Raw genomic sequence first — 70,064 nt, forward strand, 5'->3', positions numbered from 1 at the left:
ATCCCAGGCATCTGCCACCACTCCTGGCTAATCACTTCTTGCTTTGAAGATGCTCAGTATTTGCAACTTTATATTCTTTTTTGTAAAGACGGTCTCCGCAATGGAACGTGTCCTTGACCTTCCCAGGGACGGGTGTGTCCCCTGCAGCCACGCCCATCTCCCTCACCCGGGGGGCACGCCTCCCCAGGCGCCCGCCGGCCTCAGGTCGGACCCCATCGTCCAGGCCCTGGTTCTGCCTCTGGTTCGGGCGTGTGGCCCTCCCTGGTCCCACTAGCTCCCCCAGAAACCACGGCCTGGCCACGCACCCTCCAAGCCAGGACCTGCAGCACACAGCCACACACCCCAGCTGCCACCGCGGACCCCAGGAGGCTGCACAGCAGGCCACCCGGGCAGGCAGCTGCCCAGGCACACAGGACGTTCTGGAAGCCCCTGGAGACCTCCCCATGGCCCTCCGGTGGCTGGCCCTCTGAGAGGGTATGAGGACTGCCCTGTGTTCTGACCCTGACTCAAACCCAAGCAAATAAACCTCCTGGGCCTCAGTTTCCCCATCCGCAAAATGGGGGAAACGGCTTCACCTCCAGGGGCACGTTTCGGGGTTGGCCAAGAAAGCTGGGGCAGAGCACAGCACAAGGGCCCGTCGGCCGCGCCGTCCTTGGAGGCCTTTTTCCTCGATTGCCAGAAGGTGGACCAGAGCCCTGTCCCCTCTGGGCGGCCCCCCTCCACCCCCAGCCCCCAGCCGCCCCCTCCCCGCTCCCTCAGCCACATCGCCCTCCCGGCCACCCGAGGTGGGCTCTCCAGCGCACCTGCTTCTAAGGGCTCTCATTTCCTGTAAGTGTAAGAATTCAGGTCAGACACCGCCTGCGGCCCGCGTCCCCCTCCCGGCGGAAACCCATAAATAACCCGGCTCAGCCGGCCTGGCCCGGGCACGAGACTCTCTCCTTACCCTCCAGGCTGGGCCTCAGCACGGCCCTGCGGGGCAGGTACGGACACCTCCACTTACACGTGGGGAAACTGAGTCCGGTCCGGAGGTGCACTGGCCAGGCTGCCCGCAGAGCAGGCCCTTCCCCTGCGCAAGCTGGCCCTCCGCCGGGGCCGTGGCCGAGGACCCCAGCCTGAGCCCACCCGCCAGTGCAGGCTCAGCAGAGTCCCGCAGGGGTGGCATGGAGAGCATTTTAGGATCCGCAGGCCAGACGGTCCCCGCGGCAGGTGCTGGGCTCCGGGCTGCGGCCACAGACACGGCGAACAGGCCGAGGGGCCAGTGATGATTTCACGCAGACAGAGGACAGGCGGCTCTGGCGGCTCTGGCGGGGCTGCGTGGGGCCCTGCTGAGGAGCCCGGTCAGCATCCTGGACCCTGAGAGAGGGCTTTCCACTCAGCCCTGATCGGAGGACAAAACCAAGGCCCAGGACACAGATGCCGCGGCCCGTGTGCCCCCAGCTGCTCAGAGCGGGCAGGGGGCTCCGTCCAGCGCCCTCCGTAAGCACAGGACTCAGACCTCCTGCCGGCTCCTCTCCGAGATCCAAACAGGCCCCCGGCGCCTTCCCCGGGCTGGAGGTTCCCTGAGCGCAGGATTTGAAACTGGGTCATTACAGGGTCTCCAGCGTCAGGGCCAAGGCCACCCCAGTGAGAGGACAGGCCGAGACCCTGGCCCCAGCCCAGCCCAGGCCTCAGAGTCCAAGCTGGCCTTCCCCACCCTGGGGCCACCGCTAGCTCTCCCTGCAGGGGACGACACTCGGGTCACAGAACATTCAGGAACGTCCACACTGGACTGTCCACATGCCAACCGTACAGCAGGGCACACTCACTGCCAGCTCTGCCCACTGACGTGTACCTGGGAGGCAAATGGCCCCTGCTGGACGTCCCTTCGGCCCCCAGCACCCCTGCCTGGCAAAGGCCTCTCCCCGGCTCTGCTGCGGCCGCCGCCCCGGCCTCAGTCTGCCCAGCCCAGGATGGGCCCTCGCTCGGGGAGGGGACGGGAGGAGGAATGTGGCCACAGCTGCAGGGCAGCGCTGAGGGGACACCAAGACGTTTCCCTGTGAGTCAAGTCCCAGGAATGTGTCCCCCAGCGTGGCCACGAGCCAGAGCCCCTGCCCGCCACCCGGCCACCCCCAGGGCACCCGCCTTTTATTAGAACAGAAGGGAGGCAGGTGCCCGGTCTCAGGAAGCCCATTAAGGACCCAATAAAGTCGGCGAAGGGGGCGGCTGGGGGTGACCCTCCCGAGAAGGGGGCCTTGGTCGGGCCAGGAGGAGCGGCAGGGCTCCAGTGGAATTGAGGGACCCCAGCCGCCTCGTCACCCCCTGGCTGTGCCGCTCACGCCGGCTGCCTTGCTCCCCCGGCTGCGCTTTCTCAAATTTTTATTTTTAGGTCTTTATGGGATCATTTCTGGAGGGGGATGGGCATCAGTCCAAGGTCTGCGATGCACCCCAAACTCCCACAGCTGACAGTGCGTCAGACGGAGCCACTGCCGCCCCCGCCCGCCGCCGCTGACCACCTCAACCGCAGCGCCCTGGATGGGCCTGTTTTCGCATCTGAAAGTGGGGGTCGCCGTGTGTCCTCCCCGCAGGGGAGGAAGGGGTGGGAAAAGAGGTGGCCTCCGAGATCCCTGCTTCCCCTCCACTCGCTTCAAGCCCACCCAGGTGCCCCCAGCCCCAGCTCCCCATCCTCCTCCAGCTCCTGCCTGGACTCCAGCTTTGAACTTTGAACCCTGCGGAAGGCCACACCTCCTCTGGAGCCTCTGGGACCTCTCTCCCCTGTGCCAATCCCTGGCCCCTTGCCTTTGGTTGGGACGTTGTCCCGTGTGAGTGCCAAGCCAGGCCCCTTGCAGACACAGGTCCTTTGAGCCCCACAGCAGTGATGAGGCCGGAACCACTCTCCCCAACCTCCAGATGTGGAAACCGAGGCTCGCGGCCGGGGAGCGATTTGCTGATGGTTTGGCACGTTCCTGGCACCAGGAGGCCTAAGCCCCGTGTTGTGAAAGGTGGATATTTAGCGTTCTGAGAGCTACGCCTTTACTTCACATGCAACCCAGGAGCTTCTGATTTTTTTAATTTTTAATATCATCGTTTTGAATTATAAAAATTTCTTATGGCTGCATCCTGCACTTTGTGAAGCAAAATAGATTCGATTTTGAAGAACTGCTCACAGGTGGCAGACAAGCCAGATCTGGAGGTAGACCCTGCACACACGCACACGCACACGCACGCGCACACGCACACACGCACACGCACACGCACACGCACACCTGAATGCTGTGGCCCCAAGGCTCCGGGGCTCGTGGTGCCCGAATCACCTCCCACTCCCCAGGGTCTCGGATGGCTGAGGCAGGGCAAGGTCTGCCCCTGGCCTTGACACCCCAAGTCCCTGGACAAGGATTTCCCCTTAGCCCCAGCCGGGTCCAGCTCTGCCTTGACCGATACGTGGGGTCTTCCTTTCTACAGCTCTGGAGCGGAGGGAACGTCCCGGTGAGACCTGGCCCGGCCACCGAGGGAGGCACTGGGGACTCTCGGGTCCCCGGCGGCTCCCTGGACAGCCCCTCCTTCCTCCCCCAGGGTCCATGACCCCCAGCCACCCACAGCTCTGCCCGGCGACTCCTGTGGCCATTGGGTTTGCCAAGCACTGCCCGCCGTTCCATGGGGACATCCCTGTCCCTGTTTTACAGATGAGCAGCCAGGCTGCAGAAAGGGCCACGTGTCTGTGACCTGGGATGCCGGTGGGGGTCCCTGGGGTGTCTCCCACCTGCCCAGCCCCAGACAGTGCCCAGGCTGCACCCAGGAGCACTGTCCCCCAGAAGCCCTGACTCAGCAGGGCTCCGTGAAGTCAGGGCACGAGGAAGCCCGTCCCCAGGGCCCCGGGCCACGCCAGGAAAGCGGCCAAATCCGGCAGGAGGCTGCAGGGAGCGGGGGCCAGCTGTCCTCAGGAGCTCCCTGCACGCTCCGTGCCTCCCGCAGCACCATCGCCAACAGCGCTGGGGGGCGGGGGAGGGCCCAAAGGCCGGGACAGGCCGCGGTCGGCCGCTCTCCTGGCTTTGGCTTGGGACCATAGCGGGCCAGCCCACCTGTGCCCGGAGTGGCCACTGCTGACCCTCCCATTCTCTCCCTCACCCTGGCACTCCCGCTGGGCTGAGGCAATGAGGTCTTCCGAACCACTGTAGCAACAGCGCTAAGCCCTAGAGTCCTAGAAAGTTAGAACCTTTCCTTTAATCCTCGAGTGTTTGAACCGTGCTGTTTCTAAAAACTCAGAGGATTATTTCCTTTTTGACCAAGATGATCGAAGCCCAGAACTGGATAAGACCCGAAGTCTCCAAATGATACAAATGAAGAAAGCGAAGCCCAGAGAGGGAGAATGACTTGTCCAAGGTCACACAGCAAGATGGTGGTGGGGCTGGGACAAAGACCCTGGCATGTGATCCCTCTGTCTAAGCCCATGATCCTGCCGCTTCCAGCTCCCGGAGACAGGAAGGTTTCCTGTGGGACCCTGGCACTGCCCTGGGCCTGGGCAGGCCTCCCTGCCTACCCTCGCCCAGCCCTCTCATGGGTCAGGACCTATGTCCCGGCGATGGCAGGGGCAGGAGACACCCCTGCCCCCAGCCAGGGTGCCTGGGCCTCTGGTGCCACCCTCGAAATAGCCCGGCTCTCGGGCTGCAGATCGGGTTGCAGCCTCGCTGTCCAGATGGGGCGCCTGGCAGGAGAGGAAGCGCTTTCCCCTCACGCGGCCCCCCCGGCTCCCCCCTTGCACGTCAGCACTTGGGTTGAGCCTTAAATCACAGCCTCCCTCTGGAGGACACAGCCTGTTTTGGAGGCTGTGGGGACAGGAGAATGGAAGTCACACCCGGGGCTGGCGAGGGGCGGGGTGACTATTAACAGAAGCATGGCAGAGGTGTCCAGATGGAAGCGCCGTCCGCTGTGTGGTCTTAGGAGAGTCGCTTGCCCTTTCTGAACCTCAGTTTTTCCATCTGTAAAATGGGGGACACACCCTTCCTCACCCAGGGCCTGTGACACGGCAGTAAACAGACCCAAATCCTCCTCCTTCAGGGGTCAGTGAGCTCAGGTCCTGGTGGTCAGTTTCCAGAGCCTGTGTCAGTAGCCCAACGCTGCATGCCAGTGGGTACCGGGAGCCGGGAGAACAGGGGGCGCTGTTTCACGTAGGGTGGTCCGAGAAGAGCTCTGTGAAGCCAGCAGAGCTTCCTCAGAGTAGAGGGTGGGATGACAGGTGGGACCAGCAAAACCAGGGCAGAGCTGAGATTTCAGTCGCAAGGTCCCAGCTGGTTCAGTCCAATAGCCCTCCATGTCCCCAAGACTCGGCAGTGCCTGGTCCCTGCACCTCAGAGGGACCAGCTGAGGGGCCGCAGAGGCCAGGGCGAGAGGGCGGGGCAGCCCAGGAGTCCCACCTCCAGCCGGCAGGTGTGGAGACCTCGCTCGGGCCCTGGGTACAGGGCAGGTTGGGTGCAAATGAAGGGTGGGAACAAGGAGGCCCGGACTGTGTCCGGGTGCCGTGACCCCCGAGCCCCTGGAGCCACGCCCAGGGAAACCTGCTGCCTCAACAGGACGGAGAACCCAGAACCCAGAGCCGTCCAGGGGGACGGAGTGGGTGGCCACCTGCAGCCCCGCAGCGGGGGTCGGGAGCTGGAGCTGGCAAAAGAGCAGGGACTCGGCCACCGGACTGTGCCCTTCCTCGCGTCCCACGCGGCCCTCCCGGGGGCCGAGAGTGTGGCCTCGGCCCGCGGAGCCCTCCAGCCCAGGCTGACCGCCCTGCCTCCTCCTCCCGCGCCTAAGCCCGGGACAACAGCTGCCCTTGTGGGAGCCGGACCATTGTAATTAGAAAGGAAACGTAGCCGAGGCCACCCTGGAGCCAACCCGTCCCAGAGCCACGCCGGCCGCCCCCGCCGCCCAGAGGACACACGCCCCTTTGTGTGCCGTGGGTGTGGGCCACTCCCGCCTGCCCCGCAGGCCATCTCGTCCCTCCCCTCGCTTCCCCGCACCCTGATGGCCCCAGCGTCCTGCCCGAGAGCCCGGCCACCTCTGATTGCAGGGGAACCTGAGCCCCGGGAGGCAGAGCCCTAACCCGGGCCTCCCGGCTCCGCACCGAACGCCCCCAGTGGAGTGGCCAGCTCATCCCGGGCCTGAAGGCCACCTGACCTCCCAGGCAGTGGCTGGACACACTGACGGGCTGTGAGGACTCCTGGGCTTCCAGGATGGCAGGAGGGGATGGAAAGGAGGGGCCAACGTGAGTTCTCAGAGGGGACGGTGGCCAGTGCCCGCCGCATCCCTCCTGGCTCCAAAGCCTGGCCGTCCCCACCAGGCCCCCTCGGCACCCTCTCCAGCCCCTGCCAACCCGGCCACTCCGGCCAGCCAACGCGCCACACAGTGTGGCCCAAGACCCTGACCCCCAGCCCAGTGCCAGGGCCTCCCCGCCTTCCCTGGGCCCCAGCCGGGATCAGTCAGGGCCGACCAGTGGCTGGGGCTGTCTGTCCTGCCCCAGGGGTGCTGCTCCTGAGCCTGCCTGGCCATCCGGTCACCCAACAGGCTCTGCCCTGGCCGTCAGGCTAGCCCCCATGGAGGTCCGCAGAGCCACTGGGACTCCGACGATACCCGGAGACACCGCAACCTCCAAGTGACCGAGGGCCAGCTCCCCGCCTCGTGGTGCCCTGTGGGGCCAGGGTGGGGCTGCTGGGGAGCAGCGTCCTTGCACACACGGGAAGACCCCCCGGGGCAGCCCTGGGCACTGCGGCAGGCCCGTGTCGGGCGCCGGCTGCTGTAGGCAGCACCGCCATGTGCCAGGCCGGCCCTCCAAGAGCTCTGCCCACCCCGCGGGGCTCCAGCCTCCCCGGGGCCTCTCCTCACGCCAGTGAGCGGCAGGGTTCGCACCCAGAGCCAGGCCTGGGGCCACGCCTCCTGCCGGGGCAGCCGGACGTTCACCCCCAGAGGCCCCAGGCAACGCTGTGACCCTCACCCTCCCTGGCACTGCTGGCCTTCAGAACTGAGGGACAGAGACGCCAGTCACCACCCGGCCCAGTCACGCCATGGACTCCAGGAAACCCCGCCTGGCTGTGCAGCTGTAAGAACGAGTGTACATGTGAGTGTGTGTGTGTGCCTGTGTGTGTGTGTGTGAGTGTGTGTGTGTGGAGTGTGTGTGCCTGTGTGTGTGAGTGTGTGAGTGTGAGTGGGTGTGTGCCTGTGTGTGTGAGTGTGAGTGTGTGTGCCTGTGTGAGTGTGAGTGTGAGTGTGTGTGAGTGCCTTGTGTGTGAGTGTGAGTGTGTGTGTGTAGAGTGTGTGTGCCTGTGTGAGTGTGTGAGTGTGAGTATGAGTGTGTGAGTGTGTGTGTGGAGTGTGTGCCTGTGTGAGTGTGAGTGTGTGGGTGTGCCTGTGTGTGTGTGTGAGTGTGTGTGTGGAGTGTGTGTGCCTGTGTGTGTGTGTGAGTGTGTGTGTGGAGTGTGTGTGCCTGTGTGTGAGTGTGTGAGTGTGAGTGTGTGTGCCTGTGTGTGGGGTGGGTGTAGAGCGCAGTGCTGGGCAGGGCCCTGTCCACGGTCCACCATTTCCCCTCTCCCACGGTCCAGCCTCCGTGGCCAGGACTGGGGAGGGGCTGCCCTGGACACCGGGGCAGGGAGCCGCCCGCAGGGGAGCTGCAAGGGCCGTGCACCCCAGGAGCCCGCGGGGCGGCGGGGCTTAGGCGGATAATGGCTCTTGTAGGAACAGGGTTGTTGAAGGGCCCGGGGGCGGGGGCCGGGGCAGTTCGGGTTTCTCCTGGGGCGAAAACTGAGCCCCGGGAGGAGGCGCCCCTCCTGCCAGGCCTAATCCCCGTGCTTCTCACCAAGACCCCGGAGAAGAAGCTGTGCACGGGGAGCAGATTCCTGGGATTCATTAATTCAGGATTTGCAGGGGGGACTGCCCGCGTCCCTCCCTGCGGGCAGCAACCTGAGCAGGGCAGGTGGGTGCCGCTGGTCGGGGACACTGGGAACGATGGGGAAAGCAGGCCAGGCTGGGGACATCCTGGCCACAGGGGCTGAGGGAGCTGAGGGTCTGCTCCACGGGGATTTCCGTCTCGCCAGCTTTTACTGCTGGCTTCTGTCCTTCTCTCGCTGGGGTGTCGCGTACATACCGTGAAGCACCTGCTCCTCACTGTCCAGCTGAGGAGCTCTGACCAGCTGGGACTCCACCCAGGTGGCCACCCGCCGGCTCCCTCCTCACGCCAACCCCCCATGCCCAAAGCAACCATGGATCTGCCCTCTGCCACCATAGATCAGTTCTCCTCCTCTAGAACTTTCGCTCAGCAGAACACTACAGTCATAGGCAGGGCGCGGGGTCACACGCCTGTAATCCCAGAAGCTTGGGAGGCTGAGGCAGGAGGATCATGAGTTCAAGGCCAGCCTCAGCAACAGGGAGGCACCAAGAAACTCAGCGAGACCATCTCTAAATAAACAAAAAATAGGACTGGGGATGTGGCTCAGTAGGCGGGTACCCCTGAGTTCAATCCCTGGTAACCCCCCAAAAAGAACCCTACAGTGGTGCCCTGTTGGCGCTCAGCGCGGCGGCTGCAGATCCTGTGTGGCGTGTGAGCTTGGCCTTCTGCAAGGGCGGCATCCAAACAGGGTTCACTGGTGAAAATCAGTTTGCAGACCCTGGGATTCTGAGCTTCTGCCCATCTGATCCTTCAGGTTCACCTCCTGGATTGTTTTCCCCCCAAATTCTCGGCCGCCTCCCTGCCCCTGACCAGTCCTGCAGGAATCTCCAATCTGGCCTCCTGCCAGGGCCTCCACTCCCGCTCTGCCCATCCTGGCCTCTGCGCCGCGGCAGCTTTCCGAATGCACAAGCGGCCCTCCTTCTAGAATCCTCGACGGCTCCCACTGCCACAGAGGAGGGCAGAGCTATGCCTGGTGCGCTCGGCCTCGGGGTCCAGCCCGCCGCCTCTGCCACCTCTTCTGTCACCTAGGCCACGCCACTGCGTTCTTCCTCGCTCTCTCTCTCTTCCAGGCCTCTACTCGTGCTGCTCCTTCTTCCGGAACCCCCCAGGAGCCCGACAGACCCGGCTCAAGGGCCGCGGTTCCAGGGAGTCTGCCTGGGCCGGGGTCCCCTCCGTCCCCTCCCTGCCCCGTCCCCGGGCCTCCATGCCGCCTGCCTTGGCCTGCCCCCTCCCCCACCTCGTCTCCCGGCCTCCAGGGACGGTGTCTTGTTCAGATCTGGACTCTGGGGCCCGCGCCAGGATCGGCACGTAATAAATCTCGGCCAGGTGCTGCCACGGCCTCTCCCTTGCCCCCGCGGCTCTGGCACACACGCCTGGGCACACGGAAGTCGAACTGGACTGAGCTCAGTCCACCCCGTGGCGCTGGGCAGGAGGGGCACCCGAGGCCACGGCCCGGTTCTCCAGCCACCTGACGGCAGCTCTGGCTTCGAACCCGCCCGGGCCGTCGCTTGCCTTGGCGAGGCCAGGCCTCTCCCGAGCCTCCGGTGCCTGCCTGTGAACTGGGCGCGCGCTCAGGATCTGCTTCACGGTGGTCGCGGGAGCCACTGAGCCAGGTGTCGGCCTGGAGTGGCCTCTCACGGTCGCTGTGAGACGGAGGGGCGAGGACCAGACGCAGGGAGGTGACGACCAGATGACAGGCAGAGGCACCACTGCCCGAGGCCTCCAGAACCCAGTCGGACGGAGAGCTTCTGCATGTCCGCTGTCCCCCACCCTGGCCTGCTGGCCTCCCCGCAGGAGGAGCGGTCAGAGGCTAAAGTCACGGGCAGCAGAGGCCCACTTCACGTCCAGGAAACGCAGAAACCACCCCGAGGGGCCGTGGCCAGACAGAGGGGCAAAGGAACAGGGTCGTTCCACGCGACTCGGCCCAGACAGGAAGGAAGGGCTGGCAGCCTCCGCCTGGGGACGGGCAGGACCACCGTGTGACTCCCCACGTGACGTCGGGGAGGCAGAGGTGACCGTGGGGGGCGGGTGGGAGCAGAGGGCTGACGGCCGAGGGACGGGCATCTCCCTGGGGTGGCGGACCCTCCGAAGCGGCTGACGGTCACACACAGGTCCTTTAAGTGGGTGACCCAGGTGGCCTTGCAGCTCAGTCAGGCTGTTGGAACAGCAGCAGGGACACCGAGGACGAGGCTCTGCGGGGGAGGAGGGCCTGGCCCTGGAGGACAGACGTCCCCGTCCCTGTGCTCACACCGCCCGGGAAGGGGCTGGAGGCCGGCGCGCGGCCGCCTTGGCGTCCCCAGCACTCCAGGAACAGGAGGCGGCCAGAGGGAGCGGCCCCGCCGCAGCCAGACCCAGCAGGTCCCCACAGGCGCGCGTCCCAGCCCTGCCCGCACAGGTGCCGCCCGCCCTGCGCCCGGCCCGGGCGCCTGGCCACCTGGGGCAAGCCCGAGCAGCGGGGAGCACCTGCCCACCCGGCGGCCCGGGGACCGGAGGTGGCCGGTACCTCGGGGTGACATCTGGACTGGGGCGGGGACCCAGGGGCTGGGAGGGTGGCCATGGGCTGCTGGGGGGTGACACAGAGCAGACCCCGTGTGTCCAGGGACTCGCAGGCCAGCGAGCGAGGCCCCAGTGCCAGGGCAGGAGTGTGTCTACGCGCCCGGCCTGGCCTCCCGGAGCGGGCGGGGGCCAGATGTGACCAGGGGACCCGGTGAGCCGGGGAGACCGGAGGGCGGGTGCCCCGGGCAACGGAGCGCAGCGGAGGGGGCGGTGGTGTGAGTGTCCACAGGGGTGGCAAGGGTGGAGGCCACCCCGGGGCTGCCCAGCGGCCTCCTCTCTGGCTTTCTCCTCCTCGGGCTGCTTCAGGGCTCAGACGTCAGTCTCTAGGCCGCCTGCGGCCTCTTGCAGACTAGAGGCCTGAGGAGCAATGGCTGGAGCCTCGGTCACACCTCTGTGCAGTGGGGACCCAACAGCCTGTCTGGGGAAGAACTCGGAGTGAGGGCGGACGGAGGGGCAGGGGGCGCCCACACTGCCGGCCCTGCCTGCCCGCTCCCGCCAGCCGAGGCCCACAAAGCTCCCGCCTCTAGCCCTCCCCCTGCCTGGGCAGCTCAGGGAGCTGGGACACCTGGGAGTCGGGTCCCACCCTCCTGGGCGGGCAAGGGCAGGCCCAGGGAAGCTGGGGAGGCGACGCCCAGAACCCCAGGTGCTCTGCCCCAAAGGGGGCCAGGTGGAGACAGGAGGACAAGTGCGGGCTCATTACCGACATGCATTCACTCAACAAACCCCTCTGGGCACTAACTCTGCCAGGGCCTGTGCCAGGCACCAGGGATGCCAAAATCAACAGGGCCTCACCCTTGCCCTCAGGGGGTCTGGCGAGGAAGGCGGTTCACTGCAGTGTGGCTTGCGCAGAGACAGAGGGCCCCAGACCCAGGCTGGGGGGCCTGGGAAGGGTTCCTGGAGGAGGGGCCCAGAGAGCCAGGAGCTCCAGGCCAGGCAAACAGCTCCCACCAAGGCTACCCGGGCGTCCATCTTGGTTGAGGAACAGCGGAGACGAAGCTGGAAGGCCTCCAGCACCATGTCAGGTGTGGCATGTACAGCTAAGCCCTGGAGGTGGAAAATGTGTCTACCTGGTGGCATATTTGGCTGGGGTCAGGGAAGGGTGTGTGTTTGCCCAGGTGCACGTATGATCGTTCACATGGCTATGTGTGTGCAGAAGCCCGGGAGGAGCCAGCACGCGGTTGGGGAAGCTGGTGCATTCAAGCAGTCTACGACCACATGCATGCGCCTCCGCGTGAGGGGGACACGCCCAGAACCACACGCAGGGGTCACACAGGTGTGCAGTGGTCTGCAGGTCCGGCCTGCCCAGCCCCCAGCTCCGTCGGCTCTCCACCTTCCCTTCCAGCCGACCCTCTCGCTAATCTCTGCCTGGCACGCTGCCAGCTCCGAGGGAGCCCGAAGCCCGAGGCAGCACGGCACCTGGCCAAATCCTCAGCAAGGCCACGTCTGAGGCTCGCCAGCCTTAGTTTGGGGCCACTTACAGGAGGGCCTTCCCTGCTGTGTGACCAGGGGCAGGCCACTTAACCTCTCTGAGCCCCGGCTATCAACTGACATCCACCCCCACAGGATGCTGCTTAAAGCGCTGTGAGAAGAGGCTTGTTCTGTGCTGCTTGAGTGTAGACGGCGAAGGTCCCCTCCTCCTAGTTCTCCCTGGAATGGGAGCCATTTGCAGCCCCTTGACTGTGGGAGGAGGAGGTGAAGACCACGCAGACCTCGGGCGGTGGCTTCCCTCCCGCTCGGCAGGGTGCCATGGCAACCGCATTGGGTGCAAAGCGATCACAGCTTTAACCGGCGGAGGTGCCAGGAACACGCGTCTACCCTCCGGCCGCCGCCAGGGCTGCAGCCCAGCACGGTTGCGGAACAGCCTGGCGGGTGGGTTTTGGAGATGGCTTCCGGGCGGGCACTGAGTGGTGGAGGCCCAGGGCCAAGCGGGGCCACTGCGGGCAGACAGGTGGGTGACTCACATGCGGGCAGCCACCCCCGTGCTGCCTGGGTCCTCGTCCCCACGGCTGGGAGGCCAGAGGCAGGGCTGGACCTGAGAGAGCCTGTTTGTCTCCCCCGACGCTCCTTCTGCCTCCATTTCTTCAAAAGCCGAGTCCAGCCTCCTCGTGGGAAGAGGATGATGATAGGTCAGGGCTTGGAGCAAATGGCCTCAGTTTCCCCTGTTAACGGGGACCAGAGCAGTGCCAACCTCACGGGGCCGGTCGTGAGGCGATGGCCTCAAGCTGCCTGGCTCCCGTGAGTCTCGCTCAGCCTCGCGGCGGTGTGCGGGCAGGTGATGGACAGCAGGCTCTGGCTGGGCGGGGGCGGCAGCTTTGGCCAATTTCCATGGTGTAAACACTCACTGACCAAATCCAAGCTCTCAGCATGACACCCCGCACAGGAAGCTGGGGAGAACTAAGAAGTGGTTCACCCTTAGCAGGGTATTTCCAATAGACAGGCAGAAGTAACTAATCCTAAGAGAATAGATAATAAGAACACAATTAGGAAGCAATGAACTTTGGGAAATTATCACCTTTGTTTATAATATGATTTATTGAATTGTAAACTTATATAATTTAACTTTTAAAGATGGCCAACCAGCTGCAAATTCCTGAGAATTTAACAGGTTTTGCCAGCCAGCCTGTGCCTGCTCTGACGAGCGGTGACCTCGCTCTTCATACCACATCTCACTTCCTTGCCGCGCCCAGACCGTTCGTCTGCGTGGAAAACCCTGTGGGGCATGCTCTTCCTCTCGCCCAGCTCACACTGTTCCCTCAATCATCTAGACGACCTAATATTTCAGATCCCTCCTCTGAAGACCCCACGTAAGTTTCAGTAGACGCTCAACGAACCCCGGCCAGGCTGGGCGGGAGACACTGACGGCCTCAGTTTTCAGATGAAGAAACGGAGGATGGCAAGGTCTGTCAGCTGAAGGCTGACCTTCCTGGGGCGCAGACAGTGCCAGGAACCTCCTCCCACGGGGACCAGGAGGGCAGGTGGCTTCCTGGCCGGATCTGAGGAACTTCTCACCTGCCCGAGTGCGTCACCCCCTCAGGTCCTCGACCCAGGCACTGGGCCTCCGTGCTCCTGGGTTAAGCTGGGGAGGCCCTGGAAGGGACCCAGAGCAGGGCCAAGCTGGACGAGGCTAAGGAACCTGGGAGCCTGGGACCCGAGGACTGCCAAGGACTGGAAGAGGGTGGGCGGGGAGCGCTGTGCGCAGGGAGGTGCTGACCCTCTGTCAGCCTGGGGGAGAAGCTTCCAGAGGAATGTGAGCTATGAGGGAGGAGGGGAAAGCAGGCCCGGGCAGTCCCAGGGCCACAGAGCCGCCCTCTGGGGAAGGAGGTGGGGGAGGGGCGTGGGCCAGCGAAGACCCCGGCGGGGCCCTTGGCCTTGACGGCCGCCCCAGAAGCAAACCCCAGACTCATCCATCATGGGAGCTGGGAACCTGGTGATCCCCGAAGGGAAGGGGGACACGGAGGCCCCAGCTGCCCGGCGAGTAAGGATCTGCCCTCCCCGGGCCCCGCTGAGGCAGGGAAGTGGCCCGGGAAGCCCGCGGGGCGGCAGGGTTCAAACCCAGCCCCCACAGAGCAGGGACCCAGACACAGCACTGCCGGAACCCCCGCCCATGCTCCAGAACCTTCCGCCTCATGATGGAAGGTGACGGCCTTGGTTAGAGAGGAAACACCCGCAGAAGTGGGCCCCGGGCAGGCAGGGGACCCGGGGCAGGCAGGGGACCCGGGCAGGCAGGGGACCCGGGCAGGCAGGGGACCCGGGCAGGCAGGGGCCCCGGGCAGGCAGGGGACCCAGGCAGGCAGGGGCCCCGGGCAGGCAGGGGACCCAGGCAGGCAGGGGACCCGGGGCAGGCAGCCGAGTGGCTGGGAGAGCAGCAGGCAGGCCGACCAGACGGCGGGCTCCTGAGTCCTCGGCCTCAGGGACACGGGTCACAGGGTTCAGTGCTGCTGGGCGAACAGAGGTGCCCTGGGAGGGCCCGGTGACGCGTGAGCCCCCAGCTTCGAGACCAGAGGGTCCCCAGGGACGCCCGGCAGCCAGGCCTGGCTTCGCCAGCGCAGACCTAGCCTCTCGCCCCCGATCAGCCCTGGCACTGAGGCCTGTCCTCTGGCCTCAGTTCCGGGCCTCAGTTCGCCCTCCTGCTTGGGTGTGTTGGGGCAGAGAACTCAGCAGGGAGACACTCAGAGGGTGGGGACCCCTGCCCTGCCCTGCCCGTGGGGCCTCAGGCCTGAAGGACGTGCCATTCCTGGTCACCATTCAGTGGTTTCCAAATCACCGTCGCAGACCCAGAGACGACCCAGGGTCCCTGTCAGCCTTGTGGGAGGGGTGGGGGTGAAGACCCCCGGAGGGCAGGGGAGGGAGGGAGCCAGCCTGGGGACAAGCCGCCCTGCCCCACGCCCCGCTCAGCCCTGGAGGCCCTTTCAGGCCCTGCGCTTCCTGGGGCCTTGGGGTGCACGCAGGGCAGTGGGGCTACGGCGGGAGGAGGATGGCTTCCATGTGAGGTGAGGCATTTGGAGGAAGAAGTCTGCGCCCAGACCCTGCGCGGCCACCAGGCAGGCTCCTCAGGGGCTGGGAAGAGATGGTGGCCCAGGGCTGGGGTCTGCTGGGTGGCAGAGCTCATGCCTGCCATGTCCCAGGCCCTGGGCTCCACCCACAGCACTGCAGGAACAAAGCCCAGGACCCACGGAGGCACCCGCTCCTCGGGTGGTAAGGGGCACGGGGGGCTCAGCCCCCTGCACCCCCGCACCGCCACGGAGGGAGCGTCTGTGAGCCAGGCGTGGCCCCAGGGAGTGTGCACATCATGTCCAACGCCCCGTCCCCTCCCTGAGGGACAGTGGGGCATTTCTCCCCAGTACACTGAGGAAACTGAGCAAGATTAAGAAGTCACCTGCCGGGGTCACAGCATGGGAGGAGAAAGACCAGCTCCCAGCTCCACCCCCTCCTGCTCAGGAGGCAGCCACTCCGGCCTCTAGCAGTTGACCTGTGCCTCTGGGGTTCTCTGTCACGTGCAGGAGGCAAGAACCCTAGAACCAAAGTCCCCAGGGAGGCAAAGAAGCTCAGCCTGGATGCATCTGGGTGACAGTGATGTGGTGGTGGTGATGGGGGTAGTGATGGTGGTGGTTGTGGTGATGGTGTTGGTGGTGGTGATGGTGGTGGTGGTGGTGATGGTGGTGGTGATGGTGGTGGTGGTGATGGTGGTGGTGATGGTGATTCTGATGGTGATGGTGGTGATGGTGGTGGTGATGGTGGTGATGGTGGTGGTGATGGCAGTGATGGTGGTGGTGATGGTGATGGTGGTGATGGTGGTGGTCATGGTGGAGATGGTGGAGATGATAGTGATGGTGAGAGTGGTGATGGTGGAGGTGATGGTGATTGTGATGGTGGTGGTGGTGGTGATGGTGGTAATGGTGGTGGTGGTGATGGTGGTGATGGTGGTGATGGGGGTAGTGATGGTGATGTTGGTGATGGTGGTGATGGTGATGGTGGTGGTGGTGATGGTGATGGTGGTGATGGTGGTGGTCATGGTGGAGATGGTGGAGATGATGGTGATGGTGGTGGTGGTGATGGTGGAGGTGATGGTGATCGTGGTGGTGGTGGTGGTAGTGATGGTGGTAATGGTGGTGGTGGTGATGGTGGTGATGGTGGTGATGGTGGTGGTGATGGGGGTAGTGATGGTGATGTTGGTGATGGTGGTGATGGTGATGGTGGTGGTGGTGGTGGTCATGGTGGTGGTCATGGTGACGGTGGTGATGGTGGTGATGGTGGTGGTGATGGTGCTGATGGGGGTAGTGATGGTGGTGGTGGTAGTAATGGTGGTGGTGGTGGTGGTGGTGGTGGTGGTGGTGGTGGTCATGGTGATGGTGGTGATGGTGGTGGTGATGGTGGTGATGGTGGTGGTGGTGGTGATGGTGGTGGTGGTGGTGATGGTGGTGGTGATGGTAATTCTGATGGTGATGGTGGTGATGGTGGTGGTGATGGTGATGGTGGTGGTGGTGATGGTGGTGACGGTGATGGTGGTGGTGGTGGTGGTGATGGTGGTGGTGATGGTGATTCTGATGGTGATGGTGATGGTGGTGGTGGTGGTGATGGTGGTGACGGTGATGGTGGTGGTGGTGGTGGTGATGGTGGTGGTGATGGTGATTCTGATGGTGATGGTGATGGTGGTGGTGGTGGTGGTGATGGTGGTGGTGATGGTGATTCTGATGGTGATGGTGTGATGGTGGTGATGGTGGTGGTGATGGTGGTGATGGTGGTGGTGATGGTGAAGGTGTTGATGGTGGTGATGGTGGTGGTCATGGTGGTGGTGGTGATGATGGTGGAGATGGTGGTGATGATGGTGGAGATGGTGGAGATGATGGTGATGGTGGTGATGGTGGTGATGGTGGTGATGGTGGTGATGGTGGTGGTGGTAGTGGCGGTGGTGGTGGTGATGGTGGTGGTGATGGTGATTCTGATGGTGATGGTGTGATGGTGGTGATGGTGGTGGTGATGGTGGTGATGGTGGTGGTGATGGTGAAGGTGTTGATGGTGGTGATGGTGGTGGTCATGGTGGTGGTGGTGATGATGGTGGAGATGGTGGTGATGATGGTGGAGATGGTGGAGATGATGGTGATGGTGGTGATGGTGGTGATGGTGGTGATGGTGATGGTGGTGATGGTGGTGATGGTGGTGGTGGTGATGGTGGTGGTGGTAGTGAAGAAAGAGAAAGGAAAGTGCCAGCAAAGCCAGAGCCCAGGCCAGCTCTTCCAGATGTGCAGCAGGACCAAGAAACTGGGAGCTAGTGGAGGGGACCTGGGACGGACCCTTGGGGAACCTCCACTGCTGTCTGGCTGCTGGCCAGGACCCCCCTGACCCCAGTTTCCCTGCACACACGATGGAGGTGAGAATACCACCCCAGCCCTGCCATGGGGTCCAGGGAGACCCGCCATGCCGAGCGCCTGGCCCGGCGGGTTCTCCCTGACGGCTCTGCCCCCGTGCTCCCCAGCACAGGAGCCCAGGACATCCCTGTCGAAGCGGGTGGTCTCTGGGCTCCAGCAGGGCAGAGAGGGAAGCCCACCCTATCTCGCCCAGCCCCGCCACACGGCTGGTAGGCGTGAGCTCGGCTCCCTCTGGGTCCCGCCTTGGGACGCCATCTGCCAACCCCTCTGCCCCGCCTGGGGGAAGCAGAGCTCTCGAGGGGCCGCCAGGTGAGCAGCCCCAAGATGCCACCCGAGGTCTCTGCCAGCGTCTGGCAGGTGGCAGGACCGGGACGCGGGGGTGGGGCGGCCGGCCTGGGGTATTTAAATATTTGCTCTCTTGCAGAATGGCGGTCCTCGGAATATTAGCCGATTTGTATAGAATTAGTCAGCGCCCGGCCCCCGCTGCCCAGGACTCTCCGGCAGTCCCGCACAGGGCCTGCCCGCCTGCCCAGGACAGGGAGGCAGGGCGGGCAGTGGTCCCAGACAGTCCTGGGCCAGCCTGTGCCCCGAGCAGGGCAGCTGGAGAACCCTCCAGAGCAGCCGGAGGTGGCTGCTGACCTGGCCTTCACATATATGCCCACACTCCCCTATGCACGCAGCCAAGCAAGCTCAGGGCCAGCCCTGACCACTGGCCAATGTCCCCATGGACCAGCCCAGGGACCACCAGGGAGGAACACAGGAAAAGCTGCCAAACCCTCTGACAGAATTCCAGAAAAAGCCATGGAGTTCATACAAGAGCTAAGTTCAAATCCTAACACTGACTCTTAACTTGCTGTGTGAGGTTGGACAATATACTTTACCTCTCTGGGCCTCACTTCCTCACCTCTGCAATAAAGATGATTGCTTGAAACCATGTAAAGGAATGTGCTTTTGCACACGGCGTGGTGCCACATGCAGGAAGCCAAAAGGGTCCCACCCAGGGTTGGCAATAAGCCAGGCTGCCCTGGTCGGCCATACGTGTGTTTATGTTGGTTCCATCAACGAGCACGTAGTGACCCCGAGGACATTATTCCTGTTTTCCAGGCCTCAGTATCTCCACTTGTAAAATGGGTAGGTCAGAGCACAGACCCCGATGTTCCTTCCAGAATTACCGTGTCAGGCATCGTCACAAATGGTTAATGCACCACTAAGAGAAAGTAAGAGAGGGGCTTCTGAGATGTTTGGGCTGCAGGAACGCACGTCTACGTGTCGGGTGCAGGTGCTGAGGATTTCCGTGTGTGCCAAGGTGGGGCTTTAGGCCAGCAGAGTTCTTCATGTCTGTCACAGAGGTCCCCAGCCTGCGCAGCCTGGGCCAGGGTGTTCCACCTTCACCCTTCAGTCTCCCCTCGGTAAAGGTGGAGTAAAGACACTGGAGCTCTTCAGTGTTGGGGGATGATAAGTGTGGTCCACTAGGTCGGCAGGGTCACCCTCTTCCAAGTGCTCTTCCTCCTGTCACTCGGCCCTTCCTCCTTCATTCACTCTCAGCACACAGGCTTCGCGAGCCCCAGGGCGCTGAGCATCACTCCAAGAGGCGGGCAGGCTAGAGCGCAGCAGACCAAGTCACAGCTCTGAAGAGTCACATCCCAGTGGGAGGTGAGAGGGAAAGGCAGCAAATAAGACTAGGACACACAGTGAGCTGGTAGAAGGGCCCGTGGGGCCCTGGAAAGTTCTCTTGGGTAGGCGCGTTGCAGTCGAGACCTCCGAGCAAGAGAAGCCATGCCAGGAGGAGAAGAGGAACACACCAAGCCAAGGGAGAGGCTGTGCAAAGGTCCTGAGGCAGGGACCAGCTTATCAAGGGAACAGTGAGGCTCACTCGGGCTGGAGGCCATCAAACTCCCACAGCTCTTGGTTCTGTCCATCGTCCCTCCACCCATGTCCCTGATGACACCACAAGGCCCCAGGACCAGCTGACCGCAGCACTGTGGACTCTCCTGGCCTTGGCCACTCCACCTGAATTTAGGAAATCTGTTGGTTTCTCTCTTTCCCCGCAAGTGTGAGGCGCTCAGGGCCAGGCGGGCGCGCCTGAAGGGTTCCTCCTAGGAGCAGGGATGCTGTGGGAGGAATGTGGGCCAAAGTCAGATCTTGAAAGGGCTCGGCTCCCCGGGTGGGGATCAGGCGGCTGCAGGGCAGGCCTGGGATTACCACAAATCCCGGAGCACAAAGCCACCCTGGCCGGCCCCCTCCGCTGACCCCAGCTCCAGCCGGGGACTGAGCCTTTGTCCCTTCCTGTCCGTCAGCCCACAGGGCTGCGGAGGTGAGACCCCAGGCCAAAGCCTCGGGGAGGGGTCCCGACACAGCCTCCCAACCCCAGCCCTTTCTCCTCCCGCCGGGACCCTGGCCGGCCCGCCCAGAGGCTTCCAGGCTGCCACCTCCAAACCAGGCACCTCCAGGACCCTGCTGGTCCCGAGGGTCCTGCCCACACGCTGGCCCCGCTTGGTGAAGGCACAGGAGACGAGCTGCTCAGTAAGTTCACTGAAGTCTGAACCCCAGACCCCCTCCGGCCCCTGCGGGTCACTCCCTCTGTCCTCCAGGGCGACTGCCCCCTGGACTTTCGTCACGGTGGATGGCCTTCTCCAGTCCCCGCTGCCAGTGCCCTGCCCGGGCTTCCTCCCGCCGTCCGTGGCCTGCAGGGACGAGTCGGCCCTCTGCACGCAGTTGTCCCTCCTGTGACCACGCCGTCACCTACTGTTGATGGGCATCCGAGCCATGTCCTCCAAGCGGGGTGCAGAGGTCATCTCCAGCCGCACAGCTGCCCAGAACTTAGCGACCCAACACGACGAGGATCCTTGACCGCCACTGTTTCTGTGGGTCAGGAAGCCGCGGATGGCCTGACCGCAGCAGGAGACCTGCCCCGAGACGGCCGCTCCTGTGGCTGCTGGCAGGAGGCTCCCGTGGTTCCTGGGCAGGCTGGCCTCTCGGCAGGACAGGGAGGGGAGAGCCCCGACCCTGCAGGGAGGCCACGGCTCTGAGAGCACCTGGACCGCAGCCCCGGCTCCCCGCCACATCCGGCTCTGTCCCTGGCCCTGCGGGACGGCCCGCCCAGCTCCACCAGGCCAGCGCCCGGGGCGCCGCTGAGGAAAAGGCCGCACCCCGAAGCCAGACCCCGGCTCTTCCTCTCTGGCAACCATGGAGCCAGGGCCCGGGCCCGGCCTGGTGGGGTCCGCAGCGCCGGCCTCCCAGCGCCCCGTCGGCAGAGCGGGCAAACCACGGAGCTCAGCCCAGGACGGACGGACGGTGAGACGCGCTGGGCGGAGGACCAGGCCGGGAGGGTCAGACCTGGGTGCGGGGTCTCCAGGGTGGCCGCGGGTGCTCCCTGGAGCTGGACGCCCAGTCTAGGCCCCGCGGCTGCCGGGTGGCCCTGGGGTGCGATGCGGGGGACAGAGGTGGCTGCGCGGGAGGGCGGAGCCGGGAAACAGCCTGACCTGCCTCAGCCTCTAAGCGCGGAAGGACCGCGTTCCTCCCTGGTGTCCCTCACGGCGGCCGTCCCGCCAGCCAGCCTTCCCCTCCAGAGGAACATGGCGGCCTTCCCCGCCCTGCGCAGGGTGGCTCGCCCACTCTGTGCCTCAGTTTCCCCAGAAGAGCAGACCGGAGCTCCTGTGTCCTGGCCGCCCCCCGGGGGCTCGGCCACGCCCTCCAGAGCTGTCACCCCGCCCTCCTCCAAGGCTCCTGGGGTCACCGTGGGATGTGTCCCTGGCGCTGCCTGGCAAGTCCCCTCCCCTCCCCCAGCCCCATTTACTTCCCCCACGTCACCCACCCGCTGCCAACCCCTGGGACCACCAGAGAGGGGGTCACCACAATGCAGACACTGCCCGGCAGGCCGCCCGGGCAGGGAGAGGGGACGGTAGTGAGAGGGGACAGTACTGCAGACTGAGCCCCGTGGCCCACTGCCCACTGCCATTGCTTCGGGGCCCCTGGTGGGCACCAACACCAGACAGGCGCCACGCGTGGGTGTCCCTCGTCCTCGGGGAAGGATGGGCACCATTCAGCTCCACCTTCGGACCAGGAAGTCCAGACTCAGGGAGACGCCGCAGGCACCCCAGGTCTCACGGCCTCCACGCATCGAGCCGCCCCACGCGGAGGAGAGAGCACGTGCGCACAGACACAGGCCCACGGCCGCTCGCCCTCCCTGGCCGGGTCTGCACGGCTGGCCGCCCGTGGGCCCTGCGCTCTGGGCCTCATCCCACCAGACACCTGTAAGCGGCTCGGGCACTGGTGCCGTTTTGCAGGTGGAGAAGACGAGGCCCGGGAGGTGGGCCCACGTCCCTGGCCCAGGGGGCGTCGGAGCGCAGGACTCCTGACCGGCGGCGGCTGCTGGGGACGGGCCCTCCCTGGCCAGCACTGCAGGGCCAGGGGCCCGGCACACTGTGCAGCCCACCACCCAGGGCTCTGGGACTGGGCAGGGTCCACCGTTCCTTCCTCCCAAGTCTCATGGCGACTTGACTGGGACCCCCCAAGGCCCTGGGCCCATGCCCCGGCCTCCCCTACCTGCCTCCGGGGCAGCCTCTGCCCACGAGGCCCCCAGCCCGGCTCCCCGGCCCCAGCTCTTCTTTTCTCCTTTCGCTTTGAGCCAAGGAGGTTAAAAACATGCCCAGAACGCGCCCCTCTCGCTTTGGTGCACTCACATAATGTGTGGCAGGCAGGGCTGCCTTAATCGCTCGGGACCTACATTTTTCAGTGACATTAATCTCTAGCCGGAAAAGCCTCTCTGGACGGTTCTTTTCAGTCTGAAGGCACTTAACGTTGGCCAGGGGAGCGGAGGGGCCGCTGGAATTCCTCCCGGCCTCCCAGCGCCACACCCACCCACCCAGCCCCGCCAGCTTCCCTGGTTGTGGCGGGCAAGGGAGATGCCTGCAGGGGACACAGGGACGGGGAGGCGGGCCCGAGCCAGGCCGGGAGCCGGTGCCGTGAGCAGAGCGGGCGTCGCGGGAGGGATGCGAGCTCGGGTGGCCGTGGGCTCCGACTCCGAGTCGCTGTGTGTGCATGGCTGTGCCCGGCAGTACGTGTGCGGCCGTGTCCACCAGAAGCACGCGGGCCCATCAAGCCGCGTGTACAGGGGAAGCTGTGTGTGCGACTCGCGGGCGGCATGTGGCGCCGTGGGCTCAGCACTGGAGCCGATCTGCCGGGCGCCGGGCGTCGGGACCAGTGTGAGCTGGGCGTGCACACGGGTGGGGGCCGCCGTCCACCAGGGAGAGCCGCGGGGCTCCCTTCTGTCCCTACACACGGTGTCCCCACGTGCCCACCTGGTGCACCCAGACAGACAGGTGGGCACGAGCTCCAAGCTGGCCATCGGGCCACAGGGAACAGGGGTGGACAGTGCGCAGACAATGGCGTCCCCTCTGAACCCGCTCACAGGCGCAGCTCCCAACACCCACAACTCTTCCCACCTGCCGCTAGAAAACAGCCAGGCCCAGCGGAGCACTGGTGAGCGCGGGAACCAGCAACCCGCTGCCGGCCGCCTCAGGGAGCCCGTTGTTAACATCTGCCAGCACAGCACCAAGGAAGGCTGTCCGTCCTCGGCCGAACCAGAGCCCACGTGTGCCAGTCCTCTCATGTGTGAATGAAGATGTGTGCATGAGTGTGTGCGTGTGTGTGCATGTGTGTGTGCACGTGTGTGCACATGTGTGCATGTGCATGTGTGCACATGTGTGCGTGTGTATGTGCGTGTGTGTGCACATGTGCGTGTGTGTGCCTGTGCGTGTACATGTGCGTGTGTGTGCCTGTGTGTGTACGGGTGCATATGCACACATGTGTGCATATGTATGTGCATGTGTGTGTACACATGTGCGTGTGTGTGCCCATGTGTGTACGTGTGCGTGTGTGTGCCTGTGTGTACATGTGTGTACCTGTGTGTACATGTGCGTGTGTGCACATGCATGCATGTGTATGTGCATGTGTGTGCACATGTGCATGTATGTGTGTGTTGTGCACATGTGTGTGTGTCCCTGTGTGTGCACATGTGCGTGTGCCTCTTCACCCTAAAGTGACCACGTGGTCCAAGCACCTAAGATCAGAACTTGGATTTGGAGAAGACAGAAGAGACGGACAGAGAGCTGAGGAAGGATCCCGGGTACAGGTCTTGCATCCTCCAGGGGACAGATCCCTTCCGAACCCAAGGGACATAAATTCTCCAAAAACGAAACAGCCAAGGAAAAAAGACAGCATGAAGGTGAAAGTTGACAGAATCCTCACCCAGTACTGAGCACTGTCCAACCAAACTGGAATGAGCCACATGGCCCCAAAGTCAGGGACACCCTGGACCAGAAAGGCTAGGACAAGGGAAAGACTGTCCAGGACGTGGAGGAGAAGAGAACCTCACTTTCCTATACTGTCCTCCCATCAGGTAGCTGTGTGCCTTTGAACAAGTGACTTAACCTCTCTGAGCCTGTTTACTCATGCAATATAGAGACCATAATACCACCTTCCTAAGGCTTTTCTGTGTGAACTCAGTGTATGTAAATGGAACATAAAAATGAAGGGCCCTACATCACCACGACCAAGCACCTATGCCCTGGCCACTGGGTGCTGACCACAGTGTGACTAGTTCCCGTCATCCTCTGCACACTCAGGGCCATTATCAGCCCCCATCTGCGGAGGGCATCGCCGAGGCTAAGAGGGTCCACAGACGTGGCACTGCCACGGCGCTAGACAGTGGTGGATTCAGGTCTGTGTGACAGATGGGCCGCTGCCCCCCAGGAGCGCTGGAGGACCAGAGCGCAAGGCCTCCGACGCCCACTCAGCCCGGCCAGGCCAGGCGGGGGGTGTCGTGCCGACGGAACACACGCACAAAGGCCCAGAGGCAGCAGGGAAGGCTGCCCCTCGCCCGGAGCAGAGGGAGAGGGAGCTGGACCCAGAGGCCGGGGCCCCGCGGACCTCAGGGAGCCTGGGGTTGTGCCCGGAGCTTCGGGAATCTTCTAAAGAGCGTCATGCAGCCTGGAGACGGGGTCATGGCCGGGGTCGTGGCCAGGGTCGTGGCCGGGGTCTGCCCGAGAAGAACGGGCCTGGCTGGAGGTTTAGAGGCCAAGAGGAGGTGACCACATGTCCAGGAGATAGGGCAGTGTCCTGGGGGCAGCGGCCAAGGGAAAGGAGAGGGTGGACGATTGGAGATGTGGGCCCAGCAGGCTCTGGAGTGGGCGGCGTGGAGCGGGGGAGGCAGGGACCCAGGCTGAGACCGGGCCAGGGTGCTGGTGGCCTGAGACGGGGAAGAGGGAGGAGGGCAAAGCTGGGGTCCAGGCAGAACCCGTCCACTGCTGCCCTTGAGTGTCCAGGCAGAGTGGGCCACGCCCTGTGTTCAGGAGCCTGGTGAGGCGTGTCCCTCCGCCAGCCCAGCTCTCTCACGCGCCCGAGGCGGCGGGCACTGTTCAGAGGGCTTTACTTATGAACCACTCAGGTCTCACGCAGCTTCCAGGGACACCAGGAAGGCCTCGCTCTGCAGACGAGGAATCGGGGCCTGAGAGGCAGGGCCACTTGTAGGGTCACTTGGCGAGGAAGTGGTGGCCGGTGTCCTGAACCCAGGTGCTGGGCCCTCGCTCACGGCTCTACCAGCTGGAAGGGAGCTCAGGAGAAGGAGGAGGTGTGGCTGGAGAGGTGGGAGGGAAGCCGAGCATGCAGGGCCACCCGAGCCAAGAGAGAGGAGAGGGCAAGTGGCCTCTGAGACCCACAGGAGAGGGCCCCTCTCTCCGTTTCACACGGGAGGACCCAGAGGTCCTGGGAGCTCGAGCCACAGGCAAGTCCAGACTCTAACCCAAGAGGATCCGAGGCCAGGACACCCAGCAGAGGCCTGGGGCACAAGGGGGACTCCAGACCCTTCTCTGCTCCCAAGGCCCCAAGACACAGGCTCTAGTCCTCTGGCCTCCTCTGGCCTCCATCACCAGCCCAGTGGCCAGGACCACTCGCCAGGCCATGTGAACCACAGCTGGTCAGGACCTGGTCTGTCGCAACCAGTGCGACCAAACTCTCGGGTCTGGTGAGGGGCAAAGGGGGATTTGGAAAATAAAGATTCACAGACACAGATCTTAGATAAAGCTGGGATCAGGTGGAGCCTGCTCTCTGATGGAGATGCAGATCTGGAGAGTCACGCCCGCAATCTTTATCTATATACGTCTCGTTATCAGGTTAAAGATGATGCAACCATTATTCTTTGTATTCAGGAAAGTTACAGAAACGAGGACATCTATGTAGCTTCTCCACAGTTGCCAAGTGCAATGCTAGGAGCTTTGTGCAGCTCCCAAGGAAGTCCATTGCTTGAAGTTGCTGTAAGGCGGGCAGGACCCGGAGAAGCGGAGCTGGGGAAACATTGTGGTTGTCTAGCATGAGAATTCCTTCCTTCCCGGGAGCTGTGTGCCGGGATCGAGGTCAGAGCTGACAGGACTCTTGCACAGCCTCCTCATGCAGGGCACTGCCACAGCAGCTGAGCATCCTGTGCCCTTGCACAGGAACATTCCCAGGCACCGGGATTGCCACAGCCACGAGGCCATCAGAGACCCCCAATCTGTCACTGCTCTCCCATCCTCTGTCACCGCTCTCTCAACACCAGCCTCTGGAGGCATCTTTGGGAACATGGGCCCCAGGCCACTCCCAGAGAGCTGAGCACCAGCCAGCCTGCTGGCCCCAGGGCGAGGCTGCCGAGACCCCCGTCCCTGGCAGTCACTGCCCCCTGGCTGCTCCGTTGGGCTCTCTAGCGAGGTGACATCAGAGGGCAGAGGGCCTGGGGCGTGAGCGGGCACAGCAGCGGGCAAATCGCCCAGCTGAGAAGCCACGGCCCTGGGTAACTGGACCCCGCAGAGCAGCAGGCACGCCCCACCTACCTTCCACCTCCCCGGGTGATCTGCGTGGGGACCCAGGACCAGGCAGGCGTGAGTGCGTGTGTCTGTAGGCGGCCGCTTCTGAGCGCACCATCGTGTGTGCGCATGTGTGCGCGTGCGTGCGCGTGCGTGTGCACCGATGCACGTGTGAATCCACAGGCGTGTGCTCAGGGTCCGGGCGTGAGAACTAGGCGGGCCCTACTGGAGAACAGGCTTGAGAATCACACGGACCTGGGCTCCAGGCCAGCCCCTCCCCAGCCAGCTGGGTCCCCGGGCCAGTGCTTCCCTCAGGGAGCCCTGTTCCCTCGTCGGTCACCAGTGGGGCCAGCGCCCGCGTGTTCTCTGGGGATGGAGAGAGGCTGTCCTTGGACGTCGGCTCAGTCTAATGGGCATGCGCCCTGTTCTCATTCCACACGACGGTGTGGCCATGTCAACCTGTGGGCTCCGCAGAACCCGCCCCACGAGTGTGGGGGAGCCTGTCCCTGTGCCCAGATGTCACTCCGTGAGCATGTTCCGCCATGTGGCAGGAGGGAGCTTGGCCAAGTGTCCATCTGACCGCCAGGCCCAGTAAAGGCAGTTTCCTCCGGATGCTGAAGTCAGAGAGGCCGGGGGACTGATCTGGGGAGCGACCTTCTCCATGCTAGACGGAGGGGCCTGTGGGTGGCCGTGAGGGCTGGGGGCAGCCCCTGCCAACAGCCACCAGAAAGCGGGAACCTGGGTCCCACATCTGCAAGTCACTACTTACAGCCGCCGACCTGCCCAAGCTTGGAGCCTCTCAAAAGTCACACGATAAAGCCCAGGGGCACGTTGTCCAGCCGCGTGGACCCCAGCAGGACCTCGCTCAGTCCTGCTGCCCCACCACTGGCTGCTCGGGTTGAGGGTCTGCTAGAAGGATTTCACCAGCTTCGGAAAGCTCCTGGGAGACCCCAAAGGCCCAGGAACGTGACACCACAGGGGTTTCTGTTCTGGGCTCTGGGTGACACCTGATCTAGCCTCTAATGCCAAGCTGTCATGATGGAAGGGACAAAAAGTGAGGTCCAGACCAGGCAGAGAGTGCCCTGGGATGGACAGCCGAGCTCTGCAGGGGCTCCAGCCAGTCACGACTCGGGCGAGCCCCTTGGCTGGTACGCACAATGGACACCCCCTCAGGAGAGGTGGGGGCAGATGGCACCAAAGCTCTTCGGTGAGTGAGAAGATCCGTCCGCAGCAGAAGAGGCGGGGCCAGTCCCTGCGCTGACCGTCTAAGGCCCGTTTCCAGGGTCTGTCCAGAGGCTGGCCAGCATCGGCCCACACCAGGAAACCCACGTGAAGGCCAGGGCCTCGCCCTGGCCAGCACCCTCCCCCTCTCCCTCCTCCCCAGCTGTCAGCCCTCTCCAACCCACTGCCCCTGCCCGTGGTCCTGCACTGGGGTCCTGCCTGCTCCACACAGCCTCTCCTGCAGCCTCGAGCTCCACTGCCTCTCCCCTGATCCCAGCCGTCCAGTTCAGCACCCTAAAGTAAGACCCTCTTGATCAGCCTGGGGGGGGGGGCACACTCATAATCCCAGCAACTCAGGAGGCTGAGGCAGGAGGATCACAAGTCCCAGGCCAGACTCAGCAACTTAGCAAGACCCCGTCTCAAAATGAAAGATAAAAAGGGCTGGGGGTGTGGCTCAGGGGCTAAACACCGCTGGGCTCAGTCCCCAGTATTCCCTCCCCCAAAAACGAAAGCCCCTCTTACTACCTTTCTAGGAGTGAGCCTATTTATTCCAGGCGGGTACTAACAAATATGTCTACCCAAACTTCTTCGCAGAAACAGTGTATCACTTAATTTTTTTCCGCTAACACTGCGTTGGCAATGACCACCTTGGTACCTGGAGCGCTGCCTCCTGTCTTGGTTAAAGGCTGCAGAAGGCTCCGCTGGAGTCCAAGCCAGGACGCTTCTCCTGGTGGGCCAGAGGCTGTCTCTCAAGCCTTGCTTTGTGTCACAGGAACGTCATTTCACACACGTGTGAGTCTGTTTCTGGGAGAAGCCCCTCGAAGGCAGGTTGTGGGGTCAAAGGCTGCGAGAGGGGCCAGGGGCTTCCTATGCTGGGTGCGACAGTTTGCAATTTTCCCTGTGTTTTACCCACATTGCTATTTCCCCACAGATTCACTAATGCCACTAATTTATCCAACTTCACAGCTTCTATCTGGTAGGTGAAAAATGGCATCTCACTGTAGTTCTGCTTATTTGCTGTGGTCCTGGGATTGAACCCAGGGGCATTCTACCACTGAGCTGCATCCCCAGTCCTTCTAATTTTTTTTGTTTTGAGACAGAGTCTAAATTTCCCAGGCTGGCCTCAAACTTGCAATCCTCCTGCCTCAGCCTCCCAAGTTGCTGGGATTACAGGCATGCACCATGGCACCCAGCCACAGAGTAGTTTTAACAGGAGGTTTTCTTATTTTGAGTAGGAGCGATCACTTCTTCATACTCTTCTAAAAAGCTACTTGCTTTTCTTCTCTGTGAATGACCTATGTATTTCATCTATTTTTCTATTGATTTACTAGCCTTTCTTTTTTATTAACAAGAGCTGTTTGTATATGAAGGAAATAAGCCCCGAGCCCATTTAAGTAACAGTTTAAATCATTTAAAGCATTTCTTAAGTGTCGGGTAGAATTCTCCTGTGAAACAGTCTGAGCTATGGTTTGTGTGTTTATTTAGAAGAAACTTTATTCCTTCTAAAGTTATTGATCTGTTTAGATTTTTCTATTGCTTCCAGATACATTTTTGTAGGTTCAATTTTTTTTTTTAAATCATCCGTGAGTTCATTTGGATGAATCCATGTTCTCAAGTATATTTGCATATTATTTTTATTTCCTCTTAAATTGGAGTTATTTCTTCATAACCACTTTTTATGTTACAAACTCGGGCTTTTTCTTTTTCTTTTTCTTTTTCCCGGATGAGATTACCTAGATTTTATCTATTTTGTCTTTTAAAAATAACGTTCATTAGTTCTAACTAATAAACTAATAAAAATTAGTTTCTGATTTCTAATTCACTTATAGTCACTGTTATCTTTTTAACTTTCTTTCTTTATTAAGGTTTATTATCGCTCTTTTTCTAACTTCTTGGATACTTAATTTATGTACTTTTGATCTTTATTACTTACTAGTAAAAATGTAAAGAGCTACGAATTTTTGTCTGAGCTCTGCTTTGGCAGGATTCCACAGCTGACAGGAATCCGTATCTTCACCTCAATTCTGTAGGTTGCTGCCATCTGCATTGGATTCCTTTTTGATGTGCCAGTGTTGAAAACTGTTTTCTTGTTGTTTCACTCTTGTCAACCTAACTGTGACTGGGAACCCTGCTGAAATCATTTCCTCTTACTTCCACTTCCCTTTCGGGGCTTATTTTTTTATATTCTGAACGTTAACCTTCCCGTCTATAACATAATTACCTTCCTATTACTTACATACCTGAATTAGATCCATTTGTCCTCTGGCTCTAAAATGTATGGGACTTTGTATCTCCTCTCCCCCTTTCCCTCCCATGGGATTTCCTTCATTTCCATATTTTTCATTCTGTCCCATAATTGGGACTCTTACCTAGGTTTTAGTTTCAGAGACAAATGGACTTCGTTTCCTGCTCAGATCTTTTGGCTTAGTTTCTCTTCTCCAAGTTCATCTGCAAAAAAAGGATCATGGAACATTTTTGGTACTGGGATAGGACAGGGGTGCTCTATCACTATGTTACATCCCATCCTTTTTTTTTTTTTTTTTTTTTGAGGCAGGGTCTTGCTAAGTTGATAAGGCTGGCCTCCAACTTGTGATCCTCCTGCCTCAGCCTCCCGAGTCACTGGAATTACAGGTGGCATGTGCCATTGTGCCCCAGATGGATCATGGACCTTTGATTCCCTGAGTCCAGAAAAACTGGAATTGATTTCTGCAAAGCCCAGATAAGGAGTCAACCCACTGAGAAGGCTGAAACCCAGAGACAGAAGTGATGACCCAAGTCACATAGGTCTGGGCCAGGGGCTGAGACAGGACAAGCCACCCTGGTGGGGACTTAGCCCTCCAGCCCCAATCCACTCTGCTTTCTGGAATAGAGACTGGGAGGTGGTGGCATCGGGGTTCCCAGTGTGTTGGGATGACCCTCTCCCACCCATCCCTGAAGCCTCACCTGGGACCTGGTGGGAAACAGCTAGAAGGAGGATTCCCGTCCCTCCCCGGGGACCAGCCAGGCTGGGAGGCCCCGGGCACATCCTTGGGCGGAAAAAGCGTGAGCTCATCCTCGCCGCTGAGGGCAGGGGGTGGGCGGAGGGGCTCCACCTGTTCCTGATAAGCCCTCTAATCCCGCCCATAATTATTCTTTATTAACCGAGGCCGCTGCCTCCGTTACTCGCGGGAAGGAGGCGTCACGGTGAAGACGGGGGATCAGACGCTGCTCACATTTTCCAAAGGGGTTTATTGTCCCCGACAAAAATAACCTCCCAGGGGAAGGCTGGCTCCCGCCTCACCCCCGGGTGCCCAGCGTCAGGCCCCAGGTCCCTGCCGGGGGTGCGGCCCCGTCGCCCCTCCTCCAGACCTGCCTAAGCAACAGATGGCACTGCGGCGACTCAGAGTGGCCAGAGGAAGTCGTGTGAAGGACAGGCGCGCCGGGGGCTGCGGGAGCCCCCGCTGAGGGCACAAGTGCTGCCGGCGGTACTAGGGAGCCACTGCAGGTTTTAGACAGGAAGGTGACCTGGTTGGACTGTGCGCTAGGAGAGCCCTCTGGACCAGGGAGGCTGCTGAGAGCACAAAGGACACTCGGGTCATCCCAGGTGAGCACGGAAGAGTCTGGAACCTGCGCAGGAAGAGGCAGAAGGGAGAGGCAGTCAGGGCACCGGTGACAGAGACACGATCCCACTGGCCCTCGTGGCATATTGTCCATCGGGGACACGGTCAGACAAGAAATCAGGGTGCCCGATGCCCCAGGGCTTTGTTCCCAGCCCCACCCTCCCGGCAGCCTGTTCAGCCTGTCACAAGATCTGTGGGGACCCCAGCACCTGGGGCGTCCTCCCTGCCGGGACACACTGCTCCCCATTCCTGCTGCCCGCTGCGCTGCCCGCCATGCCCCTCGCCTGGCCGCGCCATCTCCCCCGCACACCAGCCCGGCTCCCCGCCTCCCGCCAGCCCGATTGCTCATTTCCTGTCCACACCTCGGTCTCACTGAAGCCTCAGATCCTCAGCTGGCAATGGCCTCCACCTGCCTGCCTCCCTCCCGTGTCCTCTCTGCCTCCCTGCAGTCTCTGAATCCTCCATCCTTCCTGCCTCCCTCGGGGCCTGGGATGCGGCGCCCCTTCCCCCGGGGTCTGGGCCCCTCTCCGCCCCTCCCTGCCTGCTTCCCTTCCCTCACTGCTCCTGAGCGTCCCGGGGGCTCCATGAACCACACTTCCCAGCAGCGAGGTGGGGCCACAGGAGCCCCGAGGAGCTGCCCGGAGGAGGTCAGAGAGGTGGGCACAGCACGCGGGCACAGAGGCCACCCCCACACCTGAGCCCGCGCTGGAGGGCAACGTCCTGCAGAGGGCGGCCCGGGCACCAGGCCCAAGGTGACCGCAGCCCACGTCCCGCCCTGCAGGGTCCATGCTCTGGCTGGACAGATTAACCCACCACAGGACACCGAGTGGCCTGTGCCACGGCAGAACAGGACCTCCTCCACCCCTGGGGCCCTGGCCTGTCCCCTGAGGATGGCAAGAGCTGGTCTGGCCCCAGAGGGCCTCTGTGGTCAGGCAACTTGGGCTCCATCTCAGCTCTGTGGTCACCACCCGGCTGGCCTCCGCAAGTGACTCCAGCTTCATCATCTGCATTCGGGGCACCAAAATTCCCTCGCGGACCCACAGAGGAGAGGCCACTCCCGAGCCAGGCGAGCAGCGGGGGCTCCGTGGACGCAACCCCCTGGTGGTCTTTGCTATTTATTTCACTGCTGGCTGTGGAACCCAGCTGGGCGCTGAGGGACACGTCTCTGGTCCCCCACCTGCCTCTTCCTCCACCTCCGTGTGCACCGGAACAATTCCTGGACTGCGCCCTGGGTCTCCACTCCTGCCCGCGGGGTGGGAGGGGGCCGGGGTCTCTCCCCTCCCCGCCCCGCGCCGCTCTGGACCCCATGCTCTCCCCGCACCCCCACCCCGGTCCTGAGGCTGTTCCCTCCGCCAGCTCCCGGCTCCACTCTCGCCCTTGCCGCCTTCGGGCCTCTCCAGGGGCCTTCCCTGACCAGCCAAGTCCTCCTGCTGCACCTGCTTGGCTTTCTCCAGGGCACTCAGCAGAGCCTGAGCTGGTGGACGGTGGATGTGACCGGCTGGCTTTCTGTCTCCAGGAGCAGAGCTGAGGGCTGCTTGTTCCCAGCTGGATCCCCAGAACCCGCCCGGTGCCGGCCACCGACGCTCGAGAGCCAGCCTGCGTCTGCCGCACGGGAGAAGATTCCAGAACCCGTGGATGCCAGCTCCTCAGCCGCAGCGCTCCAGCTGAGACTTCCCACAGCCTGGAAAAGCACAAAGCTCCCTGCACCCTGCCGGGCACAGGCCCCCTGCCCTGGGGGTCACGGGCCTGAGACGTCCCGAAGCCCTCTGATGGCCCAGGTCCAGCCGGGGAGGAGGGGTGGTCTCGGGGCTCATCCTTTGTCCCAGGCCCCGGCAGATTTTAATTCCAAGGTTCAAAGCGCCTCTGCCCCTTCCCAGATAAAAGGCCGCTCAGCCGGAGAGATGAGCTGGTTAATAAAGGACAGGAGGGGCTCGGGAAAGGCGGCCACCGTGCTCTCGCCCACACGCTCTGCCCGCAAATGCCTCGGCCCCAGCCGCCGTTCCGGCCCGCTGCCCCACAAGAAAAGCCCATTAATTTAACACTAATAGGATTTTCAATTTGTCACAATCCTGGGAGAGCCTGGGGAGGTGGGAGCGGGGCTCCGTAGATGTCTGCATTACCGCGCGCCGCAGGGCGACCCGGCCAGCTAGACGGACCCCTGCCACTCGGGACCTGCAGGCAAGCCAGCCCCCTCCTGACCTCAGTTTCCTCAACAGAAAGAAAGTTAATGAAGCCTGCTCGGAGCCGCGGCCTCGGGATTAAATGAGATTATAAAGGAAGAACGGGCGGTGGGCAGGTCCTGCAGACCTGTCCCTCCCAGCCTGGTGGCCGCTTCAGCCACACCCCGGGGGCGAGGGGGGCGTCTGGGAGCCCAGGGGCTCTCGTCCCCCGTGGGAGCGCATCCCCATTCCTGGCCGTTCAGGGGGCAGCCTAGCCGCTGCTGACCCTGCCCTCCCGCTCACGGGCCCCGTGGTCCCTGCCCCATGGCCCAAGAGCAGGGACGCCGGCTCTTGGGAAGAGGTGCACCCCGGCTTCAGTGGAGAAAGGACGCGACCCGGTGCCAGGACTCTGCAGGGTCTCCACCTGAGCAGGCCCCCTCCTGGCTCCCAGCCGTGCACCCCAGGTGTGCCACGCTGACCAGGAGAGAGAGGCCACCCGGGATGCCCAGGCCTGGGCAGCTGCCTCCCTAGCAAAGCCCTGGGGACAGGCGGACGGGGTGGAGGCAGGGGGCCCAGCCAGCACCGCCCGTGGTCCCTGTTTGCTTTGCCTCCATCCCGGCCCACAGGAGCCCGCAGGAGCCCCGACCGTAACATGCAGGTGGATTCCTCAGCGCCAGGTGGTCCCCACCCAGCCAGGATGGGAGAAGGGAAGGGAGCAGAGACGGCGGGGAGACAGAATCCAGGGCCGTTTCGGTTACTCTCTTCCAGGCACCGCAGACCTTCTGGGGTGCACAGAGGACCCTGGTCTGTGAATAGAGAGGAGGCGGCCACCGGTGTTCACCGCACTTAAAGGTCCCGGGGGAAAGCTGACGCTGGTCCCAGCACAGGAACAGGGTCTGTTCTACGTTCCACCCAACCAGCGTGGAGGGGTGGAGTGTGGGTTCTGCTCAGGGACCAGAGCTGGGTGGATGCCAGGGAGAAGATTCCAGAAAAGAGCGCGTCCCAAGTCCATGGCAGAGGCTGAGGGCAAGGGGCAGCCCCTTACCATCCTTGTGCTCAGGGGAGCTACTCCTGGCCACAGGCAAAGAGAGGGGCAGAAGAGAGAGGTGGGGGAGAACCCCGTCCACAGGCCTCATCTGGCCGGGAAGCTGCAGAGCATCCCTGCTCACGGCAGGCACGGGGCCACGGAGCAGAGGCAGCCCTGCTCAGACAGGGGAGGGACCACGGTACCCTCGGGAGGGTCCCAAGACAGTGTGCTGAGGGCCCACCCACTCCTCTGCTGGGGCTCCCTGATCTACCTTCTCCCACACCAGAGTTATCCCCGGGGCTCCACCCAGCTTCCACCTACATTCCAGTCTGGCTGTGTGAGCCTAGGTGAATTGCTCACCCTCTCTGTGCTTTCAGTTCACCAGGACAGAGAGAAAAAGAAAAAAAAAAAGGAAAAGAAGAGAAGTAAGAAGGGTTCTCCTACCCATGGAGGGTGAGCTCCCTTTATAAAAGACATGGGTGAATATTCAGGATGAAGAGAACAGTTTCTTCCTATGATTTAAGAATGGAATAGAAGCCACGGAGGGGGGTTAGATCTGTTATTCATTCATCACTCACTGACTCGTACAGCAGGGATATCTTGAGCTCCTGCCTGAAGTCGAACCCCACTCCAGGGACGTGACAGAGAGCAGGAATAAGTCCAGGCCTCAGGGATTCAGACAAGTGGCAGGGACCCTCCAGGATGGGGAGGCTCCGCCAGAGGCCCCACGGGGGACTGGAAGGTGCAGAGAAAGGGGCGGGTCTGGGCGGACATGGAAGCTTCCAGTAATGGGCCTCTAAGTTACTGCTGGACAGGTGAGGGACAGGTGGCCAAGCCACGTGGGAGTGGGCGAGAGGGACGTGGGATGGCGCTGACATTCGAAAGGCATGGTGGGTCTTCCTCCGGCCTCCCTCCCACTCAGCCCCCACGCAGCCAGCACGCAGCACCTCTGCAAAACAAGCGAACAGACAAACGACCCCCGAGCAAACAACGCGGGGACAGAAAGCGTCCTCACGCCTGCAGGGGCCCCTCGGGCAGCGAGCACCCTTCCCGGCGACCCAGCCCCTGGCCCTGCAGCACCACGTGGCTCTGGCTTCTGGTGGCTTCCGCGAACCCCAGAAGGGGCACAACAGTTCTGCCCGTGCCCACCCATGTGACCTCCGCTCCTCACCCGAGGCCTTCCCCTCAGAAGGCCGGCGCGCCCCTCCCTCCACGCATCCAGCGCGTCTCTTACCACCCACACGCGCCAGGTACCGCGCCCGACACCAGGAGGTGACCCAGGCAGAAGCCAGCACATGCCGCTCCTCTTGCTGTGCCTGGCCACCTTTGTGGCTGTGACCACAGCAGGAGCCTCCTGGGTGGACACTGGGCCGCTGGAGCCTTCCCACGGAGCCTCCGTCCACGACAAGACGGGGCCTGCGCGGGCCCATCCCTCCTGCTGCCCAGACTCTCGGCCAAAGGCAGGCACACGCATGGCTGAAGGCCCTCCCTGGCCCCTGGCCAACCGGCTGCCACTCGCTTATTTGGCTTGGAACAGGAAATACATTTTTCTACTATTTATACTGCTGACCTCAGGAATAAACTAATTACCGCTGCAAGCTGCGTTCCCGCTCGGCCAGCGCGCATCTGCGAGCCCAGCCTGGACCACAGGGGAGGTTCCGGCCCTGTGGCCACTGCTGTCCTGCTGCCTGGGTCCTCAGGGGAGCGTGGTCGCCTCTGCTGGAGCTTCGGCTGCCCCGGGGAGGTCTGCGGCCTCCTCCCTGGCCTCCTCGCCACTTCTCCAGCCCTGGCCTCTCGTCTCGCACTGGAGATACGCCGAGGCTGAGCTCCAGGGACTGTCATTTGGAGCAAATGACACCATGTCTGAGAGCCTCTTCATGCGAATGTGATTGCCCCAGAAGGGTCATCAGCTGGCCGGCCCAGGCCCAGAGGCCAGCCTGGCTCGGGCAGCCCCACATCTGGGCCAGCAATGCCACTAGCCTGATGTACCTCCAACCCCTGCAGTCTCCGTGTCCTGATGTGTGGGAGCGGCCACCTGTCTCCCCAGCTGCAACCAGAACGACCCCCAACAAGTGACTTGGACACGGCAGGCAGGTGGGGATCCTCGGGGAGGGTGAGGGGATAGGAACGGAATCAACGCATGAGGGGTTGAGGCTGTGATGGCCGACTTCACTATGGGATTTTAAGTGATTTTTAAAAATTTTACTCAAACGAGCAACTATTTGGCTCAGAGGTCGGAAACCCACGTAGAGGACAGAGTGGTATTTTAGGCACTCGGAGTTCTACGGTTCCTGTCACAGCTACTGAGCTGCGGTTGTCTTTTTAAACCAGCCAGGATAATACATAAATGACTCCACGTGAATCTTCCAATAAAACTTTATTTGCAAAGCAGGTTATGGGCCAGATTTGGCCAATCCTTCTAGTTGAACAGTCAATAACCTTGCCAGTGTCCTTGATTCTTCCTCGTCACCCCTTCACTGGAGATGGATCCCCAAGTCCTATCTGCTCTTCTTTGTCCCCTCCTCCCCACGCCACAGCTGTTGCCTGGGCCAGCCCCGTCCCCAGCCCCTGGGCACTCTAACAGCTTCTGTGTTAGTTCACTCTGCATCACTATAATGCAATACCTGAGACAATCCACTTATAAAGAGAAAAGGTTCATTTTGGTTTGCAGTTCGAGAGCTCCCAGCCCACCATCACTTGGCCCCAGTGATCTGAGTCCTGTGGTGAGGCAGCAGCACATCATGATGGCGGCATGTGGTGGACAAAGCTGCTCACCCCATGGCCAGGGGGCAAAGAGAAAGAGAGAAGGCCTGGCGGTTGGAGTTTGGAAGGTCTGTGTGTTACACTTAGGTCTGTGATTCATGTGGAAGAAACGACTCTCTCTACCGAGTCGCCTCAGCCTCTGTCGAAAATCAGTTACCTCCATTCCATGGGTTAATTTATGGCTCGCTGTCTGGTTCAACTGACCTGCTTTTTCCTGCCAACTCCCCTCTGTCTTGATTATCGCCGCTTTGCTTCATCTTGAAGGTGGGAAGTGTCCATTGGCTGATTTTGCTTTCTCACTCAGCACCATATTGGCTATTCTAGATTTTTCCATATGAACTTTATAATCGTTTTGTTGATAGTCACAAAATAATATGCTAAGATTTTAATTGGGATTCCATTGAATCCATACAATAAGTTTGAAAAAACCTGATCCCTTAATGTTACATATTCCTATTCATAAATGTGGACTCTGTTTATTTAGATCTTCTTAGATGTCTTTCATCAGAGTTTTATAGTTTCCCTCATGTAGATTTTGTACATATTTTGTTAGATTTGAACCTAGGTATCTCATTTTTTGGTGCAAATATAAATAATACTGTGTTTTAATTTCAAATTCCAATTATTCACTGGTATTTAGGAGGACAATTGACTTTTACATAACTTTGTATCCTGCAACCATCCTATAATATCTTACTGTAATTGGTCCCAGGAGTTCTTTACATCTGTTCTTTGGGGTTTCCTATATAGACAGTCAAGTTCATTTATCACAAACATGGGTTTTCTTTCTTCCTTCTCAATTGTATACTTTTTATTTCCTTTTCTTGCCTTATTAAATAATCTAGGAACTACAATATCATGATAAGTAGGAGTTATAAGAGAGGACTTTTTTTTTTTTTTCCAGAAACAGGATGAGTGAGTTAAGAGTATTACTTATTCAAGTGTGCATAGACACCACACCCCGCAGGGTGAGGGCACCCTACAGGGGTTGCGTGAGAGGCTGTTCCTGCCTGTTCCCAGTCCTAAGTGAAAAGCATCTAGTTTCGCACTGTTCAGTGTGACGTTGATTGGAGGCTTTATCAAACTGAGGAAATTTCCCTCTGTTTCCGGTTTGCTCAGATTTTTTTCTTCCATGAATTGTTTTTAGATTTTGTCAGATGCTTTTCTGCACTGCAGTGACCTTGAACTTGGTGATGAGTTTTTAGATACAACACCAGAAGCATGACCTCTTCATGAAGAAATCGACAAGCCAGATGTCATCAAAAGAAACATCTCTGTGCCGTGAAAGACATCATTAAGAAGACCAAAAAAACAAAACAAAACAAAACCGAGCCAAGACTGGAGAAAATACTTGAAAAACAAATTTCTGACAATGAACTTTTATCCAAAACATACAAAGAATCAAAAAAAACAACAGGAGAAAGACCTGAACAGACATCTCATCAAAGAAGATCACAGATGCAAAGAAGCACGTGAAAAGATGTTCCACGACATAAGCCACCAGGCAACTGCAAATTCAAACAACAATGAGATACCACTGTATACCCACTGGAACCTCTAAAATCCCCAAATCCGACAATACTAAATGCTGGTGAGGATGCAGACCCAGGCAAGGCTCACCCTCACACTTGGCAACGTGAAATGGTAGAGACGCTTCAGAAGAACGCCTGGCAGTTTCTTCCAAAGCTAAACACAGTCTCCCATACCATCTAGCAAGAGTGCTCCCCGTGATTTACCGGAACACAAGGAAAGCATGGCCCGGGAAAACCTGGCACAAATGTTTATAGCAGCTTTATCATTCACAGTTTTCAAAAACTGAAACAAACAAGATGTTGCTCAAAAGGTGAACAGATAAACACACAGCGCTACATCCATCAATGGAATATCATTCAGCAGTGAAAAGAAATGCGATCAGGCCACTAAAGAATCTCAAGTGTGCCGGGCCACAGTGGCACACGCCTGTAATCCCAGCGACTCAGGAGGCTGAGGCAGGAGGATTGCACATTCAAGGCCAGCCTCAGTAACTTAGCGAGGCCCTAGGCAACTTAGAGAGACCCTGTCTCAACATAAAAAATAAGAAGGGCTAGGATGGGGCTCGGGGATGAAGTCCCCTGGGTTCCATCTCTAGTACCAAAAAAAAAATTAAATCTATCATATAATTCCTGGAAAAGGCAAAACTACCAGAACAATAAAAAGATCAGCAGTTGCAGGCTGGGCTGTAGCTCGGTGGTGGAGGGCTTGCCTGGCACTGGCAAGGTCCCGAGTCCCAGCCCCAGCACAGTGGGGGATCGTGGTGGGAGGGGCTCCCGGGGTGGGGGTGGAGGAGGACGGGCCCCGGGCAGGTGGTGAGGCTGTTCTGTGTCCATCGCTGCTGGAGGCCGCATGGCCTGTCATCAAACCCATCGAGCCATGTGGCACGAGGAGCAGAACCTACTGGGCACTAGGCAAGGTCCACACGGTCATCAACGCTCACAAGCGGACCCCCTAGCGCACAATATTAGTAAGAGGAAAGTGTGTGTGTGCGTGTGTGGTGTGTGAGTGTGAACTCTCTGCACCATTGCTCCATTTTCCTATAACCCTAAAACCCTTCCAAAAACTAAAGCCTAGTAATTCCAGAGAGAAACCCGAGCTCCGGGACAGCGTGTGGCCACTCATGTGCACAGGTCACTGCCGCCTCCTTTCCGGGGGCCCTTCCACATGCCCCTTTGGGAGAAGAGGAAACGAAAGCTTAAGAAGTTGCCCGGTTGTCCGAGGTCCCACAGCTGCCAAGGGACAAGGTCAAGCTTCGCTGAGAGGACAGGTGGCCAGAACACCCTGCGCGACAGACACAGACGTCTGTGTCCCTGCTCCGCTGCCCCGCCCCGTCCCTGCACGGGTCCTTCCCGCAGACCCGCAGGGACCTGCAACCCCCGCCACGTGCTCTGGCTCACGATTCCTCGCCCTCCACCCGAGGAGACCAGGAGGTGGCTGCAGAAGCCCACCTGTCCCAAGAGGAGAGTCAATGCACAGAACCGAAAGCCAGGTGAGGGGGACAGAGGTGACCGCTGTCCAGTGGCCCTGGCACCAAGTAGACCAGAGTCGCGAGTATGTCCTCCAGCATGGGAACCGGGCTGCGACATCGGCCACCCCCACCTTGCATGGTGACCCGGCTCAGCTCCCTGAGAGGCGACATTCACCAGGGAAGCCAGTCCTGCAGCCGAGGGGGTGGCCCTGAGGACTAACCAGGAAGCTGATCTCGGAGAAGACGGCAGGACAGTCCACGATGCCGACCCGGTCCCACACCTCTTGCCAAGAGCCTGAGAGCCACCAGGGCGGGAGGACAGGAGTCCATCTGATTCCTACTCAGAGAGCCACGGGGAATCCCGAGGCGAAGGAAACCTGGACCGCAGGCCCCTGGGTGGACCCCGGCAGGTGGGCAGGAGAGGGAGGATGAAGGACGGCGGCGTCTAAGGTGGCTCTTTCCTCCCAGAAGCGTCTTCCCTGAACACCAGGGTTTGCGTCTGCCCGGCCCTTCGCGAAGGTCTGTCTTCACTTAATCTTGTTTAAACTCCCAGCAACCCTGAAAGATGGATGTCCGGGTCCCCGCGTTAACCATCAAGGCCACCGAGGCTCACGGAACTGCAGCCACCTCGAGTGCAGCCACAAGGACCTGAGGGCCGGAACTCTCCCCAGGCCTCCGGCGCCAGCCCCTCCACTCCCACCCGCCGCCAAGCCGCCCCGCACGACAGGGCCGCTTCACTCTCCGTGATCCAGATCAGTGAGCTCGGCCACTCCACCCGGGTCTCAGCCCCCTCGGTTGCCATGGTTACCCCAGGGCAGCAGCCTGAGCCTGTGTCTCCCCCAGGCAGGAAACCCCGAGGCCAGGGACTGGAAAGCCCAGCTCAGGGCCCCAGCTCTGCCCCCGGAGGGCCGCACGCTGAGGACCCAGGGCCTTAAACTGCTCTTACTTTTGACAGTCATTTCATTTCTGGGAGTCTCTCCTAATCCTGTGCCAAGATGTCACCACTGTGTCATTTGTAAAGCAAACATTTGGAACTAACCCGTGTCCAGTAACACAGAAGCAGCTGAGCGAACTGCGTGTGGAATATCAGCTCATAAGTGACCCGGTCGTTGACATTTATGTTTCTACAGAGTTTGAAGCAACATGAGAAAACCTTAGGGCCGGGCGGGTGGCTCCGTGTAAAGTGTGTGTTTGGCACGAATGAACAGGCCCTGGGTTCAGTCCCAGCACCACAGAAACGACATGGAAGCATCAATAAATAAAGTCAAGTGCACGATAGTCCAGCAAGTATGTATGGCCCCAACTATGTTTTCAAAAATGTAGAAAAGAGACAAGACAGCGTTGGGAGTGGGGGGCGTAGAATTAAAGGATTCGAAAAGAAGAACATGTTCACGTCTGCATTTCCAACAAGCCTTCCTTATTACTCCTGTGAAGGAAAGCAGAAACATCGAGTTTATTTTTTTAAACAAAATACAAGATGGGTCAGAAGATCCACTATCCTAACGACTAGCAGTCCTCCTCAAATTGATGTGGAAATTCAATGAAATCACAACTGGAAAATCCCAGCCAGGCTGCGTGGCACACGCCTGTCATCGCAGCGATTCGGGAGGCTGAGACAGGAGGATTGAAAATCTGAGGCCGACCTGGACAACTTAGTCCTGTCTCTAAATTTAAAAATAATAATAATAAAAAGGGCTGGGGATGCGGCTCAGTGGTACAGCACCCCTGGGTCACGTTCCCAGTGCCACAGAAAATAAAAAAATAAAAATCCTAGGAGGTTGTGCAGGAGTGTGTTCACGCATGCGCGAGAGCTGAAGAAATGATTCCAGAGTTTCTTTGGAAACCCAAGGAACTGAGACTAGCCACGTCGAAACTGAAGAGAAGCTAGAGGACTCACCTGTCCAGGTAGCTAGACAGTCGCAAAGCCACGGCGATCAGGACAGTGTGGCACTGGGGTAAGGAAAGCAACCCAGAGGAACGGCGTGGCGCGTCCGGGAGCTGACCCTCACACACCTCGCTGGACGCACAACCAAAGGGAGACCGCGGAGCGTCGGGGGAGGGGACCCCTTTCCAATCAATGGAGCAGCTGTGCATCCAGGTGAGGATGAGCCTGGACTCCCACCACGGACAAAATCATTCCAGGTACATGTGGATCTGAACCAGAAAGTAAAGCAACGAACTTCCAAAGGAAACATGTTCATGGCCTCCCGCCTGACAAGAATGTCTTTAGCAGACAACGGAAAGCACCAACCACAAAGGAAACAACTGGTACATCCGGGTACACAAAGATTTAGGACTTCCATTCACGGAACAACACTCCTGAGCAGGCAGACAGGTCGGTAGATGGACAGGAAAAGGATTTGTAACACATATAGCTGACAGAGGACTCGTACCCAGAATATATAAAGAACTCCACAAATCAATAAGACAATCCAATATAAAAAGGAAGAAATGGACTAGTACTTTGCCAAACAGGCTATCGATGGCCATATTAAAGTCACTCTGGAAAGCAGTGTAGAGATTGCTCAAAACACGAGGAATGGAGCCACCATTTAACCTGGTTATACCATGTCCTTGGTATATATCCAAAGGAGTTAAAATCAGCATACTATAGTGACATGGCCACATCAATGTGTATAGCAGCTCAGCTCACGATAGCTAAGCTATGGAACCAACTGAGCTGCCTTTCAACAGATGAATGGGTAAAGGAACGGTGGTATATATATACACAATGGAATATTACTCAGCCTTAAAGAAGACTGTCATGACTTCATAATAGTTGCCAGTTAATAGATGGATCTGGAGATCATCATGCCAAGTGGAATAAGCCAATCCCCAAATCATAGGTTTAATGTTCTTTTTGATATGTGGATGTTAACTCACAACCCAGGGGAGGGAAGAACAGAAGTTCAGTGGCTTATCCAAAGGAGAATGAAGAGAAGGGCGGGTGAGAAACAGAAAGATGGTAGAATGAATCGGAGAGAAGTTTCCTATGCTCATATGTGAACACACCACAGTGAACTTAACCATCATGTACATCCACAGACTGGGTCCGAATTAGAATAAGATACAGTCCATGTTGGTACAAATATGTCAAAATACACTCTAATGTCACATGTATCTAAAAAAAAGAAATAAAGTTTTAAAGAATTTCAAAAGTTAAAAAAAAAAAAAAAAAAGTCACACAAGTCAGGCACCATGGCACACACTTGGAATACCAGGGACTCAGGAGGCTGAGGCAGGAGGATCCCAAGTTCAAGGTCAGCCTTAGCAACATATTGAGACTCTGTCTCAAAATAAAAAATTTTAAAAAGGACTGGGGATGTAGCTCAGCGGTACAACACCCCTGGGTTCAATCCCAGTACAGCACACACACACAGAGAGACAGAATGGAACGCTGTCAAGCCTGTAAGAATAACTAGAAGTTCGAGAAGGTTGACAAGGTGCCGGTAGAACCGGAGCAACAAGAACGCTCTCCCTGCTGGTGGAGTATAAAACGTACAAGCCCCTGGTTCACTGTCCGCGGGGATTCATGACAGGCACACCCTCCGCGACCCGGAACCCCCAGCTGTACGTTTAAACCCAACAGAAATGAGCGACCCTGTGCCCCAAAGGCACGTATGGGTACATTCTTAGCAGCATTACTTGAAGAGCAAAAGCTGGAAGCAAGCCACACGTCCATTGACAGACTGGAGAGACAGCTGGTGTGCGGTCATACCCACGCCACCCGGCCTGGGAACCAGCAGTCTGCAAGCGCGTAGGGCGGAGGCTCTGCAGACACCAGGTCGCTGTCCTCCTCACTGGGCCTCCACGCCCCACCCACCACAAAGCCAGCGCCCTCTCTCTGGGCCACTGGAAGAGTCCGACCCAGCCTCCAGCCTCCACATCAAGGCTGTCAGACAACTCTCTCCAGTTAAAGGCCACCCGACACCCCTGCAGCCCTCGGTGGCGCCCTGGCCCTCTCCCCTTCATGGTCCCCGCTCCCGCGTCCATCCTCTCTCTAAAGCCTCCCCTGTCTCCAGCCCCTCCCGGGCTCCCGCCCCCTGGCTCTCCCCCCACAGAAGGGAGGCATCTCATCTCCTCCGCGCTGACCCTCCCACCTCCCTCCCACCTCCCTCCCACCTTCTGCACTGAAGCCCTTCCCAGCCCGCGGCCCCCGCCCTCCTCCCAAGAGCGCCTGGTGTCTGCGCCTCTTCCCGGGAGTTCCGTGGGGACAGGGACCTGGAAGCACCTGCTGGGCACCTGTGAACAGCAGGTGCTCTCTCAGTCCTGTTGCATTTCTTCTTTTCTTTTTTGGGGTACTGGGGACTGAACCTGGGAGGGGGGACACTCTACCCCTGAGTCACATCCCCAGCCCTTTGGGTCTTTTATTTTGAGACCGAGTCTCACTAAGTTGCGACGCGGGCCTCAACCTTGCCATCCTCCTGCCTCAGTCTCCCACACAGCTGGGACGACGGGCGTGCGGCCCTGAGCCCAGCCGAGACTAAAATCGTGGTTTCGGGGTATTTCCACAACTCTTTGAGGAGAGTTGATATCCTTACGATATTGAATCTTCGGACCCATCTTACCGTTTTTTTCAAAAATAAAGTTGATGTTCCCATTTCCTTTTTAGAAGCAATAAGGAGGATGAGTTGGAAATGCAGAAATGTGAACAAATTTTTTCTTCTGGCACCATCAGATCCCCTCGTCCAATCCAGCATGAGGCTTGTGTCTTCCCACTCTTTTTTCTACACATTTTGTTAAATACAGCTGGGCTCATATTGACTGGGCGGTTGTGCATCCCATTCATACTTAATCTGATTGGTTGGTTGATTGATTGATTGATGATTGATTGATTTTATATTGCTCTGTGGTGCTGGCGATGGGTCCCAGGGCCTCATCACTCGTGCTAAGCACACACTTTACCACTGAGCTAACCCCAACCACCCTTAATTTGAGAGTTTTTTCGTGTCATTTCAAACCCCAAAGTGCATTTCAACAGCTAGGTCACTTATGAAATTCCCCAGTTCACCCAGCCGCTTCGGTGTGGTTGGACACTCGGGTTTTTTCCAAATGTTTGCTTTATGAATGGCACAGTGGTGACATCTTGACACAGGAATCCTCATCTGGATCCTGATTAGGAGAGACTCCCAGAAATGAACTGACTGTCAGAGGTATGAGCAATTTAAGGCCCTGGGCCCCCATCATGGGCACCCCCCCGTGGAGCCACCACGCCAGACTCAGTGATTCCTTTCAAACGGTCACATGAATCAATGGATTCCACGGCTACGTCCACAGCTGCTCTCTCCTCTACCACGTGGCCCTCACGAACCAACCTGATTAGTATTGGCACAATGCCAATCAAAGGAACCGTTTTGTGTTGTACGCTGAGCTGCCTTTTGCAAGTCCTTGGCCAAACCGAGACCTTTCCAGGCCTTCTTTGGACAGGCTTCCTAGAGACAAGCCACACCAACCTCCAGCCATATCTGCAACAGCTCCCTCTTATGTCACAACAGGTGCTGTTCAGGGTCCTTTATGTACAATTAGTCAACTGATCCGCCCAACAACCCTATAAGATCAAGACTGCTATGCACCCACTTTATAGACGAGGAAACAGACACAGTGAGAAGACACGGTCCTTGATCTTCCCGCGCCTGAGGCATGCTCTCAGCAGCGGCCGGAGTCCTGCCACAGGGGAAACACTGCTCCCTGCCAGGAACTTGGCCTCAGGCTCCTCTGGGTCTACTTTCACCCTGGTCCGTTTCGCCAACAAGCCCCAAATCTTTTGGAAGCAGGCATGGTAGAAATCTGACATGATTTTTGAAACGAATTTCTTCAAATCATTTGGATGCTTCATTAATTCATCCAACAAATGGCAGCTGATGACAGGTTTATAGGGACAGTGTAGGGGGCAGAACAGGGAGGTCAACGCAGACACCCGGGGTTCAGATCACATGAGACCCCACGAGCCACAGCAAGGAAGGGGGATTCTGCCCCACAGCCATGGAAGCTGGCCACAGAGCGCACAGGGCTGGCAGCCAGCAGCACGGGCCGTGCAGTCAGGTGGCCTAGTTCAAGTCCTGGCTCCACGCCCCACACGCTCAGGATCTGGGGTGAGCTACTGAAACCCTCTGGGCCTCAATTTCCTCATCTGTAAAATGGGGCTTGAAACAGTGCCAACCTTGAGGTAGTTGTGGGGTCTCTACGCTCAGGCGTGACATGTTAGAACAGGGCCTGGTATACAGTGAGTGTGCTTTAAATGCTCACCCTTAAGCGGTCTAGGTCATATCTACTAGGAAGAGAAGGATCGGCTTTTTGCCTCTAGGAGACACGGTGGTGCAGGGGACCTGCCTCCCTCTAAGGCCGCACAGGCGCTTCGGTCTCTTAATAACCACGCACAGGGCCTCAGGTGCCAGAGCCTGTGCGCTGGGTCCTTGGGGCACCACGGTGCTTGGCCAGGTGGAACTCAGGCGGAGTCGACTCCTGAGCCCTTGGAGGATCTGGGGCCACTGGCACAGCTGGCTCCGTGACAAGGAAGCTGGGGTCTGGGGTGGAGCGAGTCCAGGGCTCGACTGCCCTCTAAGCAGGCTCAGCCCTGCTGGCTCCTCTGGGCCGGGAGCCTCCTCAGGCCCTGCTCAGGGAAGAGTCTGGAAGTCATGCCAGGTCCCTCCCATGAGGAACTCCTGTACGCTATGTCCTCAGCACCAGGGAAGCTAGACATGTGTGCCCAGGTGCCAGGCCCCACTGGATGCCCAGTGGCAGTTTGTAAAGGCTCATCCATTTACTATAAGGAACATCCTGCTTGACGTGAGCAAAGAGCTGACTGTGTCCGACCAGGGAGAACCGTTCCAGAACAGGAAGGGTGCCCAGGAGAATTCGGCAAGCCCGCCATGCCCTGGGGCCTCTCCCCAGCTGCGCTCACCACCCGGCCACGCGCCCTGATGGTACAGACTGAAACGGGATCCAGGCACCTGGGACCAAGTCTTGGTTCTTCTGCTAATTCCTTTGAGACTCAGGCCTGTGGGTCCCCATGGGAAACCAGGAAGTCTGTGAGCTCTTCCGAGCACTTGGACTTCATTCAAAGCACAGTCACAGGTGCCATGCTCTGTGCCAGGGCCCAGACCCCAGGCTCCATCCCGTAATGCTGGAGGGGAGCCCCTGTGGGGCCACCAGAGCGGTCCCTGGATCAATTCTGGAGGACTTGCTGGAGGAGGTGGTGCCTGGGCTGAGTCTCAGGATGAGGAGAAATCAACGAGCGAAAACTGAGGATTCCACCTTGTGGCCCTGAGCAGTCCCGGTGGATCGTGTGACTCAGAGAGAGGCAGTGGAAAAGGGGGAGAAGGGTCTCCAGAGGCACCGGGAGTCCAGGGACAGCTAGAGACGGCAGCTGGGTCCAGCGAGCCTGTGCTCACCTGGGCTGAAGCTCGCTACGGAATGTGCTAGACTGGAGGCTGGGGACCCTCTGGCTGAAGCTGGTGGTGGAGGCCCCCGGAGCAGAGCCTGGCCCAGCCTGGCCGAAGCAGGTGTTCAACTAGGGTTTTTTAAACTTCACATCTAAAGATGAAGGAGACCCAGGAGAGGGCAGGGGAGCAAAGCCCAGGAGGAGGGTGGAGAAGCGGCCAGGAGTTGCCTGTAGCCTCAAGGTCAAAAGCAGTTCTGCCCGGGAAGGTCCGGGGCAGCCTTGGAGGGCCCGGGGGACCGAGGCGCAAGGAAGGAGTGACTCGGGGGAAACAAAGAGGAGTCGGGCAAGTGCGAAGGGCCCTCCAGGTCTTCCCGATGGGCAGGCGGGAAGCGGGGAGGGCAGCAGCTAGCGGGGAGCTGGGTCGAGGTGTCCTGTCATCTCCCAGGGGGGCGCCACGCCAGCCCAGGAGGGGCAGGACACTCGCGTCTCCAGCTCGTCATTACATGAAGCAACAGAGTCACGGGAGGCGCGTGTCGGTCCGGCGACACTCTCAGACCTGCTGGCCACTCGCGAGGCAGCAGTGCTGCCCTGGTGCCAGCGGGGCTGCACCAGGCACAGGAGCTGGCGCCCCGGCGATGAGCGGGAGAGAGGAGGCCAGCGGGGAAGGCTGCCCGCCCGCCCAGAAGGTGGCCAATCAGAGTCAGGTCTTGGGTCTTGGGAGCCAATCAGAGCCCCTCACGCAGGCGTGGGGCCAATCAGAGCCAGGCACGTGCCCCCCTGGAGAACGCCGGGAACTCAGATTCCCGGGCCCCACCCAAAACTACTGACCCAAAACCCAAGCAGGAGAGTCGGGGACCCTGGCTTCTAACTGTGCTCCAGGTGATGCTGCGGGCCGTGGGTCCGCCCTGGTTTTAGGGAGGAGACCTCTCCGAAATGACACGGCAAAGCCCTGGCAGGCCCGCGATCACCAGGGCGCCAGGCCTCAGGGCCTCCTCCTGGTCCTGCGGCGAGGGCGGTCGAGGGCAGGCAGAGGGAAGAAAGCAGAACAGCTCAGTGGAACCGCGCGCCTCCCCCGGCCTGCCAAGGAACCTGGGGAGGGCTCTGGTCCGCCCATTTCACAGGTGAGTCCTTGAGGGTCAAGAGGTGAAGCCACCAACGAGACCTGGCCATTCACATGTGACAGGTCGGGCGCGCTGCCGGCCTGATGCTAGAGTGGAGCTGGACCCGGCACACTGCCTCCCTGAGAAGCAGGGGAGGCCGGAGGCAGGGCCGCCCAGGGCCACAGCAGAGCTGGTGCAGAGGCCCTGGGAGAGGGTGGACGGGGCAGGGTGCCCTCTGTGCCCACCCAGGTGGCCCAGCCAGGCTGGCTGCTGCAGGCGCACTGCCTGCCTGTCCCGGTGCCCTGCGGTTGCCATGCCGACCCCCAGGCTGTGTTTGCGGATGTTGTATTTGATTTCACACGTTTGGAACTCCAATTACGTCATTCCGCAACACAGGGTTACCATGACAGCTGGCCCCACGTTCCCTGGGTGGCTCACACCTTGGGGGAGAGGGAGGGGCCCGGCCCCCTCCCCCCACCGAACCTCAGCCCAGAGCCCCCTTGAGCGGTGAGGCCATGAGGTGGGTGGGCAGCTCTCAGGATCCACCAGCGCCTCTGGAAAGCGCGGTCCGTGTGGTGGGCAGGCACCTCCTGAGCCCCAAGCACCCCAAGCCCACACGGCCTTCTCGGGGGCCTCTGCACACCTGGCTGCACAGGAGCTGCGCGTCCGACACCTGGCACCCAGCAACCAGCCTGGCCATCTGTCCCCGCCGGCCTGCTGGGGCTTCCAAGGCGCTGCTGCCCTGGTCGATTTGCTGCTTCCACAAACTCACACCCACTCAGTGTGCAGGGGGCGGGGGCGAGAACACCCCTTGGCAAGGGGCCTGGGGCCTGATGCTGGCTTCCCGCTAACCAAGTGTGAGTTCTGGACAGGTGGGGCCACCTCGCTGAGCTTCCATTGACAGCAGCCGGGCCCTGGCCTCTTCCAGGGGCCGGAGGATTAACTGTTAGTGCATATGCAGCACCTATTACAGCCCACATGCAGAAGGGGACAGCGTCTTTTCTTCCTCCTCTCCCTCCTCCCCCTCTTTTTTCTCCTCCTCCTTCTCTCTCTTTTCTCATTGCCCTGTCTTTATATAAGTTCTTGTTTTGTGACTTTGGGCAACTGACTTTCCCTCTCTGGTCCTCTCACTAGTAATGGTGCCCCTTTGCCAATGCCCACTTCCTCGTCGTTACACTCTCTGTCCCTATTATTTAGCTTCTTGCCTGCTGGCTTCCATCTAGAAGGGTTGCTTGAGCTGGGTAGGATGGTGCACGCCTGTAATCCAGCATCTTGGGAGGCTGAGGCAGGAGGATCACAAGTTAGAGGCCAGTCTGAGCACCCTAGTGAGACCTTGTCTCAAAATAAAAAAATAAATAGGGCTGGGGATGTGGCTCTGTTAGAGCCTCTGCCTGTCCCATACAAGGCCCAGAGTTAAATCCCCTGCAATACCCCAAAGGAGGAGGAGCAGGAGGAGGAGGGAGAAGAGCTTCTAAACGTGGTTCCAGACCTCAGGATGCACGGGGTCCCAGCTCCCTGCGTGCCAACTGTGTGAAGAGAAAACCCAGAGGTTCATCTTCACCCGGATGGGACTGGCCAGCTTTCCTCCCCTGCGTGCCTTGAGGCTCTGGGTAGCCATAGCCTCTCAGAAGGGCCTGGCATTTGGGTCCCGTCAAGCCTGTCACCAGCAAGCTGTCCTTGCACCTCTGCCCAAAAGACACCTGAGGGAGGCAACTCTGCGGATTCCGTGGAGTAGGTGAGGAAGAGGAGTAGGGCGGGGACAGTGGGAGCCCGGGATCTCCGCATGTGAGTGGCACCCAGTCCTCCCAGCACGCGCACACACACACACACACACACACACACACACACACTGACAAAATCCGGAAGGCTGTGCCCTGGGGCGACCGTCACAGGTCACAGCTGTGGGCTTCTGGGATGACCAGGGAGCCTGGCCCCCTGCCCTGCTGCTGCCAGCTCCCTGCCAGGCCCCACAGCCCTGGAGGCTTCCCCAGACCTGTGCCAGGACCAACAGGAACTCGTCCCTCGGGACCACCCCGCTGAAGTGTCCTGGAGGTCCCTGGGAAAACCCACGCCTGCCACCAGTGGGACCAGCCATCCCGCCCTGCAGTCCCCAGGGCCGAGCCCAGCCTGGGGTTCCTGACCAGCCTGGGCTCACGCCAAAGGCCTCTGCTCCATCTGGGGTCCAGCCACGGCTCCTGTCTGCAGTGGGAGCCAGGGAGCTCACCTGCAGCGGGAAGAGCAGGCGCACGGCAGGGCCCAGGGCACCCAGCACGCCGCCCCAAGTGTCCACTGACCCTGCTAGGGGACGGGAGAGCGAGGCCACGCCCCGAGACCCAGCAGCTTTTCACCTGCGCGCTGGAGAACCAGGCCAGCCTTCACGCGAGCACTGAGGACGGGTGACCCCACCCTGCCACGGGACCTGGAGGTCCCAGGAGGCGGATGTCCCTGTGGGCTTCCCGGGGAAGGAGAGGAAGCCGGAGGCATCCCCGGAGCCATGTGAGCAGCTGGCCAGCGTGTGGGCGACGGTGCACCGCGGAGGGGCACGTGGAGGACAGCGTCAGCGAAGGCGTCGCGGAGGAGGGTCCCCAGAGCAGGGCCCTGGGCCAGGCACGGCCGGCCACGCGCAGGAGAGAAGGCGGAGGCGCCACTGGCGGGGCAGCCAGGGGAACGGCCCCTGCAAGAGACCGCCCAGCGCCCGGGAGTGAGGGCCGAGCGGGCGGAGCCCTTGCGCATGGGAGACGGGCGGTCAGGGAGGCCCCGGGCCCGACCAGGGGCGTAGAGTCACACCCAGGGCCCGGGAGCCATGAGGGTCCCATGGAAGGAACACTGACTGGAACAGAGTTGAGGTTTATCCCTGGGGGGCTGAACCCAGGGCACCTGCCCGCCCAGCGCGTCCCAGCAGATTCGCGTGCGCACCGTCCACCACCGACCGCGTTGCCGTGCGGCTTCCTCCGTGGAGCCCATTGAGGGCCATGGCCAGCCTTCCCCGCCGGACCTTCCTCCCCGCCGCCGCTGAGGCCAGGACTGCCGGGACCCCGGCCGCCCCCCGCAGCCCCTGCCACTCCAGGTGCCTCGCCCAGGGGATCCCTGCGGTATCTGCCCCTTACGCCGGGCGCATTGCTCCTCGAGGTCACCGTGTGGAGGCCCGTGTCGGAACCTCCGCCCTTGCTAAGGACGAGTCCCGTTCCGCGGTGTGGAGGTAGTTGCATTCTTGTCTGTCTGTCCCTTCGCCATGGCCACCTGGCTACTTCCACCTTTTGGCTTCTGTGAATATGGATGTGCCCATATTTGGATCCCTGCTGTCACTTCTTTGGGATGTGGACTCTGGGGGAACCGGGGGTCTCCCATGGCTGAGTCAGTGCCCCAGGGGCCCTCCGGCTGCCCTCCCCGGAGGGGCCTGGGTCCAGCTCCTCGTCCTCCCAGCTCCGTGGTCCTCCCGACCTTGCCATTCCTCTGGTGTTTTCTAACAGTCGTCCTCCTGGGTCCCCCGCAGCCGATTGCAGGATCTCACGGAATGGTGGCCGGGAGGAATTGAGGGTGGGAGGGGTGAAAGCGAGTGCCGCTGGCTCTGCCCGGCCCCGCGGGGCCCTGGGAGGGGAAATGCAGGAGGATCTGGGGTCCCTGAGTTTGGGGGCTCTGAAGCACGTCCCTAGGCACAGCAGATCTGGAGGTCTGGGAGAGTCTGCAGGTTGAAAGTCCCCAGCATCTGATAAGAAGCTACGAGCAAGAAGGAGATTGCCTAGAAATTATGGGATGCAGAGGAAAGGGGACCTGGACCAGAACCTTAGGGTCCCCGGGTTTTAGGCATGGGACAATGAGGAGGTGCATGAAGGGAGACAGGAAGAGTATCCCAAGAGGCAGGAGGGAGGCAGGAGACACAGTTCCAACATGGCGTATCTAGGATCAGATTTCACCATAAGCAGGCTTAGTGCAGATCCAGGGTCAGTTCTCCACTCGGTGAAGAAACAGGGAAGGAGGTCATCTGCCATCCTCAGAGGGGGCTCCTTCTTTCTTGCCCTGATTTTCTTAGCCCTGATTTCTACCTTCGAGGTCATTTCGTGGTCACAAGATGGCTGCTGCAGCTCTAGCCATCATGATTCTATTCCAGCAGCAAGGAGGAAGAAGCGAGAGCAGAAGACTTGCCTCCGGGTAGAACTGCCTGGGCGCTTTTGTTGGCTTGTTTCCTGCCCAGGCACTTTCAGAAGGAGTGCTCCTGGAAGCCCTGCCCCGCCACGCCCGTGCCGTCCACTCACCCCTCATGGACACCCCAGCTCTCCTGAACAAGACGAAGCCTGGAGGTGAAGAGCCGGGGAGGAGGGCTGAGTGGGAGCCCGCGGGTCCACAAAAGGAGAGGAGCTCGCCAGAGGGACAGAAGCAGTGACCGCCTGGGCTGGGGTGCCGGACCCCGCGGCAGTGAGCGGAGGCCCCTGGCCCTGGCCTGAGGGTGGGAGCGAGGACATGGTGGCTGCTGCACTTGGAAGGCCCTGGGCCCCGGAGGAGCTGGGTGCTGGGCTTTGAGAGGCACGACTGAGCCGGGGCGGGCAAGCGGGGCGGCCGCCCGAGCGAGGCCTGGGGACATGGGAGAGCGGATCCCGGGGTCCAGGGCCAGCAGGGGGTGGCAGTGTTCCCACCAGGCCTGGTGTCCTGTGAGGTGGCAGCGGGGCCTGCGGAGGGCCGGCGGCCGGGATGGGAAGAGGACCTGAGCAGGAGCCCAGGCCAGGCGGGAACCCTGGGTCTGTGGCAGCCGAGGCCAGCAGGTGGGTGGGGGCAGAGGGCCAGCGGGGGAGCCCGGGGAGGCTGGGAGAGCGGGAAGAGGGGAGGCGGCCGCCTGGGGGAGGGACACAGCAGAGGCTTCAGAGAGGGGCGTCCCTGGGGAGTGACCGGGCCCAGGGTGGCCATGGTGGTGGACAGGGGAAGGCCATGGAGTCAGAGGTGAGAAGGCCCAGGAAGCAGGTGGCCGGGGCGGGGGATGGGTCATCCACAAGGTCACGAAAGTCACCCGGGTGGAGGGAAGAGAGGGGCCGCTGACCCTGGCCAGGACTGGGCCCAGCCCCTCCGCTCCGGGCCTCGGGGTCTCGTCTGTAACGTGGGATCTCTGGGCGAGGTGGCCGCCTTGGCTGTGGCCCAGGGAGATTTGGGGACGACATAAAAGTTCTTGGGGTGAGTCCTTGGCACTGCTCCCACCCTTTCCACTGAGTCACTCCACATCCCCCGAGGCCCGAGTCGGCTGGGGCTGAGTCACAGGGAAAGCGGAGTCGGGCGAGGCGCGCTCGGCGCAGGTGAGGCGGGCTGCCGCCAGGACCTCTGCCCGCACCGCCCCTGGTAACCTGTCTGTGTGGACCAGTCACCACAGACTGTCCTCACCACCGGCCTTCCCCCACGTGCCGCTGGAGACATTGTCCCGGGCCAGCTTGCCCCTTGTCCTGCTCCTGCTCCGAAGTCCTCTATGGCTCCCCATGGCCTGTAGAGGAGTTCAGGTCCGTCCATCCATTGGGTAATGTCCTTCCCTCTGCAAACCTAAATCACACAAATATAAAGCTGGAAGCCCAAATCCCCGGTCCTCTGGGTTCGCTCAGTATTTCCGGGACCTCCCAGGACGGGTGTCCCGTCTCCTGTCACACCTCCACCCGCCCTTGGCCTGAGGCCCATCTCCACCCGCCGGCCGTCGCCTGCCCCCGGCCCCAGGATCCCCGGCACACCGCAGACACAAGCCCGAGCGGGCAACGGACCCTGTGGCCGTTTGGGGGAGAGGAGAGACTTCAGGACCCGCCAGGCAGCGACGCCAACTGGACGATTCGCTTGTGCTTGGGGCTCCCTGGGTCCCCAGCCCAGCTGACCCCTCCAGACTCAGGCGCCCCCTTCTCCCTGAGCCCCCCTCTGCCAAGGAGCGAGGGACGCCCAGCTCGCACCCGCCCTGCTGAGACCCAGGGCCTGCCAAAGCCACGCCCCCAGCTGCCAGGACATGGCTCCCAAGCCCCCTCCAGCCCAGCCTTGTCCTCCACTTGTGGTGAGCCTCCCTAGGGGCCTCCAAGCCGCGTGGCGGCCGCAGGGCTCCTGTATTTAAGCAGCCCTGGGGTTTGGGGGCTTCCCCTTTACCACGTGGAACTAGAGTCACCTAAGAGGTCGCTGGGGACCAGGCGGTCAGGGTCCCACCGAGGAAGCCCAGCTACTGGGCGCCATGCCTGGGGCAGAGCCCGATCTCCGGCCAGGCCTAGGGCTCCTGCTCCTCGTCCAGCACAAGGGAGGCAGGAGGAGAAGGGACGCTGACCGGCACCCACCGGCACAGGCCTGGTGCTGAGCGCATCCCTGCATCAGCCCTGCAGGCCCATTTCACAGACAAACAAACAGACACCCAAGAGGAGGCCTGTGGTCAGTTGCCTGAGGTCCCCCAGCTCCCAGCTGGAACGGCCACCAAGGCAGGCTCTTTAGGGAACGAGCCCAGCTGCTCCGAAGCAGGGTCCTCCCCTTCGTGACAGTACAGCAAGCCCCTGCCCTCACGGGGTCAGACGAGCCTCAAGCTACACCTTTTGTCTCATTTAACCTTCGCCACAATCCCAGGAAGCAGGGAGGATTTTACAGAGGAGGAGACTGAGGCTCCCAGAGGCAACCTGCACCTGCTCCCCCCTCCCCCGACGAGTGCAGAGGATGGGCAGGATTCGCACCCAGATCCCCAGGGTGAAGCGAGGCTCTTCCCACTCCTTGCACCCCAGGGTCCCCTGCCCGCTTTCTGCTGGGGAAGGACAGGGGTGGCTGCGGGGCCCCGTGCCCAGGTCTGCCCCTCCCTCTGGCTCCATGGGTCAGGGTCTCCCCACTCACGATCCCCTCTGGGCACCTGGACCCTTTGGCTTGGAGGGCAGCCCTGGTCATGGCGCCAGGGCCAGTGTTCCCTTCTCCCGCTCCCAGGCCTCCACGGAAGGCTGGCGAGGTGGCGGGCACCGCGGGAGCTGGACACTGGACAGGCCCCAGGGTGGAGCCAGCTGCCCGGGCCGTCCGGGCCGGAACGGGGCTCGGCTCCCTCCAGCACCACCCCTCTGCCCTGTCCGCCGGCCCTGGTGCTCAGCTCCAGCCAGGTGCAGCTGGAGGCCGGGCGCCTCCCTCCTGGGCTGGGGTGGACCTTTGTAGGTTGGGGAGCGTCTCCCTCCAGCTCCAGTGGGCTTCTGCACACTCGGGGGCTTTGCCAGCAGCCACAGGGACTGGGGGAGTGGCGGGAGGCCCAGGGTCAGCGGCCATCAGGAGGAGGCCGGCTGTCCCTGCGGCCTGGTGACAGCTCCTCATGTCCCTTTAGCTCCGACTAAGCCAATCCCTGTGGATGAGGTTGACCAGCCTTAGCAGGTCACATGTCGCACTGCTCAGGAGGAGCTTCAGCCAAAGCTGATGGCATAAGAGTGACCAGGAGGGTCCTTTGGTCCTGAACGTGGGACAGCCCAAACCCAGCCACCTGCCTCTGCAGCGGGCTGGGCGTTGCTGGCGCCCATAGAGGCTGGCGGCTCCTCTGGGTGGCACGGCTTCTTCCATCACATTTCCCGGACCTGGGAGGCCACCGCGTCCCAGACAGGGAGCCAGGTGACCCTTTAAGGAGATGGTGCATTTAGCCCAGCGCAGGGAGCCCACAGACTGCCCGCCCGTAGGAGAGGTCGCCTGGAGCCAGTGACCCCACAAAGGGGTGCAGCCAGGAGAGTGGCTCTGGCTGGAGGCTGCAAGGAGGAGGCCCAGGGAGGGCCTGCAACGGTCGGCCAAGGCTGGGCACTGGCTGAAGCCTGGACGGCGCTGGGCTTGGCCTGGCCTCCTCCCTCCCGGGAGTCCGGGGTCCTGCCACGGCTCCCAGTGCACCCTGTAAGTGGGACCTTCCTGGGAAACACCCCTGCCTGGGCCCAGGGGCTCCCAGGAACCTTCCGGGCCCCCTGAGTTCAGACCCTCCCTTCCTCAGGGCCTTCGCCTGGGCCCGGCCCACGGGCCTTCGCTGGCAGGGGAGTCGGGCAACAGGAGCCGCAGGCCCGGGTGCCGCTGGCCGGCCTGTCTGGGACGGAAGGCAGGGGCTGGCCACAGAGGCCAAGGACAGCAATGTGGACTTAGAGCCACTGCTACGGAGCTCAGAATGGGTTGGAAAACAGAACCTGCTCTGGTTCTTGGTTAAATAAAAGCGCGTGCAACATCGTGCCTGTCTTTAATCCAGTTGATTCTGGAGGCCACAGGCTCCGCACACGGTTTGATGAGCCGATTGCTGCAGCGTCTCTGTGCCCAGGCCCACAGGTCCCGGGGCCCTCCCGGGCTCCAGGTCAGAACCGTCTGGGGCACCCAGTGACCTGTACATCGGCGGCCAAGGCATGCGCAGCCCTGATGCAGAGTGGCCAGGCACATACCCAGAGTGGTAAGTGGCACCTCCTAGCTCCGTTTACAAGCTTGTCCAGGTCCCTTTGTCCCTCTGAGCCTCCACCCCTCGTCTGTGAAACGGACAGTATTGCTGAGCCCGCTCGCTGGGTGACCACTGAGAGAGAGGTCAAAGGCACAGAGTACCGGGCAGTGCGCACAGTGGGCTCGCAGAACACAGCCCTCCCCCTCCCCCAGCCACGGTGCCAGGCCGCCCCCCCATCACGGGAAGACGGCGCCCCTCCGAAGGCCCCGGCGGGAGAGGCTCACCAGGCGCCACACCAGCCTTGTGGGACCAGAAGCTTCCGGGCCCATCCTGGAGCCCAGGGCTGTGAGGGGCCACAGCCGCCACCTGGTGACGACCTGTCCTCAACCACGGCAACAAACAGAGCCTGCGGCCGCGGGCACAGGTCCCACGGCCAGCTGAGGCCCCGCCACGCGGCCAGGCCCTGACGAAACCACGTCTGAAGCTGCCGGCCCTGACCCTGGTCAGGACACGCGGACGTCAGCACAGATGGGCGACTCCTTCCTTCATCCAGGGTCTGATGGCGGCCACCGTGGTGCCCAGCTGGCCTGCCCTGCCACTCCTTCCCGAGAGCTCCCGCACCTCGGCCACTCTTCCTGCCCTGTCCTGCCGCAGGCCCCCAAGGGCTGGGCCAGGGCCAGAGGTGGCGTCTTCCTCCTTAACGTCCCAGGAGCCCCGCCTGTCCCTCTCCTGGCACCAAGACTCCGCTCCCACGGGACTGGGAGCTGCTTCAGTGGGGCCACCGCTGGAGCCCGAGGCCCGTCTGGGACCTAAGCCCTCCTCAAGGCCTGCCAGGGCACCCCCCACGGGGCCGCAGGACGGAGCGCGCTGTCACATTGTGTGCGTGGGCGGATGTGTGGCAACTCCCGCACTGGGCACAGCTAGGATGCGCCAGTAAAAATATGGAGAAGGAAAGGCAGAAACTAGGGAGGAATTCCCCGGTCCGTGAAGGGCCAGGCCTGCGTCGTTCCTCGGCTTCTCATCGGCTCTGGTGGGTCATCTCCATCCCTGGACCAATCGCCATGGCCAGAAAGATCCAATGACCCGAGTCACCATCAGGGTGGGTCCTGGAGGCGGGAAGCGGGTCCTGGCAGATGAGGACGGATAAGCACCGCGGTCCTGCAAGACGGCCTCTGCTCGTCCCCAGCTGCAGCCCTGGGCGGTCAGGAGGCGCAGCCCTGCTCCACGTGGCTGCTCCCCAGAGGCTCCAGTGAGTCTGGACTAAGTGAGCATCGGATGAAGTTCTTTCAAAACTTCCTGGATTCAGGAATTCCTTGAACTTGATTTGTATTTTATTCATCATTTCAGCATGCGTATGAGCATGTGTGTGTGCGCGTGTGTGTACATGCATGTGTGTGCGTGTGTGTGCATGTGTGTGCACGCGTGTGTGTGCGTGTGTGTGTGGGAGAGAGATTTTTGGCCTGCAGACCATGCCCAACCCTTTGAACATGACTTGAAGGACACTGGCAGAGGGCACAGCTAGTGCCGTGTGCAAACTCACCCGGCCTACACTGACAAGGCTTCCCAATGACGGCCAGACCCCGTCCCACTGCGTCACAGCCCTTTCAGCGAGTGTTGACTGAGGACCCCGGTTGCGAGCGGCAGAAATGACCCCTGCTAACTTCGGTGAACAGAACTGCCTTGGAAGGTTGCTAGCGCTCGCTTGGCCCCCAGGGGCTGGTGCTCCAGGCGTGGGACCCAGGGAGCCCCCGGAGGTGAGAAAGCGAAGGCAGGTCCATCTCGAAGCCGAAGCAGTGCCGCGTGAATCCCGCCTCAGGACGGACGGACCCGGCTCAGCGTGGGACTCAATGGCAGCAGAGGAATTTCTGTCTAGCCCACCTTGAGGTAAGGCAAGGTGGGACCCAGGATAGGGGAGTTCCAGGAGAGGGGACCCGGCTGGCCTTCCAGGGAGCAGATGCCGGGAGTCAGGAGCAGAGGACCTTCTCTGAGGGGGACACACCCATCGGGCCGTTCCCCGGGGACGTGCCGTCCTCGATCAGAAGCCTTCCCACTTGGAGTGTGGGGGTCACTGTTTTGCTCTTAGAGTTACCAGCGCTCTTTTCCCCTTTCTGGTTATTCTGGAAGCGCTCACTTGGACTTTCCCTGCTCTGGCTTTCTTTATGTTTCCATAATCTTGCGGCTCCTGGGTGGTCTGGTTTCCGACAGGCAGCAGCGTCAGCTGGTTCTCACAGAGTCCATGTGCTCATGGAGGAAATGTGGCCTGAGCCGATGTCACCCCACCCACGGAAAGGAAGTGACAGCTACATAAGGTGGAGAAATGTATGGGCTGTACCCATAAGGATGATTTTGGTTACAAGGAACAGAAAAGCCAATTCAGACAGCCTTAAACAGTAAAGGTGATTTACGGGTACATGTTGTTGAAAAGTCCTTCAGGAAAGGCTTGATCCAGCAGTTTTAACAGTAATAGCAAGGGCCCAGTTTTTTTCTCTCTCACCAGACTGGCCTTTTTTAAAACTGGATCTCCTTCTAGTTCCAAGATACCTACCAGGAGTTCCCAGGACAAAGATTTCTCCTAAGAGGAGTATCGTTGCTCTAGAATTCCCAGGAAAAATCTTGAACTTCCTGCTGAATGACAGATTTGGGTCATATGCCCAACCCTAAACCAATCGCTAAGACAAAGGGTTGACATGTACCTATGGACCTAGTCCTGCCCGCACCTGACATCAGAAACAGTTCGCCCTGGAACTCCATGGATCCCCAAACCAAATCCACGTCTACCGGGAGGGGTGGGGACATACTGGGGAAGCCACCCACACAGGCCCACTGCCTTGGGCCCTCGAGACTAGAGACGAATTGCTGGTGGTGATGGCAGCTCCTGTTACCTCCTGCGTTAGGCGTCTCACATGCCGGGTTCTGTGATCGTGACTGTCGCGGCACCCTGGGAGGAGGCCTATCAATCCTCCTCTGCGGATAAGGAAGGAGGCTGAGGGAACTGACTTGAGGCACCACAGCTGGGGTGAGCCCGAGGCCACCCAACCCAGCCCCAAACCCAGAACCCGAACCCAGATTCCCAGGCTGGTCCCCGCCTGCCCTCAGTCCCAGGCCAGGGCCTGCGGGGACAGCAGGAGAGGGGCACGTTTACTCTACAGACCTTACCTGAGCCCCGCTGAGGCCACGGGCCTCCTGCTCCGCTCCAGGTAGCCAGGGGCCTGGGGGTCAAGCAGGAGACGGGCACAGCCACAGCGACACCCCAGCAGGAATCCTGCGTGTGGCTGGGCTCCACGTCGCCAGCTCGTGGGGTCCGGGACCAGCTCTGGGGAGGGGTCTTATCTCTTCTGGATCCTGCGTGAACCGCTGACAGCGAGGCTGAGGGACTCCAGGTGCCCTGGCGGGTTGGGAAGCCCCACCCAGTCACTTTCTGGGGGCCGAGGGGCCGAGGGACCGTTCGGGAAGGCTCGGCCAGCAAGGGGGCACAGCCCCGGCCTTGGGCGGGCGGATGGGGGCCCAGGTAGCTTCCTGGAGAAGGCCGGCGTGCCGAGCTGCGGAGGCTTGGGGCTCAAGGTTCAAGGTGCCGGGGGCCGGGGCAGGGCCGGGCCAGGCCCACCACCTCCGCAAGCGCTCAGGTCTTTGCCCACGTCTGGGAATTTCCGTCTCAGAATCTCCAGCAGGAAAACCGGCCTGACTTGGAGTCACTCAGACCCCAGGCCAGCGTCAGAGGCGACGGCTCCCACCCGCCGGCCTCTCGGCAGGACCCAGGCTGCGTCCCCACCGCAGGCCGTCACAGGTCGGGATTAGAGTCATTGCCACACAGTGAGGAGAGGGGTCTGCAACAGGGTTCAGAGGTCACGGAGCCAGGACTCCACCACCTTTCCTGACCCCAGAGTCCCAGTCCCCGCAGGTCCCCAGACACGGCCCCAGGCCGCGTGTGAGCACACGCACGTACTCCTGGCTGTGAGTGTCCTTCAGGGCCACCTCCCTCAGTCTTCGCTCTGACCAGCCGTCTGACCCAGGCCCGGGCTGCAAACCTTCTGGAGTCCTAGGCAACTTACTTGCCTCAGCAGGAGCCTGGAGCCCCCAGGCCTCTCCAAACCTGCCACTCGGTTCCCAACGGCCTCATGGAGGAGAGGAGACGGAGGGGAAGAGAGCACCCAGAGAACCTGTTTCAGGGACAGGCGGACCTAGTTCTGATCCACCGAGCTGCTCACGTGCTGTGTGACCTTGGGCAAGTAATTTCAGGTCTCTGAGCCTCAGTTGTTTTAGTGCAGTTAAATGAGAACCACTAGCCCCGTCCACAGGATCGCCTGCAAGCTAGGAATCTAGAAACTGCCCTCAGGTGTCCGTCTCGCCAGCTCCTCAGGCAGCGGGTCTCAGGACTTCACCACCCACGGGTCCTTCGAATCCGTCCGCCTCCTGCCTGCTCGGCCGCTTCCCTTATTCAAGCGTCTCCTGCCTGGGCTGACCACGCCGACCGCTTCCCACGCAGGCCCGGACTGCAGCCAGAGACCTCGGCCGTGCCCATGTGTGATGTCCCCAGCTCAGGTTGAAACCCTCAGAGAAACTCCAGAATCTCACCCTTGCCTCCACAGAGGGGCCCACAGGCTGACCAGCCGCCACCCTGCCCCCTCCTGTTCGCCTGGCCCTCTCCTGGCTCCACTCCATTCCCCTGGCTTGGAATGCTCTTCCCTGACCAGGCCTGTGAGCTGTGCTCAGCCTTCACGCCTCCATTCAGAGTCCCCGCGAAGTCATTCTGACGCTCAGATCAGATCCCCACCGGACTTCGTCACACAGGTCACAGAGACAAGGAAGTACTGGTGGACACCGTGATCAGCTGTCTTCCCAGTGGTGGACATGCTGTTTTTGTCTCCTCCTCAGGAAAGTGACTTCTCCCAATGGTTCCAGAGGTGGCCCTGGAGTAAGACTGGAATATGTGCCTGGCACGGTGGCTCACACCTGTGATCCAGCAGCTCAGGAGGCTGAGGCAGGAGGATCGTGAGTTCAAAGCAGCCTCGGCAACTTAGCGAGGCCCTGAGCAACTCAGCAAGATGCTGTCCCTAAAGAAAATATTAAAAAAACACTGGGGATGTGGCTCAGTGGTTAAGCACCCCTGGGTTCAATCCCTAGTACCAAAAAAATGACTGGAACCTGCGTGTTAGTGGATGGCAGAGCGGCAGAGATGTGGGTTAAGGCTGTAGTTGTCCCAGCCCACAGAGAATACCCAGATAAAAAGTAGAACCAGAAGGTAGAGCAGCTGAACCCCGAAGGGTTCCTGTGCCTGGAGCCAGCCATGCCTGAAAGCCATCCTGGGACCTGATGTCCACCACCCTGCCCTGTTTGGCTTTGCTTAAGCTCATTTCACCGCTCAAACAAAACGTGGGCGAGGTTCAGTGTGCAGTGCCTGCCCAGCACAGGGAGGCCGGAGTTCCATCCCTAGCACCGTGAGCAGGACCCAGTTCAACCCTCCCGGACCAGAGGCCCCATGAGGACAGGGCGGGCTGTCCCCACTGCTGCACCCTGGCCTGGCACAGAGCCCGCCTGGGGGCTGTTCATGAACACGTGGAGTGGGAAGTGGGCGGCCCATGCTCGGGGTGGGCAGGATCGGGGACAGTGGGACCCTGGGTGCCTGTCTCCAGCACTCGACACCGCCTCTGGCCCAGCACCACCTCCCGGGCCCACCCAGGGCCCCCTGGGGCAGCCCAGCCCTCGGGGGCAGCTCCCGGAGCGAGCAGCTCCGCCCCCCACCTGCTCTCAGACCCAAGGCCTCCAGTTTCCTTCCTGGCTTCCCAGAATGTTCCGGAGCTGACCCATCACCCCCGGGCACGCCCAAGTCGCCAAGGTGACTGTTTACCCTCTGCCCTTGGAAACCATCTCTGGCTGGTGGTACGGTCGCCCCACACAGCTGCCCTCTGCCCACAGCCTGGCCAAACAAGCCAAGGTGCTTCCTGCCTGGGGTTGGCGCTGCCAGGCGGGGCTTCCGCACCCCGTGTGCCCTCCCTGCCCACCGCCCACCTGGCTCCCCAAAGCTGCACTCACCTTGGGGTTGGTGGGTGCCCACCTCCCTCGGCTCCTCCGGCCACACTGCCCGAGGCCCAGCAAACACGAGGAGCCCAGTGGGGCACAAGCCCTGGGGCCAGATCCCGACCCGCCTCTTGCAGCTCTGTGACCTCGGACAGGTCGCTGCACCTCTCTGAGCCTGCTTACTCCACAGGTAGCAAGGGAAGGACGGTGACCTCCCCTGGGACGGTCACGACCGAGATGTGGAGGAGCACCTGATCCTGCACAGGGGGCCAGGCCGGGGGCTGCGCCCTGTCCTGAGGTTCCCAGGCTGGGAGATCCTGCCCCACCCAGCCCTGGGGTCCTTTCTGGGGAGCCCCTGGCTGGACGGACGCACAGGCTTTGAGGCCACGCGCCAGCTCCCGTGTTCACTGGCCCGCGGTCGCTGGTGCGGCCTGGGATGGCTGCGGGTGGTTGTGGCCCCGATGAGCTCCCCAGGCACCGTGGACAGCGCTGCTGCCCTGAGGCCACCATCCCCTGGGCCACCTTCTCTCGCCCTCCTGGACACCTTCCCTGGTCACCTGGCTGGCCCTGCCCCTGCCCACCTGCCGTCTGCTGGGAAATGAGTCCCTGCCCTGGGAGCCCTGCCCAGCACAGCACAGGCCGCCTCCTGGCCCTGGGGCCCTGGGTCAGCCGCCTCCCTGCCCTGAGTGTCCTGGGACAGGAGGGCACCGAGGACCAGACGGAACCGAGCAGCTCGCAGCCGCAGGCCCCCTTGAGTGACACACACCTTCATCCCTCTGAAAACTCCGGTGCCGGACACTGAATGCCCCGCGCGGCGTCTGGAAGGGGCGTGGGGCCTCACGACACCGTGACGTTATCTAGAGGCCGCGCAGACGCGAGTCCGCTGGCTCTGGCCTGCGTCCTCCAGTGCTCCGGCGCACGCGGCCCCGCAGAGGCCCAGGGACAGCCTCCGCTCCTCGCGAATGGCCCAGCCAGAGCCCTGAGGCTGCAGCAGCGCAAACGCAGGAAGAGGCTGGGCAGGGAGGCGGCCCCGGTGCCAGCCCGGCCTCGCTGGCTCTCCAAGCACCACGCGGGGAGGCTGGTCCCGGCCCGGCCTCACCGCTTGCTGAGGACACAAAGGACAAGGAGCGCTGCCACACCCAGGGGCCAGGGAGGCCAGGACCTGCGGCTGCAGCGCCTCCAGGGACGGTCCCCGCCCAGCTGCAGACTCCTGCCCACCCCAGGCCCGGTGATGGGGTTCTCCAGCACGGGACCCACCATGGCCTCCCGAGCGGGCGTCCCTGGGCATCCTGATGGCTGCCAAAGTCAGCCTGCTTCATGCATTTATTTGCCTCTTTTTATTGAGCACCTACTGTGTGCCTGGATCACATGGGCCCTGAGGATGCATCTGAGGACAGACCTGAGGACAGGAAGACAGACCCAGGATCAGAGAAGCCTGCTGGAGGGGGGACCTTCGAGCTGGCCTCGCGGAGTCCCAGGCATGCCACTGTCCCCACCTTCCCCTTGGGCATCGAGCCCACCTTTGCCCTACGGGGCCCGCCCCCAGCTCAGGGGGCCAGGGAAAGTGAGGACGAGGTGGAGACGGGGCGGGCCTCCTCCCCTGGAGAGAACCCTTCATGAACTAAGCGTGGACGGAAGTGGTGACGGGGACCCGCCACATGTAAATAGGCCCTTCCGTCCCAGAGTCGCCCTGGAAACCTGCGGTCAGCTTGGCCTTTGCTTAAGGCTGAGCTCCGGCCACCAGGAGCCCGGAACGGCTGAACAAACTTCGAGCTTCACATGGGGCCGGCCCGCGAGGAGTTCAAGGCCGGAGCATTTCTCCAAAGTCAAAACCGCAACAGGAAGGCCCAGAAACAGGCCCGGAGGCGGGCCAGCCTGGCCAAGGGCTCCGGCCAGGCTCCCCGAAGGCCATCACAGAGTAGGGCTGGAGGGAAGCCAGGAGTGTCCCCGCTCCCAGATCTCTAGGGGCCACGGTGCCCAAGACCTCGCCATGGAACTGGGGTGCAGTCAAGCTTTGCCCTGCCCCTCACCCAGGGGAAGCAGGACATTCCGTCCCAACACAGCTCGGGAGGGAAGAGGGCAGCCTGCACCTGGAGCAGGGCTGACTGTGCGCCTTGAAGTTTCCTGGCGGCTCTGATTTCAGATCGCCTGAACCCATTCCCACAGGAATCTACTGGTGTCTCGGGGAAATGAGCGCATCCGAGCCAGGCATGATGGCACAGGCCTGTGATCCCAGCACCTTGGGAGGCTGAGGCAGGAGGATCACAAGTTGGAGGTCAGCCTCAGCAACTTAGTGAGACCCTGGATCAAGTTTAAAAAAAAAAGGTGGGGCGGGTGCTGGTGATGTAGCTGGTGATGTAAAGCACCCCTGGGTTCAATCCCTAGTATCCAGAAAAAAGCATCCAGCAGTCAGCTTGACAAGAGCCACGGCGGGGGCTGGAGTCCTTGGTTCTGGCCGCGCTGCTTGGACCAGTTTCCTTCCCTCCTGTCCTGGGGCCTCAGGTAATGGGGAGGCGTCGGGTGCCCTGCCGAGAGGAGGGTGCGGGCTCCAGAGTGAGGGTGGGAAGAGGAGCACCCTGGGGAAGAGGGAGATGCTGGGACGCTACCCACAGGCCCTGGGCCCCCAGGGAGCTACACCCAGTGGTCCCAGAGCAGACCTGAGCCCACAGTCAGGCTGGGCGACAGCCAAAGCCAGGACCCACGACCAGGCGGCTGGGACCGTCACTCCAGACCCCGGCTGGCCGTAGAGGCAGCGACCAGCACAGAGGTCCGAGCACTGTCCACCGCTGTCCGCCGTGGCTCTTGTCAAGCTGACTGCTGGATGCTTTTTTCTGGATACTAGGGATTGAACCCAGGGGTGCTTTACCACAGAGCTACATCACCAGCACCCGCCCCACCTTTTTTTTTTAAACTTGATCCAGGGTCTCACTAAGTTGCTGAGGCTGACCACAGGGCAGGGCCCTGCACTCCATCTTTCATTTGCTGGGTGATCCCGACCAGGCAGTCCCCGGCGACACACCCACAGTGCAGGGCGGATGATCCCCAAGAGCCCCCGCCAGGCTCCCAAGAGGCCTTGCTGTAGTTCCTGAAAAGAGGAATTCCCTTCCCGCTGGGCATAGATCCTGGTGCCTCCTCCACCAGAGGAACCACCTTCTCAGTCTCCAAATGCGATCCCGCCATCGCCCCAACTCCTGCCGCCAAATCTCTGTCACAAACAGTGTGACCACAAGGTTCTGCAGCCCTGAGATGTGCTGGGCACTGTGAACGCCCACCACCCCAGCCCCGTCCCACCGGACTTCAAACCCAGGAAACCCCCATCTGACAGATGTGAAAACTGAGGTCCAGGGACCACACGGGGGTCCCACCACTGCAGAGCCTGCGCACTGACCACGGGCTGCCCTGCCTCTCAAGGCTGAGGGACCCCCTGCTCTCTGGGTTCTCCAGGGGGTACTGCTGGGGAGACGCTGGGGGAGAGCAGAGGCCTGAGCGGCTCCCTCAACACAGCACCCGCAGTCCCACTGACACCCAGGTCCTCACATTAAGGTCCCCCTTCTTCCACAACAAAACCCAGGCTTCAGGGTGGACCCCAAGGCTGCTCCGCACTCTGGAGGGGCCAAGAGTGGTGTTGTGATACTGGGATGCATTTCTAGAGTGATACGACCCGGAAGTACACATGTGACCTCTGCTGAGAACATGGTCACAATCACGCAGACGTGGGGTTTCATCCCTGGAAGGATGGATGAGTGGATGGATGGACGGATGGATGGACAGATGGATGGATGGATGGTGAGTGGATGGTGGATGGATGGACAGATGGATGGTGGATGGATAGTTGGATGATGGATGGATGGTGGATAGATGGATGATTGGATGGACAGATGGATGGATGGATGGTGGATGGATAGTTGGATGATGGATGGATGATTGGATGGACAGATGGATGGATGGATGGTGGATGGATAGTTGGATGATGGATGGATGGTTGGATGGATGGATGGTGGATGGATGGATGGTTGGATGGACAGATGGATGGATGGATGGTGGATGGATAGTTGGATGATGGATGGATGGTGGATGATGGATGGATGGTGGATGGATGGATGGATAGTTGGATGATGGATGGATGGATGGATAGTTGGATGATGGATGGATGGTGGATGATGGATGGATGGATGGACGGATGGATGGATGGTGGATAATGGATGGATGGTGGATGGATGGACGGATGGATGGATGGTGGATGGATGGACAGATGGATGGATGAATGGTGGATGGATAGTTGGATGATGGATGGATGGTGGATGATGGATGGATGGTGGATGGATGGACAAATAGATGAAAGAGTGAAGAGAGGGAGGGAGGACTGGTTTGCCCCTGCATGTCACTGGCTGCTCCCATCTGCCCCCTTGTCCAGAGTCCACAGGAGGACGTGCTGGTTATGCCACCAAACAACTCCCAAGCCTCAGTCCTGGAGGCAGGGAGGTCTGGCCCTCGTCCACACGGCAGTCCTGTGGTTGGCAAGGGCTCTGCTCCACGTCGTGCTCTCTCAGGACTCAGGACACAAGTAGCCTCCACCCTCCGAGGTGCTAGTTGTTGTCACCTTTCGTTGGCAAAGCTAGTCACATGGTCACCCCTAACTTCAAGAGGGTGGTAGACAAGCCCTACAGTGGCTCTGGAAGGAGGAGGCCTGGACATCTGAGAACAGTCCTCAGGCTGCACTCAGGCCGTCACAGGCCCGCTGCCTGGGAGCACTGTCCCCAAGTCAGCCATGCGGGGACCAGAAGCCCTTGTCCCATCTCCTCGTTCCAGGGACCCCAGGGCTCAAGGAGGTGCGAGGAGGCTGAGCCCACGGCCAGCTGCTGGGTGGAGACCCGGTGGCCAGCCATGAGCCCACATCCCCGGGGCTGGAGCACGAATCTGTCCCTGAACAGTCTCGCCTTCGCCTGGTGGGCTTCCTGCTGAGCTTGGCTCACAAATGTGGTCCTGGTGGCAGCTGTGGGGCCTCGGTGCCTCTCCCAGTGACCAGGGTCCCACCCGTGGAGCCCTGGGCTTGAAGTCAGACAGTCCCGTGTGGCCACACCACCCTGCCCATCACCGCCGAGTGTCCTAACCGCTGACCTCTCTTGACCTTGGCTTCCTAGTCTGTAACTCTGGGACAATGACCCCGCCTGCCCTGCTTCACTGGGCTCGTGGACGTGTGCAGTCGCGTCTCCCATCGTGGCGGAGCCCCGCAGAGGTGCCGCAGTGAGGCCCACCCGACCTAGATCCCGAGGGCGCCATGTTCCTAGACCACTTCCGCAGGAACCAGCCAACCCCAGCCGCTGCTGGGTGACCTGATTACAAAGTTCCCTGGTCGTAGGAGGAGCCCAAACCCACCGCTCAGAGAGGCGGAAAGAGGGGTCCTCGACTGTGCTGCGTGCTGGACGCTTGTCTGGGGATTTCCCTGTTCACTGGTTCACAGTCTGTGTCTCCCATCGGGTCCCAAGCTCCAGGGACAGAGGGTCTGGGTCTGTCCGGTGAGGTCTCCAGTGGGTTGGCCAAGGCCGGAGCATCGATGGATATTCACTGACTGAACAGAGGCTCGGGGGTCCCCACTCTGCTCCTTCGGGCAGCCCCTTCGCTTGAGTCTGCGTCTTGGGGAGGTCGGGCAAACTGACCGAGGGAGCAAGGACCTGGGAAGACTCGTGTGCTGAGCCCCTGGCTCCAAAGGCCAGTGGGGGCTGTGATAATGACCGGGCGACTCATTATCAAGTGCTAGAAACTGCAGAAATGGAGAGGCCCCTGGGCTGCGGAGGGCTGGGGAGGCTGCAGCTGGCAGTGTCCCCCGTGGAGCCCACGGCTGGCCCACCCTTCCAATTCCGCCTCTGGACAGCGACTTTTCTTCCTGTTTTTCAGATGACAAAATCAAGACTGAGAGGTAGGCGAGAACTCCCCAGCTCACACAGACCCTGAGATTTGATGATGGGGGCCCCTCCTGAGATCTCTGAGGCTTGTCCCTGCACCCAGAGCAACACCCACCTTACAGGTGAGGGATCAAGGCCCACACAGGGGTGGGACTGGCCTGAGAGCCACAGTCACGCAGGGACTAAGCACCTCCTGCCCCGCCTGGGACCTCGGCCTAGTGCCCACCCTGGGGACTGGGATGGCAGCAGCGGCCTGGCCACCCTCCGCTGCTCCGGAAGTGCCCTGTGTCTGCACCTTGATCTCCACACCCACGGTGCCAGGAAAGCCCGCAGGGGTGGAGAGCTGCGGGATATTTATAGCGGACATGCAGAAAAGCTGCCACCCCCATCTGTTTACCCAAGAGCGCGGCTCTCCTGGCCGCTGAGAGCCCCGCCGGCCACAGACAGACCCTCGCGGCCGCCTCATCTATTTTTTCCTCCCCACTTAATTTTGCATCATCCCAGCTTCCAAAATAAACTTCCCCAAACCAGCCAAGCTCCTTCTGGCCCAGGATGCCTGCCCGAGAGCCCCTCCAGCCCCTGCCCCCACGCCAGCCCGTGCAGAGCCACCAAACCCAGCCTGGCCTCTTGGCTGCTTTTGGCCTTGATTTAGAAGCAGCTGCTCCTGCCCCGGCGGGTTCCTGACACTCCAGTGCCGGGGTGTCTGCATCGGTGGGGACGCCAGCTGGCATCTGCGTGCACGGATCCTGGCTGCAGGCTGAGGATGCTGGTCCCTAACTCCCCACCTGACCGCACGCCCCAAGAGCTCAGCCTCCTCCCACGTCCCATGGCCTTCTCTGGGCTCCGGCCCTGGCACCTGCCGCCCTCGGCCAGCTTCGTCACATGACCCACTCACTCACTCCTCGGTTGCCCCAGCTTCTCCCATTCCCCAGATGCCACGCAGGGCACGGCGCGGGCCTGGGCACGGGCTCTCCCCTGAGCCAGAAGTCTGCTTCTCACACTTGCCAGGCTACCCTGACTCGGGCCTTGGCAGTCCCTCTTCCAGGAAGTGCCCGTGACCAGGGGAGCAGGTGCTCCGAGCCATCCCCCCTTCCACTCGGAAGGCCACGAGGAGCCACAGCCAGGGTGGAATGGAGTCACTGTAGTTCTCCACGGGCCCCTCGGCCCGGCCGAGGTCCCCGCACACACCAGCAGGCCAGCCGCCTCGCCCCGGGAGAGAGGACTCCTTCACCTTGGTCTCAGAGGGCCACTTAGTCCACTCCCATTACAGAAGCCAAGGACCCTGCCATCACTCCAGAGTCACAGCTCCAACCTCACGTTGGACGACTTGGGTTGTGGGGTTTGACGAGCAATTCGAGAGTCATTTATTTCTTCCGCATTTTTTGC

At 60.9% G+C, this 70,064-nt stretch overlaps 1 pseudogene; it reads right to left on the minus strand.

The window, feature by feature from the left end:
- Positions 1-15,583: 15,583 nt before the first annotated feature.
- Positions 15,584-17,126, minus strand: LOC124977645 (basic proline-rich protein-like; annotated as a pseudogene).
- Positions 17,127-70,064: the final 52,938 nt, after the last annotated feature.

This window comes from Sciurus carolinensis, chromosome 1 (genome assembly GCF_902686445.1).
Source record: "Sciurus carolinensis chromosome 1, mSciCar1.2, whole genome shotgun sequence".
NCBI classification, from domain to species: Eukaryota; Metazoa; Chordata; class Mammalia; order Rodentia; family Sciuridae; genus Sciurus; species Sciurus carolinensis.